Consider the following 72,089-nt stretch of genomic DNA (forward strand, 5'->3'; position numbering starts at 1 on the left):
CAGCAGCACACCTTCCCTCACTGGCCCCTCCACCACCTGAGTCAGAAAGTTATCATCAGTGCTATCCAGGATCCATCTGGATTGTTTGTTCCTGGCTGTGATGTTCCTCCAACAGACGTCAGGGTGGTTGAAAACCCCATGAGAACCAGAGCCTGTGATTGGCTTCTTCCAGCTGTCTGTAAATGGCCTCATCTTCAACCTCCTGATGAGGTGGTCTGTAGCAAACACCCATAAGTGTCACCCTCACTGGTCTGCCCTTTAGTCCTGACCCATATGCTCTTGCCTTACTCATCATCTGCTCCAAGACAGAGATTCAGATATTCCAGATGTTCTCTCCCATAAAGGGCAACTCCACCAATCCTCATAAGTTTCTGTTGGTCACAGAGCCAAAAATATGAAATGCTGAGGTAAAACTTGTAATAGAGCATTGGACACATACATGGTGTACACCATACAAATGAGTGATTGTAAAACTGTCTTAATATGACTCTGCTGGGCAGCCACATTGAAATTAAAACACTGACATACCCAGAGCCTGGCTTGAGCAGTGGCTGAAATCTGCAATGTGGCCCAGATCTTTATAAAATCAAGATGAAAGACCTGTAAAGGAGAAGCATGGCTGGGATTCTGAAGCATATGCTTGTTTCAAATCTCAACACACTCTTGGCAAACACATGCCCTTTCTCAAGTGCTCCTGTTGATCTCTTGCATCCTCCATACAAGGCAAATTGGTATGTGGGAGATACCACCACATTCAGCAGATGTCTGGGCTTTCAGCTTTGTTAAAATCTGTTTAAATTTACATCCATTATTATAGCTTGCAAATTCCTGAGCTAAAAGGAGAAGGAAATGCACATTTGTTTTCTTTTTTGTGATCATCTTTGGTAGCCATAGGGCAGTTGGAATAATGTGTTCTCTTTCAGATGAAAACAAAGGCATAAAAATAGATCTTCAGAGCCTATTACTGTGGCAAGAAGATCTTTAAATAAAACCCCTCAGAATATACTACTTTCACATTTGCTGCTTCAGTTAGATTCCCCGCCTCACCTTCTCTCCAGAAGATGTTTTTATCTGGTGTAAAACTAAAGCATATTCAGTCAGAAAATCATTAGAGATGCTTTTCTAACAACTGACTATAAAACCTTGGCCAAAATGAAACATCTCTATGTGCGTATGTATATACAGTTTTCTTTGTAGTTTTCACTGGCTGCAGTTGTCTTCACTCCTGGTCACTGCTCTTAAATTGCTGCTGCATTTCCCTGCTGAGACTGCTGCAATTTGTCAATATATGGAATGACTCCAAATGATCCGTTGTCCTCAGCAGTACCTATTTTTTTTAGGGAAAGCCCCTCAGCTAGAATGTGAAGCTTAACAAACAAAATGGTGCCCAACTCACTTGTGGATGAAAGAGGAGGAAAATCTCAAGACTAAATTGCTGTAATGAAATTAATATGTTGTCTGGGCAATGTCTATCAACTTGTTCTCTTGCGTGTGGGTGAGGATGTGGGCCACCAGAGCAGGCACAATGGCTGCTTACTATTTAAGGCCAGATACCCTTGTAGCTGTCAAGCAGAAAAGCAGCTGTCCTTGGGATCCAGCCTTCAGGAAGGCAAAACCATCATAGAGTTCACAGCCTAGAAATCTGGGTACCTGAGCTGCATAAAGCTGCATCCTTGGTTCATAATTAAGTACCCTGGTGACCCAAATGTGTGTCTCGATTTCTGAAAATGAGTTTCTTTCCCTTTACTCTGTGACTAATGCATTACCATGGATGTGTTTGTGCCTGTCCAGTGATGATGATGACTCTTCTCTGTAATTCTTTTTTTCTGCTCAAGTAAAAGCCTGGATCTGAGCAATAGAATAGGTCAGAGAAATAAAAGCAGTGCCAGGTTGGCAGCTAGGATTTCGCACTCGAGCAGATTGTTGTTGCCATTCCAGCACCTCCAGCAGCGGGCTGGCTTGAGAAAGGATGCTGGAGCTCAGCAGATCTAGTTTTTGGGTTCTGGCTTTCCTGCAAACTCACTGTGTGCATTTTGGCAACTTGCTTAATTTCCCTAAGCATGATACAAAACCCAGGGAAGTGAAGGAGAGTCTTTCCGGGAGCTTAAACAAGCTTTAAATAGGCTCTTTATGTCTCTGTTTCTAGTCTATAAAACGGTAAACGCACTCTCTCTCATGTATTGGTTGTAAACTCTGTGCTCAGTTTGTTTCTTACTGCTAGCACAACAGAGCACTGATTTGGGTTGACCTTCTGTAATGTGAAGGTGAACATAACCTATGACCTTATTCCTCCTGATACATGAACTCAGCTGGGTGGCAAGCATCATCCTTCCAAATTTTATGCTGCTCATGTACAGGAAAAAGTAAAGCTGATTCCCACTGTCTGGAAAACAATTCGGACAAAATTAAAAACAACAGGAGAAAAGAGGTCAGGCACTTCTGTTCTTTATGGCTTTGATTTGGCTTCTGCTCACAGATGCTACCAACCCAGAGGAATGATCATATTCCTGCAAATGATTCCCTTTACCTCTTTCTGTATATTTTGTGGAAATGGAAGTGCTCTGTGATCCCCAAGCCCTGATCTGCTTGCTAGGAGAGCTCAGTTCCCATTGATTCCAGTGCCACGGTGTCCGGCCCCTGTTCTCACTGGGACCCTGGGAGTGCTGTAGAAAAACACTTCCTGCCAGGAAGCCAGGTGGCTGCATCAGCCCCATCCTCTGCCCTGCCAAGCAGTGCTCACTAATTACTGAGCTCATCATGTTTCCTGGGGCTTGGATGGCTCATATTTACCCACTTCAAAGAAAACACGCCCAAAGAGGGTCATAGTTAGTCTGGTTGAAGAGGGTTGCACTGACGGGGAGGAACATAGATACTAGTATGACTTAGAAAGGAGGATTCCTGCAGATTTGTAAAGGGTTTTTGCTTATGTAAGCAGCATGATAGACCTGAACACAGCATCCATCAGGTCAGAGCTGGATTCCTTTTCTGCTCCGTGGTACTTACCATCAGGTAGAGAAAAACGTGGGACTAGTTTGCACTACTGCATAGGAACTAGGCAGGAAGTCTTGTCTCTCCCTACTTTCCTCCCTTCCTTCCTATCTTCTGCAGGAATCTGCAGACAAACCTCTTGCACCTCCTGCACAGCCTGATGAGTGTAGCTGAACTCAGAGGTCTGCCATGCATTCCTGCTGTGCTCAGTAAATGTCATGGTAGGGGAGAGCCAAGGGATACTCATTTCCAGCAAGCCACAGGGCTGGAGATGTTAGTTGCAAGCCAAGTATGTTAGAATTCAAGTCTCCTTATACAAACTATCCTTATGGCCTGATGTAAAGGAGATCATGACCATTCTGCTCCTAAGAGGAGGATGCAGCTGTGAAGCTGAGCTGAGGCTGGTGTTTTTAGTGGCCAAGGAGAGGATTATATGGGGCTGCAGGAGGGGACTGCTGAGAGCTCTGGAGTCGTGGATCTCTGAGATGGACTAGGGAAGAACTGGGATATAGAGACATGGAAAGTAAAAGGCTGTGGGCAGGAATGACTGGGAAAGACATCATGGGGATGCTTCAGTGTCTCACTATTAAGCCAGAACTTAGCATGAAGGTAGGGAATGCTTTCCTGTGCTGTGTGCCTCTATATTGCTTCTGGAAATTAAGTAGCTTTGGGCATTCAAGCTGTTGTGCCTGAGTAGGTACATGCTTTGCAGTGGTGAAAGAAATGCAGAAAGGATACGAAGCTATATGGTTTCATGCCTACAACTACAAAAGCTTTTGGGTCACCATGTGGCCTAGACAAGAACAAACAGGTTTCTCCAAACAACTAGTGTGTTGCTGCAGCAATTGATGGCTCCCATGAACTTTGTTAGTTTAAAAAGTGTCCATTAAAGCATTTCTTAAGAAAAGTCTTTCTGGGGTATTTTAGGGAAGGAGGAGTGAATGTATTTACTTTAAGTTCTGGACTTGAGGCCTTCACCATGCTTGGCAGGCAATTGTTGCCCACCACTGTGATGTAGAAGATGGGAAATGCACTTTTCGTTATGAACTCCTTATTACACAGTGAAAGACAAGTCTATGCCCAAGAACACCCGCTGTACTCATCCTAAGTTTGGGCTCTCCAGAGAAGCTTACAGTTCAGCTGGCTTTTGATTTTGCAGTTCCATTCCTGAGGTCAAATCTGAGGTTGTACAACTTTCACTGGCTTCTGAAAAATGTAGATTTAGGATTCTTTTTGCTCATTGGCAATTTCCATTCCTTTAGTGCTACTGTAAGTTCCATTAACCTAGAGTTAAGCTAAGGTTATGCTGTCGGATGAGCATCATAAAATACACTACCTTGACTATGGAAAGTATCTCTTTCATGGTGCTTTAAGAGGTCTATAAAGCTGTGATTAAGTGATGTCTAAGTTTAGCACTTCTGCAGTGTTTTGCTGAGAGCAGAATCAAAACCTTGTTGGGACCTTTTCTTTAATATGCTACTGTCATATCAAGATGCAGAACCATCAGACCTAGCAATGCTGCTTATTTTAAGTCAGCAACAGCTGAGGTGCCAGCAGTCCCATTGCAAATGCTTGTAACATGATGCTCACGTAAGTAACAGCCCAATTCATTCTGCGATGCCGGGGAATGTGTTAGTCTGTGTACAGGGAGCAGCTGGCAGAGGAGGTAGGGCTGAGAAATGCCACGCAAGCAAGAGCCTGGGCTGAGCTGAGTGCTTTGAAAGGCACAAGCTGTGTAGAGTTTGTTATAGTGAAACAGCTGCATGTAAGGGGGAAAAGGAAGGAAGGTAAAAAGGAAAAGCAAGGAGATCTTTTGTCCAACCCAGTTGGATGCTCTTGGCTGTTCTGTGCAGAAGCTGCATTGTTTTAGTGGAACAGTGTGTTGTTTTGTTATTGAAGTGTTTCAGCTTCCTTGTAGCTTGCTAGCAGGGAAGTGCTCCCCTTGGACTGAGCCCATCCCTAATATGCTGCACAGCCAAGCCTCGGCTCTGTGTGCCACCCATGGCCACCACACTGCAGACCACTTCTGAGGTGATGCATGTAGAGAAGTGGGCTCATGTCCCAGCCAGTGCAGTGTACTTTTACAGGCAACTTGAGCACAGCAGTTGAGTGGTCATGAAAAATCACTGCTACTTTACTGTGTGAACTGCCAGACCTAGCAAGGACCTGCAATCTGCGACTGGAGAGGGCTCATGATTAACACCAACAATTTAAGCAGATTTTTCTCCTGGAAGTGAATAAGTAGTTGTCTTTGAGACTGACAAAAGTAGAGCTTGTTGCTGTGGTGTTATTTTAATACAGGTGGTGTAATTTCACCTTGTTCTAAACTCCAAAATCTTGGCTGGAAATAAGAAGGCTGCCATAGCATGAGCCTAGAAGCAAGAAGCCTTTGAAACATTGCAGGAAGGCTGGTGAATGTGGTGCTGTGCAGCTTAGTACAGAGACAAAATTTAAACAGGCAGCAAAACAGCAAGGTCTTAGATTCACAGTCCATATGGATTCACAGTATTACTTTCATGGCTTCCTCTCCTTCAGAAGAAGAAGCTGTATCAGGATCTCGTAATCTAGCAAAGAGAGAGACCATCAAGTGATTCCCATAGGAATGATTTGCCTATGTGCAGCCAAGGGCTACATTTCATAAGATTAAGTCCCTGTGGTGCTGTATTTTTGAGTCAGTCCTTGCCCAGGGAGTGAATAGTCTATATGCTGTGTACAATGGCAAAGGGGACCTGAAGGTACAGGAAAGGACAGTGACTTTTGCATGCTCACATATAGAAGAGTGGCATAGCAAGGCAGAAAACTAGAGGGGACTTCATATCATGGGTCTGTCCTAAAGGCAAGGAGCCAGCAAGGATTAAGGAGGGGAAGGGTGAAGAGATCATTTGCAAGTAACTTCTAGTCCCAAGAAGTGATTCCCTCCAGTCCCTCTGACAGCTCCAAGTATTTTAAACTGAGCAACAGGTGTTATCCACATAAGAATCTTGAAATCAGTTCTTGTGCAGGATGTGAGCGGGACGTGCCAGCCACTGGTCATGGTTGTGCCCTGCCCAAACTCTTTGGACTCAGGACCTTGTTACCAAAGACAGGCTTGCTAGAGCAGGTCACCCTTTTCACTACACTTACTGCTTTCATATGGCTTAAGATGGGAGGCTTGAAATGAACATCTCTTTCTTACAAGCAAGCCTCCTCCTGGAATACTTGGCTCAGCTGCTAAATAGACAGAAAATCCACTTGATTGAAAAGGACTTTGTATTGCCCCCATAAATCTTTCATGTAATGCCCTCCAAGTGGACCAAAAGAAATATCAAGCTGCAAAAAAGTAGGATCCATAAGCATATTTCCTAGTTTTCATAGTTTTCATCTTTTGTTGTAGGTGTAATTGCAGCTCAGGAGATTGTGTTTTGAACTTGGCATTAATGCACTTCAGAAGAGAGAGTTCCTATTCAGCATGAGTCACTTATCCTATTGCCCCACTGCTGTATTTTGAGGGTTATCACTGTCCAGCACATTTTTCTTCAGTAATGCCACTTTGTGGCTATAAAGTCTCAATTGCAAGACACATGTGTGAACACTTGACTAGTCATTCGTCTAGTTTACAATTTGTAAAGATGACATGTAATTTAAATAGTGTGTGTAACGTTAAGAATCCTGGTACTGATTTAGTAGCTTTATTGTTACCCTGTCAGCAAAATTAATGTTCTATTTGCAGAAAGCATCAGTTCATTCTTCCTATCTGCAGAAACAGAGAGGTTGGGATATGGGCTGAGGTGTCTTGACAACTGAGAAGTATGTTGTATGCCAGCACCTGTCACTGCTGCAAGCAGAACAGGCGTTTTCCAACACTGCCTTGCATTAGAACCAGCACATCCCAATTACCAAGTTAGAAGGACAACAACAGAGTGACAGGCAGACTGAAGTGTGAATCCACAGGCAGCAACTGGCTCCTTTCCAGCAAGATGGCTGAAATTTTTGGTTTGAATAGAGGAGCCCAAGGGAAAAGCACAGGAAGTAAAATATTAGCAACAGGTTCTGCAAACCCAGGATCAACTTCCTCTGGTTTATAACAAGATGAAGGGAGATCCTCTCCCATGTTTCCGCCCTTCTCTGCATTGTGCATTCCAACAGACACAGTCAGTTGTTAATTGCCAGGGAAAAGCAGCTCCCCAGGGGAATACAAGCCAGGAGTGGACAAGAGGGCAGGCATGGGCATCGTGCTGCTGCAGTCCCTCAGGACCTGACCAAGAGGCATGGGTCCAGTAGCAGTCATTAGGAGCAGCCAGTTATTTCCAGACAGGTTCATAGTGACAGCTCCTCAGTCCAGCCATTAAGCCAACCCAGGATCAGCAAGATATGAAGCCAAACACAGGCTGAGCTGTAGTTAGCGCAGGCAGGGACCAAAGATAAGGGCTTGAGCAAAGTGGGTGTCTCCAGCAAGGGCTCTCACAGCTCCTTCCCTGATACCTGGTTACAGCTGCACCATCTCAGAGCTGGCTGTTGAGTACAAGCAGCCAGGCCCTTGCAGGGTGCTTTTTTTAGATACAGCTTTTGAACTCTTGTAATGCAGGATCTCTATTTTTGATACACTGGAGAGGTTGGGAGTAAATTACAGGGATCACAAGGAGACTTTGCACCCTGACAACCTCATCCTCAATCCAAATTACATTTCTACACCTCTCCCTTCAGTGAGAGCGCCTATCTCGTGACCCAGTTGTCTGGCAGCATGCATGGGGACAGGGTATAGACGGCTGTAAATATTCTCTTGTGCAGTGGCAGGAACCTGTAGGAGGGAAAATGAACTGTCAGCTTGAGAAGTGAAAGAACAAAGCCATTAATAAGAGCATAATAAGACTGTGGAGCATGGTACCGCAGCACGGAATGGCTGCCAGCAAGATGAGATATACTGCAGCTTATCTAGAGGTGTCTCAGGCCAGTAGACCCTTTCAGCAGATGCCTTGATGTTTGGAATGGACCCTCTGCAGAAGCCCTGTGATGATGGGTAGATAGATAAGGACCTCTCAGAATAAAGTTGGACCCTTCTTACATTCTCTGATTCTTCAAAAGTGAGGGCACATTTGAGTATTCCAAAGACATTCATGGCAAGGTGGCCACTGAAACCTGTGAAGATGAGACAGGCTGAAAAGAAAATGAAATGTTGTAGAAGAGCCAGTTGTTAAAGCACATAAATTGGTGAGGTAACCAGATATATATCTTTTTGGAGCTATTAATGGCAGAGTAAAAATAGAGCAATACTGAACCGGTTTGGAATGGTTTGCCATCTCTCTATTTACACCCATATTTTGATGAAGGCTCTTGTATTCATGAGGCTTTTGCAAAGCAGTTTATTCTGCAATTGCTGTTTAGTTTCCTGCAGGTTCCTGAACCTTTTTATATTGTCTTGGGTTAAGCTGTTCAGCCCCTGGAGTTGTGAAGCACCAGAATAAGTTGCCCATGTGGGCTGTGGGATGTACATTCTTGGAGGCTTTCAAAACACAGTCAGGAAAGGCACTGAGTGACCTGATTTAACCTTGGAGTTGACTGCTTTGACATTCGCTATGATTCCAAAGTCCCTGTGCTACCATGAGACTAGAAAAGAGATGTTTTATTAAAAGCTGAAATGTTTATTCAGTCTCTTAAATCTGCACACCCAAGAAAGGAGAAATGATTCCTTTTTATTTATAATACAATTCTGACCTTTCAGGACTAATCTGATGAAGACTCTGATGCTTCCTCTGCCTTCCCGTTTTTTCAGTCCCCAAAGGCTCTGATAAGGTCTTTGGAAACCAAAAAGCCAGAAGTTATTTTTCAAAAAGGCAAGGAAACCTGCTCCCGGTGACCTTTCCTTTTGCTCCTCAGAGGTAGGTGTGGAAATTTCAAGCTGCCCTGGAAGCTGACTAGAAGGAAAAAGCCCAGGAGCTCGGTTCTCCTGGAAATGCTCTTTATGTGGGAGAAGAGAGAGGAAGGCATTTAAGGACAAGAAAAGTGAGTCAGAGAAGAGCAAACTTAATCCTCAGTCAAATCATGTTTAGGGCAGGGTTCATTTCTGTCAGTGCTGTATCTACCACTGGGGTTTACCTACATGGAAGGAAAAAAGGGAGAAGATTGTCTGCAGTGACTCTCTGGAGCTGGCTGTGCTGGCATCAGCTCCCCTCTCCCAGGGATGCAAGATGTAGGCCAGAAAGTACTTTTAGGCAAGACTGAGACCTACTAAAATGATCAAGTGTTGCAGCTGTGCAGGTCATGGTGTCTGTTTAGCTCTCCCTGACCTGATGGTGATCTCTCTCCCCAGGAGGTGAGAGATATGCATCCCTCCTTTGGCCAGCAAGACCAGTGATAGTAGTAAATGTACCTGTTTGTGCACTCTGTCTTGTTAAACTTGTGCTTATCTATGCTGCGGTATACAGGAGATGTTACCTTGGCACAGGAGTTCATAGTAAAGCAAGAGAGCTGGGCACAAAGAGGAGTATAGAAGAGGTTGGTGGGGAGGCATCCATCAACTGAAGCAGAAAACATGTGACTTTATAAATCCTTTATCCCCTACATCTTTCCAAAAACATTTCTTTGCAACTTCCTTATGGAAATTAAACTCAACTCTGGCAAGAAAAAAGCTCATGTAACTTCCATGCTTCAAGCCAGCCTAGCTCTGTCATTTACTGGGAACAAGAGAGCTTGCCTTGCCTTCTATTCTTGGTTTGCCTTGTCTCGGAGTTATATTAAACTAAGTAAAGCATCTTTCATCCTATCTCAAAATGTAGCCTGCAGGGTACAAGAGTGGAGAAACATCAGAAAATTAGTTAGGAGCTTCTGGGACCATCATCTCACATTAGGAAGAGTGCTGCCGAGTGCTAATCTGCCATGTGAGGCTAGCTAAGATTAGCATTTGTAGGATGTCACTTGGGTTTGTGCCAGATTCCCTGCACCCACCATCCTTGTCTGTATGTTTTCTGGTGAGGAGCTGACCATCCTGATGTCTGAAATACTCAGAGGAGGCTGGAGCCCTTCTGGAGTTTGTGCCAGCATCAACAGTGTGTGTTTGTCTGTCTGAGAGTGCTTGCTATCCTCCCCTTGCTCCTCTTGCCTCACCTCCAGGTAGCTGGGGCCTATAGCCATCTGGCATCAGCCATGCATTAGTCATTCAGAAAGAAAGGCTAGAGTTGATACAAGTATTTCATAATCCTGCATCAAAAGGTCCCATGGGATTTACCAAGTATACCAAGTCCTCTGGGCAGGGACCCTTGAACTGGAAGGTTTGATGTGTCATGGGTGCACTAGTCTAAAACCTGGTGTTCAGTGGACATCAGAATTACAATCTTAACTTAATGAGTAAATGGTTCTGGATAGGAGCTCTGAGGTCATATAGGTAACAACCTTGTCCTAGATAGCTACCTGAGGGCAGCACCACTGATGGCATGCACTCATTAAAGCATCCACAATTAAGTACACAAGCATCACTGCAAACAAAATGATGCATAAAGAAAACCAAACTGAGATCCATTTGTTCAAGGGAGTTGCATGAGAATGTCACTGAATAAGCCTCTCTTCTGCTTAAATAAAGGGCTGCTAGGACCAAAAGAGTCACAAAAAGAAGATACTAAGAGGACAAGACACAAAGAGAACACAAATGCAAGGTGTGGGCAGACTTGGCCTTTGACAGAGCCTGGGGATAAGTGCAGCTGTGGAGAAAAGCATCCATGTAGAAAATCACAATCTCAACTCTCAATGAGCAAATCTTGTGAGCTTCCTGCTTGGTTTTTATCAGAAGAGCTCAATTGTAAAAAGAACAACAAGCCATGTCATCTTTCAGGATCATTTTATAGCCCGCACTGTTATTTCATGTCTAACCCTCACCTTCTTGGCCTTAAGATGAACAATAACTGGATGTAGAGCTGGAGTGTAACATTTGGAAAGCCAGTATGGCTCTACATGCATTCTCATTGTTGATGGGCTGATCATCTTTGTTTAGAGAAATACATTTTGGAGAAACGGGAGTGACATAGGATACGGGAGACCATCAACCCCTTCTTGCCTTACAGAACATAGTTTATTCTTTCAGTCAGTTTTGTTCAAGGAGCTCAGGGTGAAGCAAAAGCTGTTTCGACTAGGATGCACTGCATTTGATTTTCCAATTGTGGTGCTGTCATTGGTCAACAGCTATAATGAGGTGGAGCTGACAAGGTTGGCATCAAAGGCAACATACTGGAGAAACAGGAGAAATGCAGTTTTTGCCTGAAGGCTTCAATAGCTTTTGTTTCCAAGAAGAACTTACTATAAGAACTCCCATTGGCACTGATAGATCTATACCAGCACAAGCTCCTGCCAGGTAGAACCTTTTATCATCGTTTTGTGCAATATCTGTACCTATTGCAGAAGATTTAATACAACAGACCAAGAAGTGACAGCGCCCTCGGCCCATTTCCTGACACTGGATGGTGTAAAGCAGATTAAAAGATAGCTGCTCTTATTCCCACTTATGGGAGCTTTGCTTGTGCAAATCACAGCTGCAGTTTAGAGTGAAATTCCCTCTAGTCCTATTGCATTGCTGTCTACATACTTGAGGAAATGGAGCTGCAGCAAACTTGAAGTTAAATGTTTTTACTTACTCTTCCCAAGTGCTAAACATTGGAGGGCAGGTCTTTAACTGTTGGAGAATGACCTACTTCCTTTGACTTAAGTGAAGCTGTGATAATTTACATAGGAAGAACACTTCCAGTGTTCTGAGAGCCCAAGCAGGAGGGAGATCTAGGCCTCTTTTGTGTTATGAAGTGACATTGTCAGAATATTTATCTGTTACTAAGGTTGTTTTGGTGATGATATTCCTACCGGTGAGCGCTCTTGTCTCTCTTGAAAACTTTTCAGTGTGTTTGCAGTGACTAAAGGAATAAGCTTCCCTGTACACTCACGGGAATTGACTGAAGTACCACTGAGCTGATAAAATGAAACCCCTGCTTGGCCAGACACCCGCAACTTCTACAGTTGTTGACTGAAAAGTACTGATGCGTGTAGCTGCTTCACCAGCTTCCCTAAACAGGAAGCTAAATTGCAATTGTAGTACTTGCCTAAGGGACTTTGTACATTGGCCCTTCCTTCTGCCTCCCTTCCCATGACTGCTCCTGCTGAACCTCATTCCTTACAAAGGAATAAGGACTAAATGACTGCACAACGAAATCAGCTATTGTCAGATTCAGCCCCCGTTTTTCGTATTACACCTTCTCTGAAATCATACAACATAATTACTGCCTCCCCCCCCCCCCAAATTACATCAGCTTTTCAATCATCGCAGTGCAGGGTGATCGCCTTCCATTTATTTATCTAATAGTTAAAATGCGCACCTACTTCTAAAAGCTTCTTAATTGCAACACCAGAAAAGTCTTGAAAAAGTAACTGGTCTCAACCGGGCAGATGCACTTCTTGTAACTGGATTCTGCAACGGGCTCTACCCTCCTTGTTCCTTTCTTTTTAATGACTATTTCGCAGTTTTCCTCAGGTAGGGCAGTTTGTGTTCTGCAAGTTGACGTTTTTCTAAATGCTCTTTTTGTTTGTGTTTTCCTCCAGAAAAAGAGGACATTTACACCCCTGTACAAACTAATTCAAAGGATAATAAAAGAACATTCCTTAGATGCAATTTAACACTTTACAAGCAAGGTGAATAGGAAAAGGAAGCAATTTAGTACATGAGTTATTGCTTAAGTATCTCTAGGTTTGGGGGGTTATTTTAGAGAGAAGAAAAAGGAAAGAAAAAGACGTGTTTCTCCATCTTGTAACTCAGAGGCTGTGGGAAGCTGCAGGTTTTCTCCTGCCTGCACTTCCCCTGCTCCCGCATCTCCACTGAGCTCTGCCCATCCCTGTGTGGGAAGGGGAGCGTGGCTGCAATCTGTGGCATGTCGTCACTTCTTTCACAGGTTGTCATTCCCTCCTGAAGAAACCTTACACTTAACTGAGGGGCCCAGATCCCCTAGGGCTGCTGGAGCTCATGATAGCTCCACCAAAGCAATTTCTGTGACCTCGCTGTATACTGGGAGTCTGCAAAAATACTTGGAAGAGAAAAGTGTCCTCCAGCCTCCAGATGGTGGCTAGGTAGCGGTAGGTAGAGCAGGACTTGCTGTCTTTTCTGTTTCCTTTCAGTGCTTTTCACACGTTTGGGGTTTTTTCTGTTGTTTCATTTGGCTTTTTTGGTTGGTTGGTTTTGGTTTTGGTCTTCCCCCCTCCAGTGGACAATGGGAAAAGAAAATGGAATTTTTTTATTTAGAGATTTATTTCAGTGGTAAGTCATTTAGCAAGACCAAGCAAATGGCTCTGCGGTCCAGAATGTTGTCTTTAGATGGAGAAGTCTGTATTTCCCACAAGAATATTTTTCTCATATATCCCTACGCAGAAAATGCATTTGTATGGATAATATGTGTTGCAGAGCATCTACTTATGCATCAGTGTGGCTGTGTTATTATCACTGAAGGAGAAATTCAAGGATCCTGTACAGCCTGAAATGTGACTCTGAGTGTGCTGGGGAGCTGAACACACCTTTTGTGCTTTTGTCCTCTGGTGTTTCCAGCTTGGCCTTGACTTTTAGATGCTAACAGTAAAACATGTTCTGTTGTTGAAAAAACAATGTTTTCCTTCAAATGACCCTGTGAATGACCTAATAAAATACCAATTCCTGATTAAGTTTGTCCTATAAGCCAATGAACTATACTGATGGGAAAGGAGGGACAGTGGAGAAGTAAGGGGGAAGGAAAGCTCAGCTGGTTTTGGAGTCAAAGACAAAGGATTTGCACAACCTGTAGATGTCTGACTATCTCTGTCTGCCTCCAACCTGAGCAAAACCTGGTTGTGTATCCCCGCGTCTGCTCCCAGTGCATTTCTAGACAGGCCACAATTGTGCCAATGTGTTCATCTGGGCTTAAAAACCTGTGAAATGACTGACTGATGAAGCTTTATGAAAACTGAGATCTTCACAATGAGTCATGAATCACTCCTCTTCATTTGTCCCTACAAGCTACATGAGTTCTTTAAAAACAGCACAAATTGAGCAGAACAGCTAATAAAAAAATGGATTCTTTAAGAGAAAAACTTGGGGGCGTTGGGTTATGAAAAGCTCAACGTGACCTGACAGCCCAAAAGCCAGACGTGTCCTGGACTGCATCAGTAGAAACATGACCAGCAGGTCAAGGGAAGGGTTTCAAATCCTCTAGTTTCTACAAGGACATGTAGTGAAGAACAAGGGGGAATGGCTTTAACCTGCCAGAGAGGAGACTGAGATGAGCTCTTAGGCAGAAGCTCTTCCCTGTGAGGGTGCTGAGGCGCTGGCACAGGGTGCCCAGAGAAGCTGTGGCTGCCCCATCCCTGGCAGTGTTCAAGGCCAGGTTGGACACAGGGGCTTGGAGCAAGCTGCTCTAGTGGAAGGTGTCCCTGCTTGTGGCAGGGGTTGGGACTGGATAATCTTAAGGTACTTTCCAACTCGAACCATCCTATAATTCTATGGAAAATAGTTTCTAAAACACATTTACTGAATCTAAATGAGAGGTGAATATGAACTCTGCTGTCTTCATTCTGTCCTCAGATAAGGGAAGCAAAAGGACTTTTCTTTTTACACTGTTCTTTGCAGTTTTATTTTAAAATGCAAGCAAACAAGCATGCCAAATTGTGCTCCTGTTTCTTTCATCCTTGTGCACTTCAAGGAAGAGCTTTTAGACATTTTCATTTCAGCGGATCAAATAGCAGAGATTTCCCCTTTATCTTTTACCTTCCTTCTTCATCCTTCTGTTCGGATATTACAAGCACGATCCAACCCTTTTCACCTGAAACACAGGCAAGTTGAAAGCAGCTTACCTGCATGAAATGAGGCTGGCTTAGAACCTTTGCAGTGATGGAGGATCAGTCAGAACAGCTGGACAGCAAAGCCTGTGCATGTGGGGGGCATGTGTCTGAATGTCTTTACAACAATCGTACACAATGCAGTGAGAACATTTGCCTGCAAACACACTATTATGAGAACTAGATGTCCTCGAAGCAGAGCTTTCAGATCTGGGATTCACCTCTACTTGCTTCTCAGCCAGCTTTTTCCTGGGAAGGGTTCCCAGGAACAGTCTAATGTAGCCAAGATTTAGAGTGAATTTGCTCAGGATCTGTAAAGACAATGCAATTCCCTACATAGAACTTCATTTCAATCTTCTGGCAATATCTATGAGTCAATCCGTGAGCTGGGAGTGTGACCTGAAGCAGAGCTGATAGGAAATATGTTTTTCCAGTCATTGAGACCTACACAAATGAGAAATTTTGCAATGGGCGTTGGTGCAGTGGCTGAAGCACAGGGAGACCTGGGGTTAGGTCACTGCCTTCACCGTAAATCCCATTTCTTCTGAAACACACTTTCAGTTTCTCTTACTGCTAACATATAGTTTAGATCTTCTTGTAGGATGTTCAAAGATAAAGGGCAGCCTTATCCCAGTGGTTTGTAGCAGTAACTCATGTAGCACTGGAAAAATAAAGGAACCTCAGCTGGATCAAGGAGGAATAATTTTGGGCAGAATGGGAATTGCATCTATGTTTTCTATGCCTAGCTCATGTCAGTCTTTTTTAGTTTTGACAATTTCATTCCTGGATGTCAGAAGCTGTTCACCATGGATGGTCTGAGGAAGCTGACATTCTGTGCAAAGTTTGGGGATAAACAGCTCAGGATCTGCTGATGTGACAACGTCTACTGTAGAATTAGCAGTCAGATGTACACAAAGTACTGGGTACATTAACAGAAATATGATGTTCTCCGACTGATCTGTCCTCAGAGGATATAAGATCTGTCAAGGGATTTCAGCTGGCAGAGCATCATGTTTTGGGAGCTGCCAAAGGTGGGTTCTTGTCCATACCCTTTGCATGTGATTGGTGTTTACAGATTGATTGTTCCAGGCAACACAGAGTGCCTCTCCATGGGCAGTTTACTCTCAGGTTAGAGCCCTTTTTCTCCTCAGGGTGTGGAAGAAAGCCCAAGATACTGTGGGTGTCAGGTGGAGAAACTGTATCTCTGCAACAGCATCCAGTGGGGACAAATGAAAACCCTGCTGCAGGGTTGCTACAAGCTCAAGGCTCTTTCAGCCTTGCTGGGAGGCTGCAGATTGTTTTTATTTGCAGGTCATTTGATGGAGTCAGTTCAGCATTCTTTTATTTGGGAATTTCACCCCCTCTTCCATTAAAATTGCTCCAAGTGCAGACCACGATGTGCTCTCTTCCACATTTCTTGATGCTTAGGACCCACAGGAGAGTTATTGGCTGAATTCAAGGGAATGGAACACAAGATGCAGTCCTGTCCAACATGACCAAGAGCCGCAGGGTCACAGCATACAGAGTATCAGAAATCCAAGAGATGTGCACAGTCACCTTAACAGCAGGATTTCTTTCACTAAGCTTTAATCTTCTATACATCAAAATGAGGATGCTCAGTTCCTTTTATCAAGTAATTCATCTGATCTGAGACATCTGTGTAGCCGTCTGCAGCATCTGCCGTCTCCCTGGACAGGAGAGCTTCTCAAGTGGGTCACAGAGAGTCCACCTAGAACCTGCCCTGCCTCCTGAAGGCACTTCTTTTTCCTCATGGATCAAGAAAAATCCCTGCCACCCATCCCATATATCTAATATATGTGCTGTGAGAGCAGGACATGCTGCGTGGGCAACGAACCTTGTGGTTTTCAGCATAGGAGGCAATTCTAATTATGTATCTATTGTTGCAAGGGAAACGAAATTACTTGCATAGAATAATCTTGAAGAAGGTTTGAATACAACCTCAGTCTTCCTGATGTTTTAAGTCTGATCTTTCCTTCACAAACACAGCTTTTCTGCCACCTAATTCTAACCTTCCAGCCTTGCTTAAGTACTAATTCTAGATGCATCCAAATTTAGCAAAAGTCAGAGATACTGAGGAACACACCTAATTGTTGTTTTTACAAACAGCAGTTATAATGAAAGAATATATTAACAATATATGAAGCACAGTGTCAAACAGCCATGCAAATAGGTACTGTTTCAAAATCCAAAGAGGTGGCAGTTCATGTAGCTTTCTGCTGAGACTCGTGTGGCTTTATGTGCTCCGTGGATATTGCTCCTATTACTTAATTATTTCACTCAGCAGCAGGCTCTGCAGGACTTTTTGGCTTGCCGTTGTACTCACTTTGGTGAATCTTACAGCCAAACTCTGGCCTCCACCAGAGCCTGGAAGGGCAATCTGGGTTTTGATGGTATCCAAGATCAAAACAAGCTTGGAGTATTTATACCTCATGGGAAACCCCACTGAGTGAGGGGGCAGCTGGATGAACTCTCGTGGCTTTTCTGTCTATGTCTGTTTTTTTGCTGGGTAGGAGCCCTTTTTTAAAGGTGTGAATCACAGTTACTGTCTCCTCAGGAGGCTATTGAGTGTTTAGAAAGCTGTTCATGGAGTTCATGGGGACGTTCTCTCTGGGAATATGACCCTTCTGTACTGTAGAATTGCTATAAAGCAGAGAGCTCCAGATAAGGAAATATGACTGTCCTTTCTTATCTTCACTTGTCCTAACAGGTGTCCTTGGGGTTGCAAATTTATGTGAGGGGAAGGTAAGAACAGTCTGAGGTATCTTTAACCTTATCACAAATCTTTTCTAAGGCAGAAAGGTTGACAATACCATGAATAAAGGCTGAATTGTGGCCCAGGTCCCTTTTCCCACTGAGTCAATTGCTCTAGAAAGCAAGTTGCTCTCACTTAGTTTGTGTGTGCTGTCTGGCAAATGTTTGGCCATCTTGTGTTGCACTCAGTGCCCTAAAGTAAAACCCAGGCAGGTACTTACAGTGAAATACCTGATTCCTCAGAGCTTTGTAATTCCACAGAAGAGAATTTGTGTGCCCATGCTATTACAATTGTTACAGTTTTACTGCAGCCAGGCCAAAAAGTCAGCTTGGAAATGAGGTGGAATTATCCTTATTTGTCACTTTTGTGGGAGGAATGAATCATTCCATGCACTTGCCATAGGACCCTCATTCATTCCAGTGCTTTACGCTGGTGGATATATCATCTAATCATGTTTCTGTGATGCTCAGGCTCGTGATGTGAATGACTGTGCAGCAACTGCTGAGCTTGCGATTCTCTGCTCCTCCTGAAAGAGGTATTTGTGTTTGAATAGGGGCTTTCTTATCATACTACCCACTGCTTTTATTTTTTTCACCATTCTCCATTAAAATAAGGATTTCCTTTCTCATCCCATTGTGTTGTCATGGAAATGATGGAAATTGTGCTTTTGTCTTTTGAGGAATCCTTGCAGCTTGTAGCCAAAACAGTTCCACGGAGTTGATGAAAGCTGGGACATGTCCCACCTCTGCTGCTGGCATTACATTTAGTATCTCCAGCTTTCTCGGGGGTAAGGACCTCTGTCTGGCTTTTCTACTCACTCCCTTTCTGGAGGGAAACCCCAAATACCTTTCTCACATGTGAGAGCCCTCGCTCTGTTGGCAACTGCATTCCTGACCACGCTCCAGAGGGACATTGCCATTTTCCATGTCTGGGGCTTGCCATTGCTACCACCTCTGTGTAGCATCCCTTCACCCAGGGGAGATGCCAGATATGGCCCTGGTGGACTTCACCTATGGGGCAAGGACTATAGACTATAGGGAGCCCTGCTGGGATCATCAGGCTAATACCTACCTGTGAGATGGAAGAAACCCTGCTGCCAGAGAGGACAGACAACAAAACTATTCCTGCTGGGAGCAAGGCAATGCCTAGTCTCTGGAGGTACCTTTCACAGCCCTTCTGTGCTTCTCACATGCTGGGTGTGAGTAAACTCAAAATGCTAAAGCAAGAATGAAATCGTCTGTTATCTGCTTTGGATTGAAGCAGTGGACCATGCTGTGGTCCATGGCCACAGGAGTCTGTAAGCATACAATGGGAACCTCTGAAAATGCCAAGCAAGTTCTCATTTTATCATCTTGGGCAATTCTTCCATTTGCATGTGAATGGGGGAAAAAAAGTACAATTCCAAAGTCTGTCCTTACAATTAGACATCCTGTGTGCTCTGAGTTTCCTTTTCCTTTTCCACGGGGGCAATTCTTCTGACTCGAGGGAAGGAAGAAATGAGTGTATTTATTCTTGTACAGTATTTCAAATAGGGGAAACCAATGAGGTGAAACATGGGCTGACAGGGGTAGGAAAGTCAATGACAGTTCTGGGCTGTGGATGATCCTTGTGAGAGTTTTCACATCACTGTTAATGAGGACTGAGTTCCCATGCACACACCCTGGCAGAACTGTACCTAATTTTCCTGTGCTCACTCAGTGCATTTTCCCCTTTTGCCCTGAAAGGCTTCACAAACCTATTTCTGTTAAAGAGAGAAAGACCCAGAAGGCAGATAAAAAGGATAACAATCCCCAGCACCTGAATTAGAACAAAACCGCCTATGTTCTGTTCTCCCAGAGGGCTGCTTGCCGAGCTAAGCTGCGCTATTACCCTCCTACAGCGACCTTCACTTCCAGCTTAAGAGAGCTGAGTCCTGCAGGACAGCAAGGTCTGAACACTGGAGCTGTGCGTTCCTGAGCTCCCTTCACTCATGAGCTGTGCTTCCACCTACGAGCAGCTCTCTCTGCCACCCCTCACTCCTCTCTTCTCTCCCCTCACAGCCTTGCTAATAGAGTCTTATTTTTAGCTGTTGAAGGTATAAGCGTGACATTGAGAATTAAACATGCTCTCAGCTCACACCATTCTTTCTCTGTGTGCATGAGGCTCTTCTTCAAGCTGTTTTGCCTTTTCCTGCTTCTTAGGCTCTGGCCTCAGCACCCAAGTCCATGTCCTCATTCCACATACCAGAAACTGCTGTTGGGGTGGTGGTGAGGTGTGGACTTTGATTTAGTGTTGATGCTGTCTCTTTCCTCTTTTATGTGTATAAACTCTCCTTAGAATGAGGGTGTTGAATTAGGAAACATTACCTGTGGTTACCAGAAAGTTTTAATTTCTTCAGTGATAAAGGCCCTGAGAGGACAAGTTCTTGTTTTTTCACTTGAAGTACTAATGTGTTCAAGTGTAAATGTCTCAGTGTGAGGAGACAGATTCACATTTCTACGGCTCCAAAAGCCATGATGTGGAGAAGGACTATAATGGTGCAGGACATTCTCATAATTTAAACAAAATCTGGTTATTCTCTATCAGCTCACCATAGGTACCTGCTGTAAAAAACTTGCCAGCAGCAATTCTAGAGGAAAGGGAGATTTCAGACAAGAAGTCTATTTTTCTTCATCGAATGTTGTAACTTCTCTGCAGGAGGCTTTAGTTCTCCACAAACCTGCACAAAATACCAGTCAAGGCTTTCCTGGCAAGTGTCTATAGACAGAAATTGAAGGAGATGGGCAAAGACTCCCCACTCCAAGACAGCTATACAGAATCATAGAATCATAGAATAGTTAGGGTTGGAAAGGACCTTAAGATCATTTAGTTCCAACCCCCTACCATGGGCAGGGACAGCTATAAGTGTAGATACTCTTTAATTCAGTGCTTATAATTACTATAATTGTGCATGAAAGTGCCCCAGCTGCTCTGCACAAATCCCCACTTGGGTGTTCAAGTTGTTATTTGTGTTTGCAGTTACTAGGTGAGTTCACATAGCTCTCTCCTTCTCTTTACCAGTTAAGAGAGACCCTACTGATTATAGGAAGGGGCGTAGATTTATAGGAACAATCAAGGAAAACAGGAGTTGTAGCTGAAGGTTAAGACTGTCTTTAGAAATTGCTTTTCTTCAGTTTTGCTAATGGATAAACTGAAATAAAATAATTAAATCAAAGGGACTGGAAATAAGCAAAGAAGATGTTGAAGCTTGAACTTATGTAATAAATACTTGCCTCTTAGATCTGCCTTTTGTTTGCAGCAGTCAGATCCACACAGTGTATTAGCAAATGAGTGCATGAAAATTTGTATTTCCAAGCATTTTATTTCTCTTGTAGTCATTTAAAAATTGCCAAATTGAGCATGAAACTGACTGGATGCAATTGCTGTCATCAGAAAATAAGAGTGAGTGGACTGGAGAAAGCTATCGTTCCTCCCAGTATGCTGCCCAGGGACGAAAACTGCTCAAAGGCAGAGTGGGGACATGAAGATGCCGTTGCTTGGGTGGTGCTAACATTCTTCAGTCAATACCCGTCAACGGTCTGACTGCCCATTCTTTAACTTCTGTAAGTCAAGCAGAATGTGTTAGCCAAGAAATGGAGCTCCTATTGCAAATGGGCAGAAGTGTTTCCTCGTTCTTCCTTCACACCCATTCCTTATCTTCTGACACCACTGATACTGATGGTGGTGTGTCTAACAAATAGCAAAATGAATCAGGGTCCAGCCAGTGTTTTGCAGGAAGCATAGTCACATGGAGAGAGAGAAAGAGAACGTTCCTTTCCTTTTGAAATGATCTGAACATCAGCTCCTCAGTGTAAAACCCTGCGAAGCACAAGCAGCATCTGTGTTCCCCTTGGGCCCCACCAGCGCAGGAGCTCACCTGAGATGTCACAGCTGAAGGAAGTTTAACAAGATTAGGAAAAACAGTCAGGAAGGTGTTAAGGGAACTCCACAGTGATCAATATTTCTCATTTATCACTACATAAATAGTCCTCCTGAGCAGGCTGATTCCTGTTCCACCTGCCACATGGCTCCTGCAGTAAATGAAATCTGTACATTAACTGTACGCACAGGGCTGACAGCAGTGAAAGCTGTCTGTGAAAAGCCAATGTTTCCATCCACACCTGGTTCTAGTGAACTAGGGAAGCCTTTGTTACCAGGTAACAATAAAAGGTAGGTTAAGTTCCAAGGTGCTGGTTTAACTTGTACTGAAAACATTCCATGCGAAGAACACTGGGGTAGTGCATCCTCTAGGTAAGTTCTTATTCAAGCATACAAATGAAGTTGAAGCGGCTGCTTGGGGTGGATCTCAGTCTCTGGGAATGATCTGCTTGTAGCTCAGGATCTGTCAGAACAAGAATTATTCAAAAACACCCCAGTATTTTTTTTGTATGTGATGTTGTAACAAAACAAAATATGGCTGAATTGCAAGCAGATAGAACTGTTTTATTGTGTGCTTATTGACAGCTCTGTGGTATGCACCTGTGTAAAAACTGCTTGGGTTTTCCTCACTGTCTTTGCTTTTTCTTGGTTTAAGTTAAGGTTATCTGGAAGCCCAGAATCCTGAATATTCATTTGCCTTAAAATCAGAATTTTATCTTGGATTTCTTATTTATTTGGTTTTATTTGTTTTTTTTTTTTTTTTCTGTCCTTCAAAAATAATGGCCTTGGTTACCAGTGTATTTTCTTGATCTTATTCACTGAAGGAATACCGACAACCAGCCAGCACTAGGAGTCAGAAAAGATCTTGGTCTGAGCGAGCCTCACTCTTTAATATTAAATGTGAAATAACAGCAGAGTCAGTAGCTTTTTGCATTTAAGAAATCAGGGAAAATGTCTTTTCAGTCTTGAAGATGCTCACGTGTGTGTGCTGCTCGTAACAACAAGGGGTGTTGTTTTGTTTTGCCTTGTCTTGATGCTGCTGCCGGGATATTCCAGCAGCATTTAAAATGCAGTGTGAAACCCCAGCACTGGTGAATCAAACCTTCAAACAGCTTTTGACTGCTCAGGGCCAGAATTTAATGACATTTTGACAGAAAGGGACTTCTCCCCACCCTAACTCACAGAGGGGGTGAATGAACAAATACAGATGCTTTTGCCTCCCATCCACTTCAAGCATCTTCAAGGTAAAGGATAGAACAGCATGGAAGATTATGGATTTTTGTAACCTGTTGTCACTTCCCTTCTTCTTGCTCAGATGAAGTTTATCTGCATGGTAGACATTGATTTCACTATATGAAGCTGTCTGAAGGTCTAATTAATGTTATGATCAATCTACTTTATTTCTGACATTGGCTTTATATTGGTCATGCCCCTGGCTCCCTGTGCTTTTGTTTGAAAGAGATCTGTGTAGGAACATTGCATCTGTTAAGTCTGCAGTATCGCACCATAGTGTTCCTCATCCAGCTTGTAGTCTGAAAAGTTAGATTTGGCAATAAATATTTTTTGTAAAGAGTTCCTTTCAGGGCCTCTGACGTATTGTATGTACTTAAGACAGGATGAACTTTCTATACGTGCTTGTGTTGCTTTGTTTATTTAGCATGTCTTGTTGTCTTTTGTTTTCCATTTTGCCCGTGTATTTTGGTTCTGAATCATTCAACAGCATAAAGGAGATTTGTGGTAGATTCTAATTTGGGGGAGCAAAACCTTTCCTGGCAAAAAAAGGATCAACTTCCATTAGGATATTTTGCAAATTTGAGTTATTTGAAGTCAAAAAAATGGAGTATGAAAAAAGAAATAGATTTGATTTCAAAATAAGATGCCGATGATTTCAAGTTTGACATTTTCCCCCTAGAAATATCCTTCGATTTCTTTCAAAAATACTGTAAAAAGCCAACCCTGAAAACATCTTGTGGATCTAAAAGGAACTTTGCTGCTCCCTAAATCCTGGCCTGCCCCAAGCACAGATTTGCCATTATCTGAGTCTGTTCGCATTCCCAGCTGCCATGTGTTTCTTGCTGAGTGTCCTTCTTAAGAGAAGAAGAATGACAGTACCTTTATTTGGTATGAAATGTCCCTCAAGGGAAAGCAGGAAGATTTCTGTACACATCCTGCAGGCTGACCTTGTGGAATTGTGCAGTTTCACGAGTAAAGAATAGCTGAACACTGTGCTCTTCAGCCCATGCTTTTGAACATTGAAACTATTGAAAGATGGCTGAAAGGATTTTGGAAGAGAAAAGGTATGGGGCTGTAACCAGCAACAAAACCTCACCAAACAAACCCCACCTAGAAACAGTGCTCCACAAATAACCCTCATAGGCTCAGCTCACAACAGCTTGGCCCTGAAATGCCTTATGTAAAATAAGTGTGGTCCTCAGATGGTACCATTGGTGAAGGGTCTCATTCTCAGCTTGCTTCCAAATGGCTGGTACATTATTAACTTGTGCTTCTCACCTTGTGTTTTCACCTGTGGAAAATACCTTTAGATGGGAATTGAAGTGATGGGTTCAGAAGGGAAAAACTGGCTGCCCAGGGCAGGCAGGCAGTTGTCACAGGGATTAGCCAGCCTCCTCACTGATGTGGGAGGTAGGAGAGGAAAAACCCAGGTTGCTTCACTGCCAGTTTTTGCCTCTAGGGAAGCTGTGTTTGTTCTTGGCTGTGGCAGGAATCTCTCCTGTGGTGCTTTGAAGGGACCTCTATGAGAGATGTACTCCCAATACAGGTGGTGAACCTTGCTGTGGTGAGCACCCTCCATCACATGGCGAGTTCAGACCTCCATCCCTGGAAGAAAGCTGACAGTAAATCTGAGTGGAGGAAACTGCTTGAAAGACTTCAGACAAAGATATGTGAGAATACCCAGAAAAGCAGCATGGTGCTTTGCTGGAAACAGGCTGGGATTCTCCATTTGGGTACTTGCATTGGAACAAATCCGGGGTACCACCAGTGCATGCGTGTGAGAGCCTGTGCTGCAATGCAGTGATGCAAGGAGCAGATGTGGGGCTCTCCCTTGACCCCATCAGTTTTACTACCACCTCCTGGCTGCTTTTCTACTGTCTAAAAGTTTGATATGCTGCCAGCTACCTAAATATAATGAATGTGTTTTGCAGTGGGGATGGGGAGAGTAGTGCAACCTCATAGGAAATACAGTTTTATCACACATGTGTTAACACAGAGAACAGGCATTCAGCACTGAAACACTTGCTTTTCCCTTCAGCAGTTAGATCCCATAAGCAAATGATAGTTCCAAAAGCCTTACGCAAAGAAAATATTAAATACCCTGAAATAGGTTTTAGGTTAGTGTCAAGGGAGTATACTGTAAACTGGCTGTTTAGTAGAGGTGTCTGTACCTAAAGGCCCTACACATCTGTAAGAGGAATATTCACAGGCTGATTCTTGTGGCTGGGACCCTCCTGTTGTGGTCCCACCTGCAGAGCCATATGGGATCTGCTCAGATCCCCAGATCAGCCTGTAACAGCATCCCGCAGGAAAAAAACATTAAAAAACCAACACACAACCCACAAAGCCAAGAAGCTTCATGGAAGGGTGGAACTTATGCAAACAGAGAGCTACAAAAACCCAGAGTTAATAAAATATGTCCTGCCCATGCATTATGAAACACATCTGCCTGCAGAGTGACATGCCAACTTTAATTTTTACTTTGGCTTGGGAGAACTGGTTGGGATGAAAATGACTGCATGCATCGGTGAGCAGCCACCTGCAGATGTGTGCACACACCTTCTTTATTCCCTCTTTCTTTTTTTGGGTGCCTGACAACATTAGAGGGCTGGGAACATGGAGTTGATTTTTCGTAATACCTTGGAGATCTGAGTTGAACAATGTATAATACAGATGGAAGCACAAAGGAATAAATGCAGCAGCTGAGACTGGTGGTCCATCTACTCAGGGCAGATTTGCTGGGGAAGGCTGTAGGAGCAATGCCCTCCTCTCTCTTCTTCCTCTCTCCATCCCATTACTGCTGCAATATGTCTTGCTAATGCTGTGCTGAAAAGCAGCTGTGAGGTTTCACTGCTCACCTCTGTAACCAAAGCAGCTATTTCCAGGCCAGTACTTTGTGAATCAAGTGTTTCTGGAAGAAAACTGCACATGGCTCAGAAATTGAATAAGTGCTCTGTGCAGGAAGGTTTTTCTTGGTTCTGCCAGGATCTGCCTTGCAGACAGAAACAAGATCCTTTCTAGCCCTCCCAGTTTATGGTCTTCTTAATATACTTCCACATCTTTGGTATTAACATCTGTCACTGATGACTTCCATTTAACGATATGATGTGACTGTGGGTTCCATGGATCATCTCCTTACTGAACAGAAATGTGCATCCTTTCCTGGCGGTTTTCCTTTCCCCCGAGTTTACAAAACTCGAGAGGAAAGTCTGTCACCAGGGTTAGAAAACTGCTCGGGACATATTGTGTATCAAATTTTAAAGTCAGACCAGGCAAGTGCATTGAAGTGTATGTGGTACTCATCAGCTGCAGAATTACAGCTCTTCAGTGAATGATTTCCCTGCCCCAGCTCTCCATCTATAATGGAGAAGAGGTTAAATATTCAGGATAGCAAACAGCAGGAGGAAAATTGGGAAGATCAGAAATGAATGCTCCCACATTTCCCCTGGAGGTAGGTGTTGCTGTCACTGGGGCTGTTCTTGTTGCAGTAAATGCTAGGCAGCTCCTTACGGGAGAACCTTCTGCTTGACGTAAGGCTGGGGTTTGTACTTTCAAAAGTCAGCCTTCAAAACTGTATCAGTGAGCAAGTAACAAAACTTTCCTGCTATAAATATTTGAACAGCAGTTTGTTAATTTTTGTTACTTTCAACGTGGATTAATTGCTATTTTATTATCAACTTCAGCTTCTATTAGTTTAGGATTTGCATCTTAAATGATAGTATCAGAATTTGCCTTGAATAAAACATTTTGTAACCTAGAGGAGTTTATTAAATGCTTGACGGTGAGCTGACTGATTAAAGGCAGCATGAGGATCCTGATGTGTTTTACAATTGCAAGAATACGCATTTGGAGTTCTACAAAACAACATTACACATTTCAGATAGTTCCACTTCAAATAGATGCTGATAAATACTGCTGTCCTTTGAAATACTGTTGCTCCTTGTTATCGCCTATTAATAGACTGTTCTGCACCTATCCTCTCCCTCCTCAGGAGCTAATGAGGTGTCACTTGACACAAACAACTAAGGATGTACCAAAGAACCCTCTTCATGTTGCTCTTTCACCTAATTAACCTCCATTGGTGTGGGACTATCCCCATGGGTGTTGTAATGGCACATCTACCATGGCCAGCCCTGATTACCCAGTGCTCTGAGATGCAAGGGTAGAAAGGGAGGTAAGTCACACTTGTGCTGCTAACTCAATTCCAGTAAAAGATGTAGGAGATTTATCTAAAGTTAGATGGAAACCCATGGAAAACCTGCTTGTTGTGTTGGGAAGGCTCAGATTGTATCTGGAGTAACGCTGTTAATGGCAGTGTACCTGCTATAATGAAAGGGAGACATAATCAGACCTAGAGAGTGTGCATGTTTATCTGCCAGGAGATATGTGATTAGTTATTCTTAATTATCACACCTGGTGTGATTAATTATCCTGTACACACAGGCTAATGAGTGTTCAGCTGAGCCTCCTTTTGGGCTCAGCTCTAAAGCTGTGGTCTCTTCTGCACACAGCCACCCGGGGTGATGTGCACAAGCAGGAGGGGCAGGAGGCAGGGTGGGAAGGGCAGGTTTTGGGGTTACCAAGTGCTCTGCGCAAAATAAAGAGAAATTCTGGCACTGGAACAGATCATTCAGAGCCATTTCTTGGCTTTGTCAGGAAATCTGGCACCCTGGGCATAGGAGCTGATGTGCAGGACGTTGTTAGGCACTTGGTTTTACTGTAGTGGTCTGTCATGGGTGAAGGATGGATCTCCAAGAGAGGTTCTGGCTCTGGTCCTCTACAGGGCATTGTCATCATGGCCATGTTCCAGAGATAAGGACAGAGAGGGTGGGCCAAGGCAGGAGCGTGTGTTCTGAATTTAGAGGACTAAACAGATAAACACAAGTGTGAGAAAATAACACAGGGCTTAATACAGAGGCATGGCTCTCAGAAGTATTACTGGAGAGGTTCATTTAATCCCAAAGAGATTCAAAGGGATAATGGCACAGGAGCGGCTCTCCAGACTCGCCTGCTGGAGGTTATGTGGGCTTTCGGGTGATTGATTCATCTGCAGAGCTGGGGGAATTGGATGATCCAGATGACAAACAACGAGATTCAGGGGTGAATTTATCTCACTGGAGGTAGTTAAATCTGATGGGTTTGTCCCCCGGGTCTTCTGACTGAAGTTAATCCAAGTTAGTCATGAGCACAAGTTTCTCCTGTTAGGGGATGTTTAGTGACCTTACATGAAGTGGTCTTGGCAAGTCAGACAAGCAGGCGGTCTGAATAAAGCAGACTGCTGATATAACAGGGAATGTTGAGGTCAGCTCCTGGAAAAGCTTTTACTGCTACTGTTAGTGTTACACTGGCTCAATGGCTGTACAGGAAAACATCTCTTGAGGGCATAGTCAAATCAGCACTTCTTTGCATTAGTTTTTACCTCTTGATTTTGCCTTCAAAAGAAAGGTCTGTGTAACACTACCTATTCTGAAGTTAAACATATGTAATGATGGGGTGAGCACACTGTGTAACTGGGGTTTCTCTCAGTGCATAGGACTGGGTGTGCTTCTCCAGCCCCAACTCTGCACATCTCTGATGTGGAAAATCTCTGCCTTTTTTAACAAATGTAGAGTGTATTTCCCCTCATACATGCTGCAGATGCAGAAATTGGAAGCATCTACAAGCCATCCCCGTTTAAAAAGAGATCACTTGAGCTGTAAGCCAGCTTGGTGACTTTCCCCCCCCGAAGCTATGGGAAGCAGCCCTGAATCTTTACCAAGGACAGGAACAGGCAATCACCAACTCCTGATTGAGGAGGGTGCAACATGAGGACAAGGAGTAGGAAACTGGGAGAGTGGCTGTGGGCCTGGGGCGGCTGTGCTGCTGTAGGCTCTGTAATGGATACACTAATTACATTGATTAGGTGCATACTTTACATTGCAGTCGTGTTTCCATGGCTATTTAGAGTCTCTTTCAATGTTTGCAGAGCTTTTATGGCTGTTAATTAACAGCTGGATGCAGATATGTAGAAGGTGAGAACAAACAATTTGGGTGCACACATATACCTACCCCTGTGCCTTCCTACAAACCCCAGTGATGTCCTTGCTGGCTAGCAATGATCACTGCTCTTGCCTTAAGGAGCTTATTCCCGTGGGCTGCTGACAATGGGGGGTGTGTGTGTGTGTGTGGGTGCTTGCTTTTAGGGAGCATGGCTCTGGAGACCAGCAAGATACTCAGTGAAATCTGGATCTCAGCAAATTTCTGCCCAAGATCCCTGAAATGTGGTGTGAATTGCAGCAAAGTTAAGCGTGCATGGGGATCGTGGTAGCTGGCGGGGTTGACTAAGCAGGGGAGAAGTTTTATCCCAAAAGGCAACGGACTAAAGCTATTTCTGGCTCAGGAATGGAGCTAATTCAAATCCAGAGTGATTCACACTGAGATCTGGACCCAGGTTGGAAATAGACCAGAAAGCTGTCCTTTACAAAGGGGGAATAAAATCAGCATTGCCTGGTGTGGAGATGCACCATTTGTGTTTCCCTGGCATGGCTTGGATATCCTGCAGTACAGCATTCTGAGAATGCACAAGAAAAATATACCTGTGAAAACAAAAGGCCTGTGACACCTTGGGATGTTCCATCAAAGCAGAAGGTGCTGCTGGATTTACAGAGGGAGCGATGGATGCTCTCTGAGGCAGGTGAGACCACCAGCCCCACTAGAACGGGTGGGTACCACATGTTGCTGACTCTTGGCTGGTGCTTCTTTCACTTTTACAGTTAATCTATATGGCAAAACTAACACAAAGCATATCCTGGTTATAGCAATTAATTTTACGGCTTATCACCTACCAGATCAGTTACCAATGTGGTCTTCTACTTATTTCAGTTGGACCAACCAGAATTAAATAACATTTCAACAAAAATAGCTCCTTTTCTGCTTACTTTGACTGCTTCTGGCTGCTTTGGCTTCAGATTCAGATGTTCTGTCAGGTGCATTGTTATTCTGTTTTAATAATGCAGCAGGATACTGAAACAGGCAGAGGTGGATGTAGCTCTCTCTTGCTGCTGTGAGGTTACAAACAGGACTGGGAAATCAAAGCAGAGGGTTTTCATGGCTGAACGTTTCCAGGTTGTTGTTAGCTTGTAACCCTGTGGTGCAGAGCATGTTGTGTGGGCAGGGAGCAGGGCCATAGGGGAGCACATTGTGCGCTCTTTGCTCCCTAAGGATGCTACCCTGTAAGCATCTTTGGGCAAAAGTCGCCTCAACGGTTGACTGAATTCCCAGATGTATCTAAAGATAGACAAATACCAATGGGTTTTGTTTTGTTTCCTTCTTCCAAACTGAAATATTAAGAGAGAGAGGGGGGAGAGGGAAGGTTTGGACCAAAGACAACCAGAAAGTGATCCTGTTTCTTCAGTGATTAAAATCTACACAGTGTTGCTGGCTTATGAAAAGCATTTTTTGTCACACCCAAGTGTTCTGTGTCCCCTTAATAAGAAATTTTATCTTATTTTGGATTGTTCCTTGTTTTCATTTGGAAATATCAACCCAAAATGGAAAGGAAGAAGTTTCCACTAGAAAACATCGGCCTGAAGTTTCAGTTGCAAATATTATCTCTTGTTTTGCCAGTGCAATGCAAATCCAAGTGGCACTGATCCTTTTGAAAACCTGACTTTGATTGAATTGACTATAACTGAGCAGAAAAACACCCCCATTGCTTGTTCCTGTCTATAATATCACACAGCAGGATGGGTTGCTGAATGGGTCCTCTCTGATGCGGTGCTTTGGCCAGGGATCTGAGCCCTTCTCTGTGCTCTCAGCCAGGCTCTTGCGTCAAGGACAGACTGGGAATACATTTTTCCATGTGTTCCAGTGTTGCCCTTTGCAGCTGCTCAGGACTGCTCGCAATGAAAGCACAGAAGCAGATGCACAAACCCAATGCTGTGTCAAGACACATCCCACCCCCTCTCAACTTGCAGGGCATCTACTGCTTGAGTCTCTTGCTGAGTGTCTCCAGCTTTCCTCACCCACCCTCTTTCTCTCTTATTTCTCTTTGAGTTTTCTCAGGCTCCTTCTAACCAGTGCACCACACATTTGCACTCCCTTTTTGGGCTGGCAGCAGCAGAAGACAATGAAACTCAAACATATGTGCTGCTACGTTCAGGGACATCAGTGACCTATCATCTTGCCACTCTTTTCTATGATCCTGTGCAAGCTTATACAAAAATCTAGTGGGGATCTGTGCTTGAGAAACCACTCCTCTCCTGCATTACTGAGCCAAATTTGGAAGACATCTGTATTTTGCCTTTTAGTCTCCAATAAAACTTTCTTAAACCAACATTAAGCTTGCAGAAAAGCACTTTTGTTCATTTGATTCCTGCAACCAAAACCAGGAATGGATATACAAAGTGATGTAAGTGGAGGACAAGTTGAGCAATCTGCTCTAGTGGAAGGTGTCTCTGCCCATGGCAGGGGTTTTTGGTACTGGATCAACTTTAAGTTCCCTTCCAAGCCAAACTATTTTGTGTTGAGTGTGTCCAAATAAGAGTCAAGTCTTCCTATGGGGATGTATAGCTCAGATCATGTCATGCCTCACTGCTGTATCCAGCATCAAAGCTGGCTCCTGGGTACCCTGGAGCACAGATGGGCCTTCTTGCCCTTGCTTTGGTGAAGGGCTGAAGAACAGGTAGAGCCAGGGACGTGTGTTGCCACCTCAGGCAGTGGTAGAGCACCAGATAGCATACCAGGACCTAAAAGATGGCTTATAAAGCAGCAAAGTTCAATCTTCCCTTTTCATCTTCTTTTGACTTTCAGTATAAATTACTTCATCTGAGGTGTCACTAGAAATTGATTTGTTATGCTAAATACTTGCCAAATAAATAATGAGCTCCCAAATTAGTCTGTATACAATAAGACAAGGAGTGAATTATTTCTAGCGATTCCTTTTATCACGCACAGACGAAATTACTTCAGTGTTCTGACTCCCAGGGCTGGGCTGTCTCCAAAAAATATGCTGGTGACACTTAAAAACACCAAGTCTCCCTCTATGCTCTTTTATGATATTAAATGTCACTGCTTCCCTCATTTTATTGCATTATTACAGCCTTTTCTTGCCTGGAAGGAATCAAAATAATGAAAACTGAAAGAACCCAAGGTGTCTGCCCATACATCTCTCATAAAATCAGCTTCCACGTTACAGAACAAGTTCCAAGGTGATGCCATGAGGTAAAAGACCAAACCAATACCAATAAGGCTGATTACAGCCTTTCTAAATACCACTCCCTCCCCCCCCAAAAAAAAAACCCACCTCCAAACCTGATCAACATTGATGCTTACTTTAAGGTACTGATAAAGAGACCAGAAAATTTATTGAGCAGAAAAGCTTTATTTTGTTTGTCTTGCTAAGGTAGAGCAAACCTGTTGCTGAGATGCTATAAAGTCCTGAGTTTTTCATCTTGTTTTATGGGAAGCTTCTAGAGGTTGTTTTTTGATAGTAACATATTCATACCATGGCACCTGAAGGCACACAAGGAGCAGAGGACACTGGCAATGGAGTATAAAGCTCTGCTCCTGGCCAGCAGTGTCTGAAATCCTCTCTGTACTGTCTGCTACCTGTGCAGAGCCTTGGTGAAATGAGTGGGGACATCAAAAGCAGTGTCATACCTGGCACTGTTGGAAGAAGAGCTAAAAAGTGAATGCGCTGTGGACACTGGGCAGCCTTGTGGTCCTTAGGTGTGATGGGTGGAAGTGTTCACCTGGTCACTCCTGTAGCCAACAGACTTGGACATGTTTGGCCTTGAGGACTTCACAGAATCCCAGCCTGGTTTGTGTTGGAAGGGACCTTAAAGCTCATCCAGTTCTAACCCCTGCCACGGGCAGGGACACCTTCCACTAGAGCAGCTTGCTCCAAGCCCCTGTGTCCAACCTGGCCTTGAACACTGCCAGGGATGGGGCAGCCACAGCTTCTCTGGGCACCCTGTGCCAGCGCCTCAGCACCGTCACAGGGAAGATCAACTTCCTTATGTCTAATCTAAATCCACCTTAAAATCTCAATCTAATCTAAATCTACAGGAAAGACTGTGTCTCTTGCTCTCGCATGCATGTCAAACAGGTGAGATAAGAACAGACTGCCAACAGACACTTCTTGACACTCAGCATGACACCTTCAGGGAAATCCATGTCTTCAGAGCTTCCTCCTTGCGCCCCTCCTCGCTGCCACAGCTCCTGTCTTGGTGCCACCTCTCAAGGCTGTCACTCTTCTGCAAGCAAAGAGGCTTTCTCCATAGCCACAACCCCTCAGTCTGGGAGACACAGTCCCAGCAGCTAATACTCACCTCGATGCCTTGAGAGGCATGGGTTACTTTGGAGGATGGGTCAGAGGACCCAGTTATGATGACTGCACTAAATTACCAGTTCCTCTTCTTTGACAGTAAAAAGTCCTCGCGGGACTCTCTTCCTGGACTGAAGCTGATTTCTGCTAATGTTCATTGGAGAAAAGAGAGACAAAAAACTGAGGAATGTGGAAAGTTTGGAAGAAATCTGTGTTCTAAAGAAGAATAAAAATTATCACCATTGGCCAAGTATGACTGGCTGCTCATGATGCAGACTTTTCTGCTGTAGAGCAAGATCTTATTAGGATTGCATTAGGCAGCTAATATCACTTTTCAATAAAGTGGGATGTGCCCACTAATGCTTGAAGATGCCTATTATTATTTATTGATATATAAAGCTGCTATATGAGTTTTATTTAAGGGAACGCCAGGCACAATTACTGTAATTTGTTAATGTAACAAAAAGAATTCCTATTATGCAAATGTCACCTTGCAAAAGCTAAAGCTCTCATGATTTTTTCCCTGTAATGTCTTACTACAGAGGGTAATTCAGCACATCAGTATTGTCTTTGTGCCACTGGCTGAGATTACTTGACTTGTGGGCTATTTGGATTATAAATTACAATTCAGGCCACCTAAACCAAAGTGTTGCTGCACATCAAGTACCTAAATGATTGTTTAGTGTGTGTTTTGAATTATTTAACTGGCCCATGGCTCTTATTCGGTTGAACTGTCTATGCTTGGAGCACAGTTGGAAACTACTGTGGTGTATGTTTGTTCCCTAACGGCTGCTCCTGTTGAGGGTTTCGCTTTTGAGAGAAACCTTTCCCTATTGCTCCACTAAACAGAATGTCTGGAAGTCACCAAATTTGAGAAACGTTGAATAAGCATCTTGCAGAGCCCTCCAGAGAGTGCTCTGCCAGCTAGAGAGCAGTGTGCCTGGCACTGCCTGAAGCATTGTAAGGAGATACCTGTGGCACAACATCCCAGTTTCTTAGCCTGCAGTCCTCATACATAGCCAGAAATACATTTGATATAAGACTGGGCAGTAGGTGGATGGCAATTTGCTTCCCAGTTCATTCCTCTTGCTATAAGCCAGTGCTTTCCAGCATTGCTGTAAAGTAATTGCTGTTTAAATCTTTCTGTTTGATTGACAGTCAAGCTGATGTGGTCGCACCCATTGTATTATAATATTTCCCTTTGAAATGAGCTCCACTGCTAATTCCACAGAGTTATTTGTATATGAACTGCAGGACGAACTTTACATTTTGAGTGTCTGCAGCAAGGATCACTACCAAGGGGGATTGCAAGTTGCTGCCACCACTGCTCTGCACGGCCTGGTGCACAATTGGTCCCAAGAGTAGCTTATGGAGAAAGTAAAGCTGGATGTCACGGCTGCATTTGCAGCTTTCCAGAAGCCAGGCAGTGGGAATGGTGTGTGTGATAACTGGTAGGTGGCTTGGATTTCAGTAGTCCTGGTCAGGGTAAGTTTTCCTTTGCAGAAACCAGGTGACTCCCTCCAACCCTCTCAGTGCAGACTGGCAAATTGACCACCCTATAGATACCTGGACCTGTTTGCGCAAATCTGCCTGGGATGTTTTCCCCTGGCAATGCTCAGCTCTACTTCCATTTCTATGGTGGTGTGGAGATCAGAGATCCTTTAGAAAGTTGAATGCATTTTAGAGCCTGAGGGTGGCAGCTGCTGTCACACATTATTCAGCTTCCCATTCCTAAATGGGTGGTCACGTTGTGATATGTCTGGATTAGAAGGTGAATGGCTGTGATGGAGGACAGGGACAAATGAAGGATGAATGAGAGTAAGGAAGGAAGCAGGTGAGAGGCAGCCTTTGCAGGGATGCTCCCAGAGCTCCAGGGTGGCCCTGGCCTTCATCACTTGCCTGGGGTTGCACCAGCACAGGAGGTCGGACTACTTCTCACATAGCTGCTGGTTGCCCTGGGTTGGAAGAGTATGGCACTGACCTCTCTGTGGGAAGGCTAATTCTAGTAATAATGGTGAATTGCTTTGTTGCCATGGTGATGAGAGCCCTGGGGAATATTATCCATGAGCAAACACATCTCTTCTTTGCCAGTGGGATTTTGTGTAAAACAAGCGGCCAGAGAAATGGGATGTGCTGGACTGTGTGTGTTTGGAGTTACCCACTGTGCTGGGCATCACTATGCACTGGGTTGGCTTGGAAAGCTCTAGGCAAGTGCTGATGATTGAGGATGGAGCATGCAAGGGTGGCTGCTGCCCTGCTGAAACACAAGGCCTTGGGCATCTGCTGGGATGCTGAGGTTCTTGCTTACTCTTGGATCTGACACTTCAGCGTAAGCAGCTATGACTCCCTCTCTAGCGCTTTGTGATTTGCTTTGAGTATTTGCTTTGAATATTCAGGCTTCTTCTGAAGTTAATACCTGACAGTGTGAAATACAATAATGCTTCTTCTAAGCAAGATTGCCTTTCTCCTTAAACAGAAATTTGGGGGTGAAGGAGGTGTCAGTTGTGCCAGTAGCAGCTGGAAAAAGGGAGAAGTATTGGTGGGAATTCCAGGTGGAGAAAATGTGGGATAAGGACACAAGTGTTTATTTCGGGGGGAATAAAGCAGCCTGTACTTGTGTCGTGGTTTAAGCCCAGGCCGTAAGTCAGCCAGCAGCCCTCTCGCTCACTCCCCCCCTTTTCTTCCCCCCACTCTGTTCCCAGAGGGACGGGGAGGAGAATCGAAAGAATATAACTCCCATGGGTTGAGATAAGAACAGTCCAGTAACTAAGGTATAACACAAATCACTGCTGCTGCCACCAGTAATGATAATGATAAGTGAAATAACAAGGGAAGAGAATACAATGCCACCTGTTGATATGCAGCCCGACCGAACAGTGAGCCAACCCTTCCGGGTAACTCCCAGTTACATCCTGGGAATGACGTGCTGTGGTATGGAATACCTCTTTGGCTAGTTTGGGTCAGGTGTCCTGTCTCTGCTTCCTTCCGGCTTCCCCTCCTCCCTGGCAGAGCGTGAGGCTCAGAAAGTCCTTGGTCAGACTAAACATTTGAGCAGTAACTAAAGCCATTGGTGTTATCAGCACTGTTCCCAGGCTGAAAGTCAAAAACACAGCTCTGAACCAGCTACTAAGAAGGAGAAAAAATGACTGCTACTGCTGAATGCAGGACAACTCATCACCCTTACCTTTGCAGCAGTGCTTGTGCTTTTACTTTCCTAGATTTCCGACAAAGACCCAGCACCCACTGAAAAGCCTCTAAAACAAGAGTACTCCCTGAATATCAAATTCATTCAAATTAGTGACACTACAAATTATTTCCATAAAATAAGAAAAACCCCTGCATTGTCACCAAAGTTCAAAGGCTGAACTTGGCTTGTCACTTGTTGTTTTGTTTGGTTTTGTTTCACTTTTTCCTCCAAAATTATTGATCATTGTGGGCTATTTTTGAGGTTCTGGGTTCAAGCTGCTATGATATGTTGAAATAGCCCAAAGAAATAGACAAGGAAGAAAACAAATTGCAAGTTTGGAAACAGAACCAGGTGGGAATATGAGACCTGCAAGCAGGAAGATTCTGAATAATGATGCATCTATGGTTGTGCCCCGTGCGCGTTTGTATTCTTGCTGAGTTTTCACGAAAATGATTAAGTTTGCCGCAAATTATGGATAATGTGAAGATATACCTACTATCACAAAGGAAGCATTCTGCTTGGAAAGGGAGCAATTCTCCTGTGAGTTTTCTTACTGTAGGCTGAAAAGGTATAAGAAAGTAGTACCAGTTTATAATGACAATGGATATTAGACAAAGGGCATGAGAACCATGAAACATGTTTAGTAAGTGTTCAGCCAGAGACAGAAATTTCTATATGTAACCTCATAATATATCACTTAAATTGAGTTTCTGACTAAGCAGCACTGTCAAGATGGTGCAATGGGCCTAGAGCATAGTAGGGAGATAAATGTAGGTGCATTCAGGGTTGTTTCTTTTTTGGTAGTATAGGTTTAAAATATGAAGATCTTGAAGTTGAATTATAATGGTCAATATCCAGAGCTGAAAGCTGTTCCATGTACAGTGAATGTGCAGAGCTCTTTGGAAAACTCAGCCCAAAGTTTAATGGCAGACGATTGGGTCCTTTCTAAAGGGTTAATGGACCATTAATGTGCAGGGCAGAGTGCAGCCATCATAAGAATGGCTTTCCAAAAGGAAAAGGTCAGTTTCAAAATCACCAGTCTGCCACTACGTTTTCCCCCAGGCTTCTTAGATATTTCCTGTGTTTCTTATCAGTGTCCTCATTTCTTTGGGCTAAGTTCCAGTGGGCTGCTCCTGTTCTCTTGTGGAGAGATGATGCTTAGCAGAAAAACATTGAAAAGATTCCCGAGAGGCTAGTGTAAAAAATGGTATTGGATGACATCATGCTTTTCATGCTGAAAAACGTCCCTTATAGCCTATCATCTGGTCTAAAAACCTATTATTTATTTGCCTATTAAGAGAAACTGTGACTTTTATGTACCTTTGTTGTGGGAGAAATAGTGAAAGCCGGGTTGCGCCAACCAGCTTTTCTATCAGTGAGTGCAGAGAACCAGGATTTCACCTCCAGCATCACTTACAGGCAGAGCTGCAGCACTGTCTATAGGTGATGACATCCAAGGATTTGAGGAAGAGGTTTTCAGCATATGTTTCCACCACTGATGGCAGAGCAAGTGCGGTCAGCAACAGGAGCAAGGGAAACATTGCAAGAGACCAGGATGTGTCTCACCTGAAAATCTCCTTTTTGGTTAATAATGTTTTCCTGACAGAGGATGCAAATTTGGTAATACTTAAATATTCTGTGATATAATTTCTGGCTGTATAAGATGTGCATTAGCAGGAAAACAATGAAGGGGAGGAGAAATCTCTCAAGATGAAAATGTCATTCCCATGTTTTCAGACTCAATGATTTGAGATTTTTTCCCTCTGAATATAAGTTTCATTTTAAAAGTTTCTCCAATTTCATCATCACCACAATCTCAGATCCTCAAGGATCAAAATGAAACTTTTCGCTCCAGATTAAATGTAGCATGTAATTCAAATAAAGCTAGCTGGTTCTTCTTTAGGATCTTGCTAGACCAGTCTTGATTTTGGTTCATCAGACGTGCCAGTGATGTGAATAGGCAGCTCAAGCAGAGAGCTCTGGTCCTATGTCCATCGTAGTCCTTTGCTGTACAGGCAGCCTGGTATGTCCTCTGCATAGAGCCCAGACCAAAGAATGGTGATGTTATGGCCTGGTTTCCACCTGAAAAAGCTGGTTTTGACAGTTGGGATCGAGATCTGCCTTCAGGACAGAGTAGAAGGCTGATGTTTGCTGTGCCCCCATGAACAGCTCTATACATCCAACCCGTCCTTATAAATATCTGATCACAGGCTGCCTGGAAAGCCTGTCTTCCCCAGTGGCACCCAGTGGTTTTAGGAAGGACCTTGGAAGATCTTGACCACCTTTGACTAGCTGTCAAGACAGTAGGAGCATACAGAGGTGACCAGGGCAAGTGTGGTGTACTTCGGCCTGTCCACACACCAAGTACTCCCTCAATATTCCTGGTTTTCTTTCTGGGTGCGCTTGGATACCCTCAATCCAGCCTCCAGTGTGTTGGTGTTAAAACCATATAAGCAGTAATTAAGCTTTTCTAAAATGGAGTGTAGACACTGAGAAGGAGGAAATCACTGGTCCAAAGCTACTGCTTGTTCTTCAGGGACAGAAAACTTCTTCTTCATCCATTTTTACTTCACACACCAAGCCAAGCTCTCCTGCCCTTCCTTCTTCTGTGTCTCTGCCTTTGCTTTCCATTCACCAATATTTATGTCTCTCCTTCCATCTTTTAGTAGCAGGGATGCACTGTGAAACATAACTTTGGCTCAGTGGTCTATTGTCAAGCCTGCCTGATGAAACATATTACAGATAGGAACAAATAAAGCGAAGAGCAGGACTAAGGTGGATCTGTCTGGATTTATTTCTCTCTTCTGAGTCTTGCTTTCTGGTTTTTTCTGTACCACAATGGCCTAAATCCAGCCAGTTTTTAATGGGTAGACATCAGTGAGCCAGGGCTGCTCCATGAATCATGGGGAGCTGCAATTCTGCAGCACTGAAGACCATTTTCAAAACCAATCTCATGGAACATTTTTTTTCCTAATTAGAAGTAATGTCTAGCCACATTTCTGCATTGCCAAGCTGGGGATGTGAGGCCAGCCCAGTGTAACCCACTGTTCTCAGCTGTGTTGTGCACTACTGCAAGCTGGAACAAAATATAAAGGAAAAACACCATTACTTGATGCCTTCTTCCTTTCTCAAGAGATTCTGATGTGTCCCTGTATGGAACAGCTCTAAAGATGCCATGTTCTTGAAAATTACAGCTCTTAACTCTATTTTGTCTTCCTACACAGTGGTTTGGACAGAGACTACAAATATTTTATGATGCTAAAATGAGAGGAGGGACCAGAAGGTTATGAGCTACATTCTGACGCTGCCCAGGCTGTTCCTTTATGCCTTGGAGAAGGAGACTTGGAGGGCACAATTTTCTAATTTAACATCCCACATGAGGGAAAGATGACCCTTCTGAAAAGAAATGGGACCTAAAATCTGGAGCACTATTATCTACATTTGCCTCAGCATCTTTGTGTCTCATTGCTGCCTGTGACTGGGGAACATGGGCAGATGGGAATTGGAGGTCATCACGGGAGGAGGGCTTCCTGACGCTCTCATTAAGTAGCACACACAAATTGTAGTGATTTGAAAAGACCAGCAAAAACTGGCTATTAGAGTCACTGGTATGAAGCTGCAAAACAGCCACATATGGACAAAAACTTCTGCGTCACCAGTGACTGGAGTTCACACAACCCTATTCTTCAGCACAGATGCAATGAAAGGTTTGAGCTATTTTCATGTGGCAGCAAATTGGGGGCATTTACTGCTTGAAGCACAATAACTGGCTCCCATTAACCAGTTTATGGGGTGAACTTCTGCACGCTCGTTCAAATTCATCTGCTTGGCAAATTGGGAGCATTCACTGGTTCATGAATCTCCAGCTCTGTGAATGCGACCAGCTGGGGACATCTGTGGGCAGGTTTCTTTTCTTTTTGAGCTGCAGACAGTTTAGTAAAGCATGAGCAGAGCCACAATACCAGTCACTAGTGTGGAGTCATAAATTGTTTCTCATAACGCCTCTGGAAACAGGGCATGCCAAATTGCTTTACAGCACATTTGTGATAACAGGGCTGAAGAAAATGCTATTTGAATACAATTTCCCACTGACATAGGAAAGGGATAAGGGAATGAGTAAACTAAATGATTATCACCTCCTGGATGACTCCAGTTCTGTGTGTGGAAGGACAAGGGGGAAGTACATAGTGGGGTGCAAGGGGCTGGCTTTTCCTAGTAATTGTAAAACTTCATTTCTTCTTTGAGGAAAGATCAGAATTTTATTAAACTGAACGCCAATTGGTTTCAATGGGGTTTGAATTGATTTCTGGAAACTACTACTGGTGAAAATTGCCAGGGAAAGTCCATAGAGACATCTTTACCACCACTATGGCTGACTGGAGGTGGGGGTTGCTTTTCTGGAATAACTTAAAACGTATCCACATTGTAAAGTGGAAAGAAAACTGCTGATTTCTAAGAAATGAAGAGCTTTTACAAATATTAAGCCAGATGGTTCATTTTTTACTTTTTAAAACTTCTTGTTGAGGCTCGCTGACTTCCCTGGAGCCCAGGCTCACGTGTGGGGAGTGGAGGAGGCAATCTGGGACATGAAGCCAGGGTTTCTGGAATCCAGCTTACGTGTGTGTGGATGATTTTCTGGCAAAGAACGGCCATGTACCCAGATCAGCAAGTGCCTACATGGAGTTCGACATGAACCAAGGAACAACAAAAGGTGAAGGAGGATGGGAGCGAGGCACTGGGAGTGAGAATCCCAGCAAGATAAGAAGGAGCTGGAATTTTATGAGTTGCTAAATTGTGGACTGTTGGAAAACTTTGAAGGTCAAGTTCTCACACCTGTGCTTAACAAATTATATGTTAGTTGTTAATGGCCTCAAAGATATGTATCCAATCACAATGGGCCAAGTTAGTGCAAACAACTTTAAGAAATAGTATATAAAGAGTTAGTTTTCTATAATAAATGGCTTTTGTCTGATCACATTGATCTCCGACTGAGTCCATTCCATGACACGTGTGGTATCCTGTAATGTGTTTCAGTGGTGGAGAATTGACCTTCTTCACTGAAGACATGGTCTGTTGGAAAATTCCCAGTTAGCTCTAATATCTGCAAACTCTGTTCACCATGAGCAGCAGTATGGAGCTTCTTCAATGAGCATTTAGTCTTGCCTGTGGCTTCATCACAGCAGCTAGATTTTGTTGTGAGCTGCATTGTGTGGCCACTTGTCTAATAGGGTCTGGATTGGCACCTTCTGTCATGTTGGACAAAGAACACTAAACATCAGAATTTTGAAACTTACTGATTTAGATGGCGGGGAGTATGAGCTGTCAAGTAAAGACGAGGTGTTTAAATACCTGTTTTTCAACAAGGTACATCCTTCCAAACAGTCACAGAATGGTTATTAAGGAACTATTTTATTCCCTCAACAGTAAAAGCTACAAGAGACCCGTTTAATGCACTTTCTTATTAGTGTTACATCTTCTAGCAGGGAAATCCTGACAGCTTTTTATCAAACTCCCAACCCCTTTGACTTAGTAGAGATGAGATAAGAAGGAGAGATCAGAGATGTCCTCCCAGGAGAACAGTTCACCCTTTAAGAAAACCCTTTCTTAAATTCCAACCATTTATGTCACATGCATTTGTAAATTACTCATTTGCTATGTACCTTATGTCACATTTAATAACTCTTCTTCTTTTGGTTAATGCTGTACCCATAGCCCTCCCTGTCATGCAGTGTCACCAAATACGTGGCATTGCCAAGCATTAGCATTGCAAATACCTTGGAAAACCCAGTTTCACTTCATTGCAGTCTTATAAGGCAATTTGTCATGCTAATCTGTATCACATTGCACATTCAACATGTTAATACCCTCTAAGACTAATTGTTCTTCTTCCTCTATTAGTGGAAACAATATGCCCAACCTTATGTTAAAGATGAAGCAGAACACACTTATTTAACTCCTGTGCCTATGAGTGTCCTATAATTTTTTTGTCTTTGATGGAAATTGAGACAGAGAGTCCTTGATTGAGGTCTTGCAGCAGAGGTATGGTCAGCTGAGCTGTGGCCCAGGTCCATGACAGATACAGCCCTTCCCCAGGCTGGCTCCAGCTGGAGTTTCATGGACTTATAGAAACCTCCTCACCTCTCATAAGGAAACTCTGTACAGCACTGAGTCACCCAGGCAGAGTGATCACAGCAGGGAATAAAGTACCAGCTTCTCTTTTCTCATTGCAATAACTTCCCACTTCTGTAACAAAAGCTTCTCCTCATCCTCGGCAAATGGCTTCCTCCTTATCTGGGGGTGTTCTGCATGGAAGACAGGGAGGACTGATTCTCGGCCATTTATTGTCTACAACTGGAGTTGGCTTTCCGGTTCAGTACTGGGATAAGAAAGGAATATCAAGAATCTGGAAAGGTGTTTAATGTAGCCTAACACTACCTGGGCTGTGAAGAGCTGAGCTCCTTTGAGTGCATCTGTACACCAAGCCTACCAATTCAGAGTTTTCACATGCAATCTCCTAGTCCTGCTGAAAACCTGGCAATGGGGCAACACTGATTCTGACTGGGAGAGTTATGGTGTCTGTGTGTTCAGCAGTTATTGGGATAACACAGTTAATTGGGCAAGATCAGCCAGCCAGCCAGCTCTCTGTGGCCTTTAAAACCTCAGACCTGCATCTGCCCTTTTGCTAAATAAATGCACTTAATGAGCACACAAAGAATGAGAGAATTTCCTGGCATTGATGAGGGTTTCTGCTTGTGATGCTGCTCTGGGAATTAGCAGTCCAGGTCCCTGATATGATAGAAAACCTGTCAGCTGCCTTTCTGCTGCTGTGGATGTCCCCAGCTTCCAGATAAATCAAAGAGGGAAGGAAGAGGAGATAAAAAACAACTTGAAGAGATGGAAAATAGATCTGTGTTACCGCTATTAGGAGATACTGCCCCTGGAAACCCGCCCTGGTATGCCATGGAGGACCCGAGGCGGTAGTTGATGAGAAGAAGGCTCCTAAAGCCTGTGGTATGATGCTGGTACCTGTCCAGAGGCAGCTGGGATGACTAGTATAATTTGGTTTGTCTCCACGTATGTTCAAGTAAATCCCACCTTTAGAACAACCTGGAGTAGCTGCTTGAACCCTGCTGGTGCCAGAGCCTTCCAGGCATCCCTGCTCAGGGCTGAACCTCACCAATCTCTGGGCTATCCCAGCAGCTGTTGCTGTCCTCACAGCCTGGCAAAGCACATATATCTGCTGATGTCTGCAGAGACTGAGGGAGTTTAGATTTACAGGTATGGAGAAGAGTGGTGAGGATACAGTGGGAAAAGAAGCCCCTGAAGGTGGGGATGCTCATGCAACCTGCTGGAGCTGTGTAAGCCCCACTCAGGAGAGGCAATTCAAGCTACAGAACAAGAATAAATTGGTTAAGTATAAATTCTAGCTGCAAATGAGGAGATTCCTTGATATATAAGGTCACGTCTTTACAGATTCCCCTAGGGAGCAAGTGAAAAGCCACTGCCTTTGAGTTTAATAAGCTGGTGTGATGGGAATCAGAGGGAAGACGACTTGCCAGCAGAGGAAGTTCCTTCAATCCATTTCTTGCTACATTCCTTATTCTGCCCCTTCCCTCAATACTCCACTAATGGCTTTCTTCGTTTAATTGTGTTATTAATTAGCATGATAAGAATGAAAGCAGATGCACTGCTCCGGCTCTGTTGCTGGCCCCACCATGCTCTGCTGTACACCCTGGAGAGGTAATAGGTTTATGTGTCTGAACAACATTTCTGGTAAATAAAGGAAAATAATATTCAGGTTAATCCCAGGGTCTGAGATGCTCTTTAGACTGTGAAGTGGTTATGCTGCGGGAGAGTGAGTTTGAAGGATTGTGCAAGGGGAAGGAAGATTCAAGAGACGGGAAGATTGATGTGACTGCAAATGGACAAATGCAGCATGTGTCAGGGGAAATACAGGTTATAAAACTCATACACAGTTTTTGAGTATTTTCTGGGCTGCTGTGCCTAGCACCTTAGTACAACAGTTGTCAGTACCTTGTACTTCAGAGGCTGGTGAGAAGCACTGGTCCAGGAAGGATGGGCAGAAGATGCGGCACTGACACAAGCACAAGTTGCAGAGATACATCCTGGTGTGTAAAGCTGTCAGTGAGTCACTGAGTGAGAAAAACCCTGTTCTGCAGGAGGCTCCAATGACCCAGACAAGTTGAATATACCAGTTGGCATGCCCTGGGCTTCAAGACAACTGTAAACTACACACGAATAACCCTCTTCTGTGTGTTGCCTTAGGCCAGTTTTGGGCTGAATGTCTGATCCAAGGTCTCTTTCTTTTACTTTAAATAGAGCCGCACTGGGAAAAGCATCATGCTGGATTGTCCTCACCAGCCACTTGCATTTGCTGTTAACTCTCTGGAAGAAATGCTCCCTCTTGCCTCACCCAGGCTAGGATCCCTGCATAGAGAAATGGCTTTCTCCTGTGTGTTTGTTATATGCAGCTGCGTGAAACCCTCAGCCCGTTCAATTAAAGAACCCGTTTTCCCATTAACTGTCTCCTTAGACAAATGTGAAGTGTATTTAATGTTCACTCAGGATGAAGCCAATATGTTTCTCCTGCTGTTTTACACTTTCTTCTTACTAAGGATTTGTCGTCTCTGACTGCTCAAATACCTTGAGTCTCTCCAGCATTTACCATCAGGAAAAGGTAACAAGTGTGTTGACAAAGAGTGAGTGCCAGATGAGACGGGGAAAATGGATTGCTTTAATAGATGTTACTGAGGCCCTTTTGCACCCTGCCTGATGCTGAGCAGCCACCCCATCCATCACGCTCACTCTGGCTGTGTAGCAGCACACCATCCACACTTTAACAGACCTCTTCTTCCTATTAGGCAAAGTGCTGGCCTGGATCCCATGCCATTCCTGACAATCTGAGAACAGGCAGTTTAGAAAGGGGAAAATAAGCAACAGATCCTCTACATCAGCTTGATGTTTTTTATTAACATGCCCTGAAAATCATCTTCTTCCTGCCACTGGTACCTTGCTGCACATTAATCTAATAACTGATAAAGTATTCTCTGAGCCTTTATTTTCCTTTTTTTCCGCTTGTTTCTTCAGCACTGTTTTTCCTATGAATCAAGTAGCTGAGAAAATTGATGCAGATTCTCATCTGTATGAAAATACTTTGCCCAAAATACGAATCTTGCATTGGGCTGCTGTATTAATCCTTCTCTCCTGAACAACAATAATCATTCTGGCATTTTTCAAGCTGCAATTCATCACTTCTGCATTTGCCACTTGCCGCCTTACTGTAAGTTGGGGCACAAATGGGGCAAGGGAAGGGAGGTAAAAGGAAGACAGAGCTCCTATGGGCCTGATCCTGGGCTTCCCTATTTTACGATGCACAATGAGGTCCTTTGCATCAAGCAAAAGCAGCCTTAAGGCTCCACATCAGCTCTGGCTCCTGATTTCTCACCTTGCTCCTGAGCCAGACTTGTCTGAAGAGCAGAGATGACAGCATGCTTGTGTGGGACCAGACTGCCTCAGTGGGGCTGATCAGGCTTGATGGTACCAGCCTGGCTTTTCTTCCTAAGAAGTACAAAAGAATCCTCTGGGTGGGAAGGAGCAGCTTTGCTCTTGGCTGGGACAGAGGCTCCTGGGTGTTTCACATTAGCAGTAACTAAACAGCAAGTGAAGAGCAAGTAGCTGAAGTGATGTGATGTGAAGAGCTCCAGTCTCTGCCCCATGCTGGCCTGAAGGCAGCAGTTCTGCCCATGGAGCTTTGCAAACATGAGGACCCTTTGCTGCACCACCATTCCTCCTACAAACCCCCTTTGTTGAGGTGGGGGCTGAGGTGGCTTTGAGCTGATGCAAGAGGAGCCCTGAGAGCACTTGGTTGCTTTGTGCTCTGAGATCAGGTCCCAGCTCTTCAGCAAAATCAGTCCTGATTTATCCCTGCGGATAAATATCTTCAGCTCAGAAGGACTCTATCACTGTCAAGAGCGAGGCACTTCCCCAACAAGTGGCAATAAAAACCTTTACAGCACTTGCTCAGCATGACAAATCCTCTTCATCCTCTTTCAGTGGTGACTTTATTGCCTCTTCCCCGTGGGGGCTGTACTAGTCAGCCCAATCACACTGTTGGGGTTGTGGATGAAGTGTTGATGCCTCTGTCCTAGGCGATGGCTGCCAGGCATGTCTCTGGTGTGTTATGCAGTTCCAGCATAAGCACTGCTCTTTTCCAGTCCCTCTCGGTCCATAGATCCAGGTATTGTGAAGTTTTGGCTCTAAGCAGTTCTGTTCTAAATTGAAATGAAATGAATCTGATAACAGTCAAGAGCATCTCTTAAAGATGGACCATGTTTTTTCCTAATGTTTCAGCTAGAGATACGAAATTCTTGCTCTGTTCTCCATGGATGTTCCTAGCTGGAATTGCACCCTACTGATCTTAGCAGAAAAGGGAATTAGAGCTACTGCTCATGCCAGGACGAGGGGATGTTAACCCTTTTTGTACCCCCAGTATGTAAAGCATCTGTCGATACTTTGTCCCTCAAGAGGAAATTTCTGGCTAGTGCTACCAGTGTCATAAACTTGCAGGAACACCAGGAAGACCCATAACGATGTCAGCAGCTGAAAACCTCCATGGGTTACCCTGGAGTTCTCCTGTCTTCTACAGTACCATGTCTCTCATGGTATCTGGCCTTGAAAGCAAGCTCAGTTGGTGGGTCTGATAACCCATAGAGGGGAGGAAGAGGTGAAACCGCTCTTGAAGCCTGGATATTAACAGGTTCATCTCTCTTTGTTTCTGGCATATGGTGCATGGTGAGCGCTTCTGCACTTGGAGACTTGGAGCTATGTTGCAATGGCTTGGGGAAATTACTGATGGGATGAGCAAGAATATAATTAAAAAGAAGCATCTGAGTGACATCCAGGTGAAGAGGTTTTGAATACCTGGGGTTGCCAATACTATGAACACAGGCATGGGGGTTTGCCTGGCCCCACATTTGAAGGCTAGCCAACATCACTGCTGTTGGATCAGGTAAGGTTGAGATCTTAAGAGGGAATGGGGAATGGGATGTGGCAGAACTGCCTTCTCCAGACCCCCACATCAGGAATAGGGGCAGCAGCTTTTGCAAAGTCCCTGCTCTTCATCCCTGTGCCCTCAGCAAGGGCTTTGCCTTGGAGCTGATGAGGAGGAACAGATTTCCCTGAGGAGATGCGATGGGTGGCAGCAGTGCCTGCACTTCCAGCACACAGGAAGTGGAGCATCCTTCACCTTCACACCAGCAGTGGGCCGGAGGGAAGGAGCAATCAAGCTGAGCACTGGCCTGTCACCATCCTGTTTTCACCCCTGACACTTTCATGTCTTCTGCTTGGTGACGTCTAAGCAGGCTCTACCAGCCTCATCTTTTATTTCTCCATCTTTCCCCTGCAGACAATGTGAAAAACCAGGATTTCCCTTGCACTGGGGACCCACTTGGACAGGAACCTTTGAGCAACAGCAGAGGCTCAGTGATTCCACCCCCCTCCCCATTCTGCCTGCAACAGGACCCCAGCCCCAGGCAGGACTGGCAGGGTAAGGGATGATTTCGCTTGCTGAAGTCTTGCTGCTCTTTTACAACAGTCCCAGCTTTCCCTCTCTGGAAACAAGCTCCAGGTCTTCCCTGACCTTATCTTTGTTTCCTGCTGGCTTTCTGGCTTTTGTTTTCCTTTGCCTGCTGGCTTAGTGTCTGAAGTCATCGTTTGTGATATCCCAGCACTCAAAGTTTATTTAGATTACTAAGAGCATCTCTTTAGGTTTTGATACACTTCTTCATTGCAAATATAGTTAAATTCTTCTACCTGCAAATATCTATGTATATCATGAAATAACTGTGGTTAGATACCAGGTTACACAGCATGAAGGTACAGGGTTTCCCTGACCAGCTTTCCCAATGCTTTAAGAAATGGTTTGGAACTCAGTGAGATCAGTGGCTGTGGTGTGGGATACACCAGCTCCCACAAGGAATTCCCACTTGAACCAACATTTATTAGCATAACCAAACTTATCAGCAGCATGTTGCAAAATTTACTGTTAGCAGTGCTAGTAGACAGAAAACCACCAACACTGGATTAGTCCAAGAGTACAGAGGGACTACTTAGCACTACTTTTGGTTAGATTGCCATCTTTGAAATGATTATGGAAAATCGCAGACGTTCCTGGATCAAGAAGCAGAACTGACATCACTTATTACTGGCCTCAACACAACACTTTTCCATCAAAGCACCAGCCTGTTTCCTTGTTGATTCATTTGCTTTTAATGTGGTTTGGAGTCACAGGACCCCCAGAGAAAGCTCAGGGAATCCTTCCCTGCCACTGAGGTTTTATGTTCACCTACTGAATACATTAACATCTCAATCATTTCTTCACTCATAGTTTATAAACATACCAAGCTTCTTAATATTACTGGCTAATTAACTCTTGTTTCCATGCTGTGCAGAGCAGGCAGTTCTTTCTCCTTCTTACAGCCAACAACTCCATCTTTCCACATCTTTCGGCTCTGCTATCAAGAAATGTTTTCCTAGGAAAAGCTGGGAGTGAAATCAGAAATTTCCTCCCTGAAGCACACCCCAATATCCTGCTGCTGCTTGCAACCTGCCAGGGCAAAGAGAAGAGAACTGCAGCCCAGGCATTGAGAAATCACTGTCAGATGCCTGTCCCTCCACAATTATTTGCTGCAAGCCAGGCTAACTAGTCACTGTCAAGTTAGGGAAGATATTTCTTGAAGGCTTGATTTAATAGAAACACAATTTGTCTCATGGGTCAGCAAAATAGGTTGAGGATGACCTACAATTTTGTGTCCAGAGAGAACTCTGAGACTTGCCCGGGATGCCCAGTTTCACTTTTAAAGTAGAATACAAACAACTGGCAGATACCACCAGCCACAGACACTGCTCGTCATGTAATGTACAGGGTGTGACAAAAGTATGTTCATACGCTGCATGGTGTGTCCATGCACCAGAGCGTCTGTTCACACCACCAGTCAGTGTCCAAAGACAATTTTTGGGTAGTATTTGGTGAAATGCAATGTGTAAGTCTGATTCACTATCTCAGATAATTTCCTGGTAGCTTAAGAACCGTGTAAGTAATGTTCATTCAGAGACAGGGAATAGGTGTGGTTATGAAAACAAGAGTTAACAGCCCTGTCTGTACAGTGGATTCTTTTACTTGTTGGAAGGAATATGAAATCTCTCATGATTTTTGCACGATCTAGAGCTCCTTATGGGTAGCTGCCAGGGCTGCCTGCTACATATTATCCCATGGGACTCCCTGCAGTTTCAAACCCACCGAATGGTCCTCTCTGAATCATGAATAACACCCAAAATCATCACCTTTCCTGCAAGTTGAAGGTTAAGAAAGACCCCTGCAATCAGGTCTGTTGAAATGTTTTAAAATATATGATTAAATAGGTGGTTAAATGGTTAAATAGGTGGTTAAATGAATGGTTAACAGTTAATATATAGTTAATAGATGGTTTCAAATAGTTCTTTGCAATTAAGGTAATTAAAAATTCATCATGTTGAAAAAAACTCAGGTATTTTCATTTAGAAAATATTGAAATACAGTATTTTTTTAATTTCACACTATACTGCAGTAAATGTGATTGAAAATGCTAATTAAAAATGTCATAGAATTACAGAATGGGTTTGGGTTGGAAGTGACCATAAAGATTATCTAGTTCCACCCCTCCTGCCTCTCTCCCTTAGATGGTTTTGGTTTCAGTAACTGGCATTTACTCAGTGGAAAAGATTGATAGAAAACCTTCAGATGGATCAATCAGAGCTCTGCTAGAAAGTGGCAAACAAGACTTTATTTACTGTTTTTATCAATAAATTCTCCATTATTTGGGTTTTGAATATAGCCCATATACAGACACGGAAGTGTAAGTGTGTGTATATATGTACAGACCTCAGGTAACAAAATAGATGTAACAGAATATATAGGTAACTATATTGGAAAGCTGCTCATCTGGTCAGGAATGTTTCACACCAGATACTAAACAAACTAACATGTAGGGAGAAGAAGCCTGAAATTGCCAAGTATTCGGTCTTAAGACCTCTAATGTGGGATTTAGGAATTTCATACCCAGGTTTCTGTGTTGAACTGAGAAGAAGAGTTTAGATCTTTTAAGTTTCGGATGCCTAATAATGCTTGGTCACCAGCAGAACACTGGCTATTGCAGGATGCCACTTTGCTTGATTTTCTCTAGGCTTAGAAGGAGTTAGATAAATGCAGGAAGTTTCTTTTTAGAAAACAGAAACTTACTGGATATAGAAAATGCAAGTTTTGACATATTTTTCTTCTTTCAACCTCACTGATTTGCAAAACCCTTCCACCCTTTTCAAGTGGTCAAACATAAGCACTAATTTTTTATTCTGAACTTTACAAAAGAGAAATAAACATCAAATTAGTCCAAATGTTGGGGTCTTTTTGTCAGATTTTGCGTTTTCTGAACTAACACACCTAACAGATTTCTTAGAAAATCAGTTAAATTCACACAGCGCTTGTGATGTCTGATAAGCACAAGAAGACCATGTGAAACAAAGCCCACGAAGTGAAATCCAAGGAGGAAGAGTAAAATAAAGTTTAAAAATCACATTCCTTTTCCTCTTTCAATTCACTCAGTCACATGAATGCAACAGATCCCCCTGCGGCGAAGAGAAAATGTGGTTCTCACTGCTGTAGAACAGCAAAGGCTAAAGAAATAGTTTGCTTTAACCTAGAAACCAGAAGAATTTGCAGAATACGCGAGCAGGGTTGTAAGGAGACTCCAGCACAAGGAGAAGGACTTCCCTTTGAAACTTCATAGGCCCTATTGTGAACAGTCAGTGACAAATTTATTCTTAAAATTATTAGAAGAAAATCCTGTCAGGATGCTGTTTAGTCAGATGGAATCTTTTCCCAAGGATAGCACAGAGTTATCCATTTTGCTGTGGTTCTGCCTAACTGTGATCCTGTCAGAAATATTCCCCGTTGCTCAAGAAATAATAATGTTACAAAATGGAAAATAAGAAACTTGTTACAAATCTTTGTGTTCTTTCTATCGTTAATAAAACAGTTACCTATTAATAATGGATCATGTTTCTACCCGACTCATGCTTTATATGAAAAAAAAAATAGGAAATAAATGACCATTGGAAAATCACCAGGATTCCTTTATCCTCCCCAGCCCAGGCTGACAGAAATGCAGTTACATTGATCAGCTCTTCATCACTTACAAAGGCTTAAAAATGTTAACAGCTTGACTTAAACTGAGGACTGGGTGTTTAGCCTTGGAGGCACGCAACAGGAAAAGTAACCCAGAGCGTCTGGAGAAATAAAAGTTAGAACTTTATAGCCCTTTGCACATAGTTAATGGAACAGCTTGGCTCATATGGAACACAATGCGCACATCAATAGAGCATTAAACTTTAATGTACATCACACCAGGAGACTTCAAGGCAGTTGTACCTTGAATGTTTGTTAGCTGAGGTGATCCTAATAGAATAATAATGTGTTATGAAGAGGCTGATAATTTCTAAATGGCAGGATAAATAAATATATATATAGATGTATAGATATAGATGTAGAGATATATACAGATGTATAGGTATACAGATATAGATGTAGAGATGTCTAGATAAAGGTGAATAGGTATATAGCTATATAGATATATAGATTAGGAACAGATATGGATACATGAAGTGTCCATGTGCATGTAGGTGCGTGTAAGCATATGTTTATATATGTATATATTTGTATATGTATCTGTGCGGATGCATATAGCTATGAATCTCAGGCAGGTAATGGGAAGGATGTAGCCTGAGAAGTTCACAGCAGCGTTTCTCTCCAAGATGTGGAAAGGAGGCAGAAATTTCCATCTGCCTGAGTTTATCCATCCGGGACGCATTTTCCAGGGGCCTCTCTTAAGGCACTTGCAGACTTTGCAAGATACAGGTGGAGAACCATCAATTCTGTATTTATGAGCACAAAGGCACTTCTGTGTGCTCCCCAGGCACACATCCTGGTCAGTCCTCTCTCTGTGCTGCCCATCTGTCATGTTGGCAGCGTCCCTTTGACCGCAGCAGGGCACTTGCCAGTGGAAGGACCTCAGCACATGGCTGGTGTAATTACCCAGGCAGCAGGGTAATTTGGGACACACGCAGTCTTTTTGGGTTTCATGTCCATACGGATGACTGCAAATATTGAAAATACCCATCTATTGAACAGGCAGGTAAACTGAAACAAACCAGATGTCTCCATTGAGGCAACCCACGAGTCAGTAAAACACCTGGGAACTGCTCTAAGATGTTCTTCCACCCACCTACTTCACCAGTCCTCCCATCACAGGGTCATGGCTTTCAGAGTAAAACCGTGCCTACCTCAATCTTCAGAAGCATTAGGCTGCATTCAGAGAGCTCACTGGTACTCTGCTGAAGTCAGTTAGGAGCTGTAGAGATAGAACACTGTAATTCTTAATATGAAGATGCATTGCAGCTTCAGGTTCTTCATCCATCATCCTGGAATCCCATTATTTATGGGATGAAGATGTGCTTGTTAATTACACCTCCTCTAAGGCTCTGCTTTGACAGAAGTCACTACCTGCACAACCCCAGTGCAGAAATAGGGCTCAGCATGCCAATCCAGCTGAAGGTACCAGTGACATAACAACATATTCTTCTTTACTTCTAATGAGTAAGATACGCTGTGAGTGACCTGCCCTTTCAGGCTGCAACATTAATCCTATTGTCTGTGGATGATAATTGCAGATGGTTCTCAGTTCTGTAATAAAAATAGCAGCCTGATCCAAATAAGAACATTTTCCACGTGGCTGAAAGTGTCTTGTTTTCTCCTTCAGAAAAACATGAATAGGGAAAAATGAATTTATTATAAAATGTTCAAGTATTGGTTTTGCAATGCTCTAAATATTAACAGTAAGATGGGACTCTTTCTCATAAAATGAAGATTTCAAAACCTGGGAGTGCAAGAAGAACACAGGGTTTCAATTTTTCAGTTTTGAGGGGGAATAGCCCCAAAAGTTCCATTTTAAAAAGAAAATTCAAACAATTCCATGAAAATAAAGTAACAGAAGTGTGGTCTTTAACAATAGGTAACAACACGCCACATGTTATTGTGACTTCACTTTGTGCAGGAAAAGTGGTAAATTTTGAGATTTTCCCCCAAGATATTAGAATCATAGAATCCCAGCCTGGTTTGAATTGGAAGGGACCTTAAAGCTCATCCAGTTCCAACCCCTGCTGCCTGCCACAGGCAGGGACACCTTCCACTAGAGCAGCTTGCTCCAAGCCCCTGTGTCCAACCTGGCCTTGAACACTGCCAGGGATGTGGCAGCCACAGCTTCTCTGGGCACCCTGTGCCAGCGCCTCAGCACCCTCAGAATAAATAATTTCTTCCTTGTATCTAACCTAAATCTCCCCTGCTTAGGAATCCTGTTTATTATCTCCTTGAAGGATGCTACTCACAGCTGGAAAGCATCTGGCCAGGACTTCAGTGCACATACTGCACTACTGCATGAAATAGCAGAGTGACACTGCAGAACAGAAATGGGGAGCATCTATGGAAACAGAGCTAGCAGACAGGCCAATGCAGAGCAAAAAATGATGTTTAGTTCTGCGTAAACACCATGGAGAAGTTAAGGATAATACCACATGTCTGTAACTAAAATTAAAGCATGTCTTGGGGTGCTGCAATTATGGCACAAATAAGCATTAGAAACTCAGAAGTTAAGTTTAAATATAAGGAAAATAGAAAAATATGTCACATCCAGACATATGGGACTTTGAGCAACCTGCTCTAGTGGAAAGTGTCCCTGCTTGTGGCAGGAGGGTTGAAACTGGATGACCTTAAGGTCCTTGCCAGCTCAAACCGTTGTATGATTCTATGATTAAGGACTGTAGTCCTTAATATGTTCCCTGTATTGGGGCATTCTATTTTCATTAGGTCATGGTGAAGTTTATTCCTACAGACTGAACTAACAGAGCTCTAAAGAAACCAAAGGTGGTTCTGTTTTTGTTTTCACATTTTACTAAAGTACTCTCAGGTGGGAGGTGGACACAGATACAGCTACTATGGATGCAGGGAAGAAGGAACCCACGTGTTCAGTTCTCATTCCTGCTCTTGTGTTCCTTGAATCACAATACCAGCCTGGGTGATGTTTACAACAGCTCAGGAATCATTTTTACCTTGAAATTATTCAGTTCAGAATTAACACACTAATTTTGTAACTAACTCTGAAATGATTAAAATACAAGCACTGTGCAAGAAATGCAAAACCAGTGCATGCTTCTAATAATATGATGGGATGGATATGTTATGTTCTTAAATGAATTCTTTTTTTCATTAAGGGTACTTCTTTTTTTCAATTTAGCTTCTAGAGTATTCTCTGGTTGTTTTCCTCTGCTGTGGTGGAATAGAGAGAAGCTACAGCAAACAAACCAGCTATTGTACATAAACACACACACATTTCCCCATTGAGTTTTTGCTGCTGAACAGCTTTGGGCCAGGGGGTACTTTTTGAAATGTGTGAATGTTCCCTTTTACAGAGAAAACATGGCAATCAGATTGCCTCTTTCAAACTGTTTGCCACTGCTCCAGGTACTGAGAGGGGCTGGGGGCAGCCCTGGACATGATCAGTTCCCCCTCCCCAGCTCCGCTGCTCCTCATGAGCATGGTGGCTGCTGGTAGGAGATATGGTTTAACACTTAATAGATATTGCTGAATGCAGATCATCCTAGGTATAAAAAGTAATGCTAAAAAAAATATTACTTGTGCTAGAAACAAAGGGAAAACCCCAGCTGAATTAGTTAGAAGGTACTGGTGAAGTTTCACATGGAGGCCAGCTGAGAAGTCAGCACCATTGAGAGGCTGTTATCAAGTTTCTTCAGGTCCCCAACCTGAAGCACATGATGCTTATTAAGGAGTTAACAGCTGGACTTGTAAATGCTCCTAAGTTGCAGCTGTGGCTCCAGGAGCCAAGTGATAACCTGGGAGAGGGGAGCTGTGACCTTTCCTGAGCTGGCCTTGGGGTAGAGGAACATTTCTACAAGGGATTGTATAGGACATGTGGCAGAGAAATCAGTGAAGGGGCAGGTAAGAGCTGCTGCGAAGGTAGGTATGATGTGGATCTGTTGAGGTGGAGCAGAGTGTGGTGTAGTTTGGGGCTGAACAGTGTGTGATGTGGTTTTGGTTTGGCACAAAACTAGGAGCCTGGGGGCTTATCCAGCTCTTTCTGCACATTGGGGTGCTTGCAACACTCTTCTGTGAGTGGATAGAAGCTGCAGAGTAGGGGGAAAAGCATCCTTAAAGCATGTGATGGGGGGGTAAGGGGAGTTGTCATCTGTGTGTGTGTGGGTGAATTTGGGCAGTTTCTGTGGGATGATACCAGCTGTGTAACCCATGTGCTCTGTTGTTTGGGAGAGCGGGATAGCAGGTCCAGAGCAGATACTTCCAAACTACTGATTGTCACTGGTTTGTGAGGTTGGTCTGCAGGGTGAGGAAACAGTAGAATTTGTTGCTTTGAGGTTTTTTATTGTGAATATATGAGGACAAAGAGGTATGTGGTTTCTGTGAGTAACAGAGAGCTGACCGTGATTGAGCTCCTCACCATCCCTCCCTCTTTTTGCTTCCTCTTGCTCTCTCCTGACTCTCTCTTTGAGTGGGTCAGAGGTGTAGCCAGGTGTGCTTGAGCAGCTATTCAAGCAGCATGTTCAGGTCAGTGGCTGTCTCTGAGCGGTTCCTCCACGCAGGCAGCTCACAGTGATTTGGTATTGCAGTCGTGGCTCCTCTCTAGCTCTGAACTCTAGAAAGAGAATTTTGCCCAATAAAGGGAATCAATAATCTTCCCTGGGCATGTTCTCACCACGGTTAACAAAACCATCACATGAGCAGTTCTTCAAATCTTTTCTCAGACACTGCTCCTAAAATATCATCTGCACAGTGTTCAGGGAAATTAGCCAAAGAGGCCTTTTGTGGTATAACAAGCTGGCCTCTTTCAGCTCTTCAGGATGGCTGGGGATCCTGCACACAACTTTGCTTTGCCTGAAGCTCTGGGGAGGCTCAGATTGGAGGGAGCAATTGGAGAGCAGCGCACGCGGCTTGGAAACTTGTAGGAGCGTAGGATGCTGCTTCTGCACTGGCTGCATGAGAAATTCATAAGCAGAGAAAGAAGAGGGAATTTGGCTGGTGAAATGAGAGAATCTGTTTGCAATGGGGTAGATTGGCACCTGGTAACTGGAAAATCAGGGTGGGTGCAGAGCTTGGGAGGGGCAGGCTGGGGAGCAGTCTGCTATGTACCTCTGTTGCATACTGAAATAAGCAGAGTTGAATGCCTGTGCTCTATGTGTCTGCCTCCAGAAAATGCAAGCTTCAGCTTCCCAAAAGCAAGTTTTCTGTAGATGAACTATTTTGATAGGTTTTGATTTAAAAAGTATCTTAACATAAGAATAATTCCAGAAGCAAAACCACAGGCTGGTTTACATTGCATGCTGCAGTAAAAAAGACTGATAGAGGATGTCACCCAAAAAAATCAAAACCAGGGAAGCACTTCTAAAAAGCCAATAGTTTTTTTATAAGATCTTTCTTGTTCTACTAAAGGCCATTTTTCAGCCAAATGATTCTTTGCCTTGTCCTAGGCTTGAAAAATGGTCAGCAGCATCTCCCAAGGCCATGCTAGAGAGGCTGGGAAGGAATTGCATTTCACTGAAGGGGCTCCCAATCATGGTGGCTGTGCCTGATGACTTTCTGGGTATTTCATGCTCTCAGTTCTTGTCTTTTAGTTCAGTTTTGCCTCTGACTATTTTGGTGCTACTCCTACTTTTACCTCTGTGATGCTCTTATGAGGTGGGTAGTTATGTCAGAAGGATGCTGGGCTCAGTGATGGCAGCATGTTTCCAGATGGTCATCCCATGTTGGCTTCACCTACAGGTCATGCTAGGATGATTAAGTCAAACAGGAGGCTCTAGCCCCTGTGCAAATGGATGTGATGCAGCTTAAGGTCTGGTTTTGTCCCACAGATCTGGGAAGAAATCAACCCTTATAGTTGCTGTGGCTGAAATGAGGATGGGAACTGCTCATCCATGAATCACACAGCAAGTCTGCTTCCACAGGGGTGGTATGCTGAGACAACACCAAAGCAAGCTGCATACATTGTACCACAGAGCATGAATTGAGTGCTGGTTTATCAATGGAGCTGTGTCCATACTTGAGTGTTGTAATGTGCTAAAGGAAGCCATAAAGCCCTTCTGCAGCTTCTGGGCACCGTCTCCTCCAACATGTCATCTTAGTGAGTGTTAAAGCTGGGGATCTGGGCTTTAGGAGCAGAGGGAACAGCCTGGAGCTGAGCACCTACTGGCTGTAGCTGCCCTTGTGTGCGGGTGTGCTCTGTGCTGCATCCACTGCCCCCATACCCAAGTGGTTGGCCTGGCTCTGTTTTCACAGAAACATCTGGGTTTGGATTATGGTGTTGTATTTGCTGTCTCCACTAATTGACCTTTGTAGGTGCTGCTTCTGCCCTTCAGAGGAGGCTGAACTGTCTTGCCAGGCTTCTGAGAAATACTTTTGTGCAGTGCCAGCTTGTTTACACCTCTAACTAGAGCCAAGCATCATGCACTTTAGTCTGCTATCTACAGAGATCTGCAATGAAGTAGGGAATTGTTCCATTGCAGAAACTGTGGTTGAAAATGAAGTTGTTTTTCTAATGGGCCAAATTTATGCATCAAAATTTTGCAGAAAAGCCCCCAACAACTGCAGTCTAAAATGACTTGGCAGAATCTATTGACACACTTGCTTGTTACATGATTTATTGCCAGTGTGGAGTTTACTGCTGGAATGAAAGATCTGTATTCAAAGATCTGCTGTTTACCCCTGTGGGCTCCTGTCCTGCCTTCTGCCGTGCACCCCAGCTGGACCTGGGGATGGGAGAAGAGAAGGACTGGCCTTCAAGTAAATACTGGGTTTGCAACCTCCATGTTCATTTTGTCTTGGCCTCTTTGAGGTGACTGTTGGACAGGGTGACTATGGATTGCTTTAGTGGTGGTAGATGATGAACACTTTGCAAAGGAAGGATTGTGTGTGTGTCTCTGTCCTTAGTGCGATCATAGCTCTGTGGCTGCATGCAGACCTCAAATTCCTTCTGACTGGATCAACCTGGGAAGGAAGAAGCAAGTTTCCTTTTGCAAAATATGAGGTCTAATAATCAAGCTTACCATTAATATCTAACTGTAATTTAGCTCAGATCTCTGCTGTCATGCAGCATGTTCATTCAGGACAGTTCACTGCTGGCGTTTCTGTAAGAAAGGCCCTTCTCTGCCACAGAGCCAGCTCTTCCCCTTGGTCTTTCCTTATCTCTGGTGGCCCTGGATCCCCATGGGCCTTTGTTCTCCTGTTGTGCTCAGTGACTTCACTACATACCAGTTTTGCACTAGCAACAATGAAGCAGAGACACTTTTCCAGGCCTTTCAAACGGAAACTACTTACTGTTGCATTTGCCATTTCTAATCGCTTTCCCTTTGGACAGCTGTGTTTCTCCTAACTACACTGTTTTCATGGAAATATGGCACATACTTCTATTCAACAGTCCCCTTCTTGCTGGCAGAGACTTCCTCCTTTCAGCTAGTTACTGTCTCGTATGCCATCAGAAACAGTGATTAGACAAATGCATCCTGAGCACTATAGTTACTTACCTATTCCTGGCACTTTGCAATGACGGTGTGACATGTTGATACAAGAAGCAGAGAAAGTGAGAAGCTCTTACTGTGTCTTTCAGACAGGGTGAGACATACTCAGCACTCCTTATGCTGCAGGGAATTCTGTCATGATCTCTTTACTGGGACTCCTGAGTTTCCTGAAAGATGTTTTAGAGCAGTGGGAATGTGTGGAGGGAAGGGCCTCTGAATCTGGTGGGAGCAGTGGTCAGCACCATGGTTGCTTGGGATTGCTGTACTAGATGACCCTGTCGGCTCTTCCCATGTCAATCTCTATCCACTGGCTTAATCTCTGTGCCATTGGCTCTCCACTTTATTTACATTATTCAGTGCTAAACACAGTGACAAGCAGGGTCCTGTCCATGGAAAAGCCTAAGTCATTTTAACAATGATTGGTGGTGATCACTGCCAAACGAAGTTTAGAGGGCATTGTCTGTCTGCTGGACATTATCAACTTAGACTAAGCTAAAGATACCTATGAAACCTCTATGTTTCAAACAAATACTTGCTTTATATTCATCAATCAGTTAACTTTACAGATTGCTGTGATAATGTTGACATATTTGGGCTGAGCAAAATTAAATGGTTTCAGGTGTCTTTTTATTAAAGACCTCGAACTTTGGGCATGTGAAAAAAGAGAAGCAATTTCTTTCCCAGCAAACCTGTTCAGGCTCAGCTTTGGCATAAAAAGGACAGGGTGATGGCTTCAGCTGCCATCAGGTGCTGTCTGCCAGCGTCTATTTGTTTTCCACCAAGTAAATCTGAGGAACTTTCTACAGAATAAAAGATAACTCTGAATTAAGGGTGTAAGTACCCAGGCACTTCTTTAGAAAAGCAAGGCAGGAAAACTAGATCAATCCGCAAGCAGGCACAACCTCAAGTGTGAACCTCTAAGAGAAGCAGCAGGATGCATATCAAATAGCAGGGCTGTGTTACTGTGCTACAGTGGTGGCACTGCTTGGTTCCATTTTAATAGAGCTGAACAGAATGGGAAGTGCTTCTCTTCAGAAACTCTCAATAGCTGTATTTTGGGGAGACTGGGTGATTGAAATCCATTTTGTTTGATCAGAACTTGCTCTTGCCACTTCCCTTCTCTAATATGCTTAGAATCAGTTTCTTACAGAGCAAAGAATGTGGATACAGAAGTCAGCCCAAATGTTGTCTACAGTGTCTGACCTAGATTTTTCAAGGGACTTGGCTATACACATGCATAAGTGTCTAACTTGCATGAGAGGTCGTGCCGGTAAATCAAAAAGACTCTAATGCAAATGGACAAAGACTTTCGTGATCAGTGACTTCATGATGAGTACGTGGCAGTGCAGAGTATTGCAAACTTGCAAAATGAGCATGCATGTAAACATGCGTTTTTCACAACTCAGCTCCCTTGGAACATATTAGTCCTGCACACTAATTAGAGATCAGAATCTTAACTTGATCCTAGAAAATATGCTCACACAGCCAAAAATAGGAAACTGGCTGGAGATGAACATGTGCATGTGTTTCTGGTTTGCATGTGCTATCAACTTTAGATGCATGTATTTCAGAACAGCATCTAGATATTACCTTTCAAATTAGTGTGGTGGCCTTATGGAACACTTCCTTTAGCAATAAAGTGCTAAGTAGGGAAAAAGATATTGTATCAGGAGAAGAAAATGCACTTTATTTTTTGCTCTGGCAGGAGTCTGCAGGCTGAAGTCTATGCACCCCTAGGAATCATCTGCATAAAGAAAGATCCCCAGTGTGCAAACTTTACAAGAGCTGACATAAATGTGTATCTGAGTTCAAGACATGTCAGTCTGGCTTTTGAGTGCTGTCACAGCTGCTAAGTTATGGGCTGGACAGACTGTGGCTTTCTTCCAGATGAGCGAACTGGGTTGCAGATCCTGGCGTGTTGACTGTTAGGGGCTCTGCCTGAAGAACCCAAAGATGTCAGCAAGAAATGGGGCAAAGAGCTACCTGATCTGACAGAGGACAAGGAACCATCTTCAGTGGTAGGCACTTGTTCAAATGGCTCTGATTCAAAACATTTAGAGGCTTTTGTTGGCAATGTCACAGTTGCCACGTTAGCCCTGACCCTTATGATCAAAGGGATAGCTCTGTGGGTATAAACATTGCATCCCACACTGTTGTCAACCTGTGTTATTGGCTTTACCATACTCTGGATCTTTCCAAAGCTTAGGAATCACGTTATCGTACTGTCAGGGGAGTTCTGCCCCCAGTGGCTGAGCCAACCTCAATTACTCTAAAATAATTGGGGCAGCAGAAGTCAATGATGTGGTGGAAGCTTTCCTTGGCACTGTTCTACTCAAGCTCAGGTTGCTGAGACCAATTGAGCTCCTTGGCTGCTTGTGTTGCTTACCAGCCCTAGTGGATGCTTTGCCTCTTCTCATCCCCTCTGACTCCTTGGCATCATGGACAGACATACACACAGGCTCTCAGAAAACACATGCTACTTGGTCAGCTCTTAAGATGTGCGGCTGGAGACCAGTAACAAGTGGTGTCCCTCAGGGATCGGTGTTGGGAGTGGTCTTGTTCAACATCTTTGTTGGTGACATGGACAGTGGGATTGAGTGCGCCCTCAGCAAGTTTGCCGATGACACCAAGCTGTGTGGTTCGGTTGATACGCCGGAGGGAAGGGATGCCATCCAGAGGGACCTTGACACGCTTGTGAGTTGGGCTGATGCCAACCTTATGAAGTTTAACCATGCCAAGTGCAAGGTCCTACACCTGGGTCAGAGCAATCCCAGGCACAGCTACAGGTTGGGCAGAGAAGAGATTCAGAGCAGCCCTGCAGAGAAGGACTTGGGGGTGTTGGTCCATGAGAAAATGAACATGAGCCAGCAGTGTGCACTTGCAGCCCAGAAAGCCAACTGTATCCTGGGCTGCATCAAAAGGAGTGTGACCAGCAGGTCGAAGGAGGTGATCCTGCCCCTCTACTCTGCTCTAGTGAGACCTCACTTGGAGCATTGTGTGCAGTTCTGGTGTCCTCAACATAAAAAGGACATGGAACTGTTGGAACAAGTCCAGAGGAGGCCACGAGGATGATCAGGGGACTGGAGCACCTCCCGTATGAAGACAGGCTGAGAAAGTTGGGGCTGTTCAGCCTGGAGAAGAGAAGCTGCATGGAGACCTCATAGCAGCCTTCCAGTATCTGAAGGGGGGCTATAGGGATGCTGAGGATGGACTATTCATTAGGGACTGTAGTGATAGGACAAGCGGTAATGGGTTCAAACCTAAACAGAGGAAGTTTAGATTGGAAATAAGGAAGAAATTCTTTATTGTTAGGCTGGTGAGGCACTGGAATGGGTTGCCCAGGGAAGTTGTGAATGTTTCATCCCTGACAGTGTTCAAGGTCAGGTTGGACAAAGCCTTGGGTGACATGGTTTAGTAGGAGCTGTCCCTGCTCATGGCAGGAGAGGTTGGAACTGGATGATCTTAAGGTCGTTTCCAACCCAAACTATTCTCTGATTCTATGTGGAGGGGACCTGGCAATAGGAGACCACTCTTGGCATGTCCCTGTTCCTTAGTAACAAGAAGGAAAACATTAGACTGAGTTTGGGCATGCAGGGAGCAGGTTCATGACCTTTTGGTTCACCTGGTTGCCTGCCACCCTCTGCTTCCTTCCACAACTGGCTGCTGATAGAGGCACCCACATTCCCTGCTCAGACCTAAAAACATTCATTAGACACATAATGAACATTCTTATAGTTATAAAACAGTAGGAACAGGGAAAATTAAATCCATTAGAAGTACAAATTGTGGCTGTTAGTAGCTCTTTTGACCTGAGGGGCCTCAGACATGGGTCTGGTGCTCTTATTATGTCACACCTTATACAAATAAGGGATAAAATTGCAGTTCCTGCCCCAGTGAGCAAGAAGACATTAGGGAGACAGATGAGTCAAAACATGAGTTAGAACTTCTGACAGTGAAGTGCTGCAGTAGAAGGTTATTTTAGAACTTGGTTCCTCGAGGGAGTTTGGACTTTCTTTCCTTGCAGTCAGCTAAAGATGTTGATGCCCATTTAGTAGGAATTAAATGTATTCTTTCAACTTCAGGCGTTTCTCTTAAGTTGCTGTAAGTAAGATCTATTTTTTCCTCCCCTTTCAACTTTCTCTGCATGGCTTTTGATACAACATAAAAAGCAGAAGGTTCAAGTCAGACTTACAAACATAGCTGTCACTCAGCGCTCTCCTTGGCAAAAGCTGTATTAATATATACTGAAGTGCCTCAGCGAGTGATCAAAATTTTTCTTGCATTGCCATGGCAATGCAAAGGAAACTGAATTCCAATATGACAAAATACCTCATCTCTTTACCCAGCTATTAGCACTGACAGTACAACATACAACACTGAAGACAGTTAGGTGTATAGCAACACTGTAATGGGGCAGGTCAGGGGATCTCTTTCCTGAAGAGTGCTGGAGGTTATTCTCCTCCCATGGCCTATGATGGATTTGCTTTGGGTTTTGTTAGCTGGTGACCTTTAGAATCCTCAGCTCTTGGACATGCTTTTTTTTTTTCACCTTTGCATCTTAGATTTTACTTAGCAATGATGTGTTTGTGGATGCAGAGAAAATGCAGCAAGGGTCCATCCCTTGACGCATGTTCCCTCTGCTCCCACTCAGCAATGCACCCTCTTTCCTTTATGCTATCCCAAGGAATTCTTTCATGTCTTTTCATTTACCTCTGTCGTTAATCACTGCTTTCCAGAAATGCCTTATTCCCACTGGGCTCCTTGTTTATCTGTGGATTGGGCAGGAGGCAGTGTGTGCTGCTTGGTGGCCAAACATGCTTTGTCTAGCTGATTTCAAGGCTAGTGAATGGTTTTTTCAGGCTGTGCTCTTTGCAGGTCTCTTATTAAAACTCTTAAGAAAAAGATTCAAATAGAAAACCACCTTAAGAATAAGATATACCATGGGTTTTCAGCAGCCCTAAAAGGTTTGGAGCTAGTCTACCTTATAACCAAATTTGCTTTCAGAGTAGATGACACAAATGAGAAGAAACAGCATGTAAAAAAAGACAGTGCACAGACTAAGTCTGAATTTCGGGGCTATGTTTTCCCAGTAATGGAGACTTGTGGCGCTTTCAACCCTGTCTCCACTGAAATCCATTCAGACTACTGCATAGCCTCTTGTCCCCTTTTATAACTTTTATGTTGCCACTGCTTTTCAAACCCATCACTCCTAAGAATGTCTCCCTGGGCAGGGCACACAGCACTAATAACAGGAGCTGCACGTGAAGGAAATCCATTGTCAGGGAGATGCTCTGGAATATGATACAAAGGATAGTATTGCAAAACTGTCACAATACATCCTCCTGATAATACATTCCCTGTGAGCTATACAAAGACAGAGCAAGGAAAGGGAGACATTTGTATGGCAGCAGACACCCCAGAGCCATGATGTGAATTTGTGAGTGGCTTGTATATCAGTGGGAAAAAGTTGCTTTCCCCAGTTCTTTTCACCTTCCCAGCCCCTTTCAGTGCAGAGAACAGAGCATTGGGCAGGCACATTGGAAACCACCCATGGCAGAACTGCCACCCTCAGGCTATAATCAGTAATTGTGCCAAAACATCCCCATCCCTCAGGGCCACACCATTGAACTGCACCTTGGTGCCTTGGTCATCTGCACCTAAACCAGGATACAAGTAACTTGTCCCAGCCCCCAGTTGCTTGAGAGTTGGTTCTCTCTCCCTCATGCACAGCTGACAAAGAGTTTCCCCAGCTCCAGCTCAGGCAGACCCTGAATTGAAACTGACTGGAAGTGCAATATGTGCCACCCTTGCTTTCATGTCTTTGGTCATGGCCATGGCTGGAGTCAGCATAGTGGATAAACCTTTGGCTGCTCTTACCAGTACAATTGTTCTTATCTCCTTGCAAAGCCTACCTAGTGCTTAGATGTTGCTACCTTCCAAAATGGGCTGATTTGGATTCCAGAGGCAAAGCATTGCTCCAGCTCACCCTGCCATGAATCTGGAATAACTGCCAACACCAATGTCACTCGGTGAAATGTGCTATACTCATTAGCTAATTGCTTCTTAGGGCTCCCACACTACTCCTGGCTGGTTTATCTTCTCCTAACATGCTGAGGAAACAAGATCAGAAGGGTTAAATGGATAGTCTGAGGTCCCACAGCAAGTTTAGTCTGTGGGTACCTGCCCCTCCAGCTGCCTCCCCTCCTGTTGCTTTGTTCTCACTTACGTCTTACAGGTACATTAAATGCTCTTTTGAGTGATTGCATCCAGATAAGCAAAGGGTTAAATCTGTGTTCATCCTAGAATTATCATAACACTGATCCATAGTAAAACAGGGTGGGGAGCCTCCAAGGGGACTGCAAAACAAATGAGTCCATACATCTTACTTGTGGCAGCAGGTCCTACTTACAGCAATTAAAGACTACTGACCTGCATGAGGACAGGCAGCTCTAGAGGTGATAGCTACGGAGTTATTCATCTACTGTACAGAAATTTTGAAGCCAAAGGCTTTCTTAATTCCTGCAAAAGCACTGTATGTCCCACTGCAGAAGAGGTTGAGTTAGTCTGATAGCCTACTGTGTCTTATCCCTGCAATTAAAAACACAAGCAGATAAAGAACAAAGCTGCATTTTGTTGCCAAAAAAATCTGAATTATTGGCTAAATATTTACTTGCCTTAAGATCTAAGCAGCTTGTGCCAATGCAAACCATGATGCCTTGTTATTTTATACTCAGCAAAGCCACATGAAAGCTATTAATTGATTAGACTTCCATTGTGCTTTGCTCAGATAGTAGTTGTGGGCAAACAAAGCCCTTTAGTATTTCTGCAGTCTGTCTGCCTAGTTAATTAAAGGACAGCTTCTCCAAGGTATGCAGAGCTGAACCACATCATCCCCTGATGTGGTTTCTCAGCCTTTTCCCAAACCATGAAGGGCTATACCTTCTACCTGTTCCATCCCTGCAGGCTGAGAGCCATCCATGGCAAAACATCCCTCTTGGCCCCTTGTCTCAAAGCCATCTCCGACTCCACTGCTTTAAGCAACACCTGCAGTTCTGTGTGGCTTTTTCTCAGCCCATGGTAGATCTTAAAGCTTTTCTTTCTTCCCTCTATCTGCTGTCTGTGATACCTAGGTCGGCAGTGCTGTTGATTGGGCATTAGAGCAGTACTTTGGTGAGTAGCTGCAGTTTTTAAATGGAAATATGTTCTATCGTGTGCAATTCCCAAGGCTCCTCTGACCAAAGGAAACAATATGAATACAACCTCATTAAAGACTAATGTGTGTTTCCAGGCATCGACAAACATCCAGGCAGCTCCTAGTGGGCCACAGGGGAGAAGCGTATGTAGCACTATAAAAGCTTTATGAATGACAAACTTGCCAAATTGCTGTTTAAACAAGGAAGCAAATGGGAAGACCATCTGCATCAGATTGAAACTGCTCATAATCCTGTCACTTGTGCCACTGTGGTGTGTTTGAGCTCTTGTGTTGGCACATGCCCAAGAGACACACAAATGTGTAGCTTTTATGGCAATGACACCCTCCCCCCGCCCCCCTCACAGCCATAGGATCTGAAGCCCTTTTTGCCATTTCTCTTGAAATTCTGATGGAGCAGTAGCTTTCCCCTTCTTGCAGCCCAGGGTGAGCCCTCCCCTGTGCCTCAGGCTCTGCATGCTGAGGAGCTGCACTGGCAGCCCTCAGGCTCACCATCACTTCTTGCTCTCTCCCGTCTACCCATGGTCCTTCTCTGTCTCATCTCCAGCATCAAATCTCTCTCAACCTCATGCATTCATCCTCAGCAAACACCCACCAGGCCAGCAGTGCTGTTCTCCTCACTGTACAAATGAGAAAATGAAACATTAAAATGACTTATGTGAAGCCGCAAGATGAGCCCGTATCAGCAAAGTGCTGATCCCAGTGTTGCCTCTTGTTGGACTAAAGAGACCCTCAGTCCCTTACTCCTCAGTCCCAGGACTGCGTACCAACCACGGACTCCTTTCTGCTCATTGAAATCAGTACAGACTTGAAGGAGAGTGGAGGGAATTGCAAGCCACCAGCCCACCACTCCTCATGTAGATCTTTATCTTGTCTCTTCACAAGGAGCTTTGAAATAGAAATAAAACAAGTTACTGATAATTAGCTCTAAAGACACAGAAGCAATTGTGCTTTATCGTGTACAAGCTCTTCGATAGTAGCCCAGGCCTTGTGCCATGAATTGCTAATTAATTCTTCCTTAGCAAAATGTTTTGCTTAATTAAAGAGTGTACTGATTTATAAACACGTCCCCAAATATTATTCACTTTGCATCTGCTGAGGAGAGGGCAGACTGTGCTGCACTTGGCATTTTTCATGTTACTCCATTATACCCGGCTATGCTTTTTCAACACTGATTGTGACAGATTCAGAAATTATTAAATCATAAATACAAAGAGAAAAAGCTAACGATACACACATAATGTGAGTGTTCTCACAGCCCCCCAATATTTCAGTTAATGACAAACCCAGAAGGAGAAAGGGAGGCAGAAATGAAGATCCTGGCCTGGCTCTGTTCTTACTCATGCTGGAGTAAATCATGACCCAGTCCCCAGAGCTCAGCCTGATGTAAAAGCAGAGGAAGGATCTGCCTTGCTTTCCCAGCTGCATCACTGCTATTTAAATCAGGTCATACGTGATTGCCTGCTGCCTTTCATGGTGCTCACATGGGGTGGGCTCATTTACAGGTTTAGCCTCTGGCCTCTTTACAGTCTAGGACTTGCTTTTCAACCAGTTTCTTCTCAGTGATTGCTGTTAAAGGTTTTTCTCCTCTAGCTGCATCCTCTGAGTAGGTTCTATCTCTGCTTTGCTGCAGAGGAATGGCAAAGCAGGGGGAATGTATGGGTGATATCCCATGGGATGCAGCACAGACCTGCTCCCAGAGTCTTGGTGGCTTTAACCTGTGGCTGATGACAGCAGGAGCCTGGTCAAGAGGCTGTAACACAACTCACGGTGCTTGGAGTGCCTGAAAGGCCAGCCCTGGAGGAGGGGGAGTAGATAGAAGGCACCCTGTAAGAGATCCGGTGGGTTCAGCTCTGAGGTGGTGCCGTTTTTCAGTGCCTCAGGGGATGCTCAGCTTGGACACAAGGGTGAAGGGAGCAGTTTGTTTTCCTGAAGCACACGAATAAGTAAATCCCCAGGACTTCAGCATGCTGCAGGATGAGCTGCAGCATTGCCATGTGTTTTGAAAGAGCATCACTATGTGCTTGCCCTGTTCTGGAGGGCTTCCCTGAGCAGTGGCCACAGTGGCCAGCAGACACAGGGCAATGGGCTCTGTGTGACACAGCCCAGACATTCCCATGCAGGACAGTACCTTTCACCCTCAGCCACTCTCCCGCCACCCTTAAGAGGGGCTGAAAACCCACAGAGAGCTGTGCATTGGGATGGACACCAATACCAGAGGTCTCTGCATGATCCTGATCCATCCTTCCTACTCCATTGGGTCATCCAGCTCAGCTCTAGATACAGCCCTTCAGCTCCAAGGATGAGCCACCACTAAGCATACCTCTGTTCCTCCCATTTGCATGTGCCAGCTGTAACATGAAGAGTTTCTATTTACTCAGGGAAAGTTAGTGATTTACTTTCCACCCTGTTTACCTCACATTTTTGTGCTATATTACTGCCGCCTGCTTCATAAATTCACTTCAGGGTACCTGAGAAGCATTTGATGAAACACTGCCCTCTGAAATGCATAGGTTATAGTTGTCAGCAGCTGTAAGTCAGGCAGCGTTCAAATGTAAATTCATTTTCACCCAGCATTCATTAATCAGCCCAAATACCTCCTTTTTTGTCTCTTCCTTTCTTCTCCTTACTGATGTATCATGTGGCAAGTTGCTTGTTAGAAGTCTTTGCTGCCAGAGTGTTGTTAAAGAGTCAAAACCCACGTATATATTTATAGGAAAGTCATTTGGGATGAGGGGTTTTTGCAAGCTGGGGGCTGTAATAAAGAGTATGGAGACAGTCAGTTGTGAACACTCCCAAACCATTTGGTGAGCTTAAACAGAAAGCAGATGAACCTGGCTGGTTGCAACAGTCCTGGTGCAACAGACACCAGGTGAAACACAGCTTTGTTCCATGGGGCTCCCTATTGAGACTTTGAGTTTCATCAGACATGAAATGAAATGAGACACATGTGATCAGGTGATTGCTCAGGACAGGAAAAGCTCACTTGTGCCCTGAGAAGCTGAGCTGCTGGGTTGCCTGTTTAGCAGCAAGATAACATGTACAACCAGCACAGAGGCAAGCACGCTATGGTAATCAAGTCTAAATTCATTTTTACTCAGAACCAAGTTTCCCTTCGTGATCACTGCGCTTGGCACCCTGTTTGTTTGCGGTAGAGCATCTGTTTTCAATTGTTTTTCCGTCCCTGCCTGGGAATTTCGTACCATGGAGAATCCTCTCTTGCCTTCCCAGGTTGAGTTGCTCCAACAGTTAATTACCCTCGCTGTTAGAAATGCGTGCCCTATTTCTATCTGGATGTCAGTTGCCTACAGAGACATTATGTATGCTGAGCACTGGATAACACACACTTCTCTGAATACATTTGCAACTTGATAATATTGCTGTGGTTACTTCTCATACTTAGCCTCTGATCCCTGGCTGGGGTAGATCAGAATTGTTTTACTCAAGTCAGGGCAGCTGTGCCAGCTGACATGCCTGGATTTATCCCATTATTAACTGCAAGGTACAGTTGCTTATGAGTAAAACACGCCGTGTTGTTTTAAATAAGGAGAATAAAAGGTTAAGCTGCTGCAGATATTCGTAGTTAATCTGTTCCAATTACAATATGCATATCACTTTTCAAAAAGGATTTGAGACTTCTCCCACACAGATTTAAATGTGTCTATATGAAATATCGATGTTTTAGGCTAGGATTTTCAAAAGCACCTTAAGGAAATGAGGCGCCCACTTCTTATTGACTCTCGTTGACTTCCCTGATAGGTTTTGAAAAATACCATCCTTAGTCGTCATTATTGTGCCATGAGAAATGGTCTCCCTCATTATCATTGACATATCCTAGATACTAACAGTACTCTCTGCTGCATCTACCCCATAAAATACAGTAAGATAAACCAAAACACTGAGGTTACTCAATGGATAAGTGCTTGGCATGTTAATGGTAATGATGGTCTTCACAAGGTCCTTGTGCTTAAGCCATAGAAACATTTGAGAGTCAGGAGGTGGTAAGTGTAGGGGGGAATTCAGGAGGCTGCTTGTTGCTGGAATAATAACAACTTGCTGTAGTCCCTTTTCACCATGCGAAGTCTCTCCCTAGTACACTGAAAATGAGACTTTTCTACGTCCAGCTCACCACCTACTCCAATGTTCAAACCTCAGGACAAGATTTCAATCGTGGTTCTATCTCCACATGCTCCTGAGAAGCTACACAAAGACGTGCTTCAAGGGTCTTCTGCATGGACTGGGAATTACATTGCAGGCAACATACCTTGGAGGAAATTCACTGGGAAGTCCTCAAAACACGAACTTTTGCCTTTTCCACCCCAAAATCATCACAGACCCACCCGTTCTATTTGCACTGCTGTCTAACAGCAGAGCATGTTGCTGAAAGCTCCAGGCAGAGTAAGCAAATCTGGGTTGACCTGGGAGTGACTCTTACCAATCATGTAAGGAAAAGCCACAGAATCTGTTGGGGACAGAAAGATGTATCTCAGTTTCTCAGAATTCTGGCTCCTCCACAGCAGGGTTTCTGGTGGCAACCAGGCTGTAAGTACAAGTCTGCTTATTTTGCTTTCAAATAGCACCAAATCTTCAGCTATCGATTATAAGCAAAGGTTCATTAGGAAAGGGAAAGAAGAAGCAGTTTTAGTGAGAAATGCAGAAATCCCAGCTCAGCTGCTTAGAGGCCTCCTTGGATTAATAGAATTAATTTATCTTGTGGGGCATTAATTGAAGAATGTGCTCAGGTTAAGGACAAGGTCAGCTCTTCACTGTGTAATGTCTCCTACATAATTCACTTATCAAACCATCAAGACAATCTGTGCAAAGTAATAATGAAGGATGGATGTTCTGCTCCCGGGATCCCTGGGAACATAACCTTGTATTACAGATAACTTTAAGTGAAAGTTGTAGGAAGGTACATGGCAGATGCTTTATTGGATGAGACATTTAGCACTACCTCATACTTCTTTAAGATCTGCAGTTCCAAATCAGATCTGGAAAACAGAGGGATGCTTCTGACACAACACAGTGTTTGGTCCCTCTGCTACGCTGCATAAACAGTACTTAGCTTGAGCTCACAGCCCCCTGCCAAGCAGTTGGCAATCTCAGCCCTCTGAGAAGCCAATCAATAAAAACCAGCTTGGGAATTGTTTCTGTGCTTTGTTATTCCAGTAGGCTGCCTCAGAAAGGGTTGTTAGCTGGCTGCAGCAAACACCCTGCAAAACACGCTGGGAAGAAGTACTTGGCTGGGGTTAGTTTGCTGGTGGGGGAAGGATGGAGAGAAGAGTCTGTGATTGCAGGTGCTGCGGCACTGCCAGCGTGGCAGTCTTTGAGGCTCCCCTAAGCAGAATGAGCACGGGTAGATGCACCACTGTCCCCTTATTGCCTGGGATTTGCCCTGCAGCCTCTCCAACCCATCCCAGGTTAGTCCTGCCAGGGCAGATGCCTGACCACATAGCAGAGGGACAGAAGCCAGCTCTAGGGGACTGAAAGCTGAATAGGGATGTGTGGATGAGCCAGGCTAGGTGAGCCTTTTGTCTCCCTGTCCTTGCAAAGGACAAATGCAGTGCAGGTATGGTTGTAAAACTTTGCTAAGCAGTTCCCCTGGTGCCTCTGGTGGTGGGAATAATACCAGACCCTTGAGCCCATCCTCAGTTCACACAAAGCTGGCCCAGCTCTAGCTTTGAGGTGCTGGCTTGTTGGTGGCTATTCATGTATCAGGCAAGAAGTATCTGCCTCCCTGCTGCTGCTAGTGCCTCTTCCTGCACACAGAGTCAGCGACTGCAGTGAGCACGATGAGAGATTAATAGTGACCATTAAAGCAGTACCAGACCCCTCTATATACTAGTGCAACACACCAGGCAGAACCTGTACCTGATATCGTACATCAGTTATAACTTGTTGCTCTTCAGCAACATCTAAACCACAGGCACAAATTTGAACTACTAGAAGCATTTTCCTGTGGGATTAATCAAATATTAAAGCAGGG

This window comes from Psittacula echo, assembly GCF_963264785.1.
Source record: "Psittacula echo genome assembly, chromosome: 12".
Classification (NCBI taxonomy): domain Eukaryota; kingdom Metazoa; phylum Chordata; class Aves; order Psittaciformes; family Psittacidae; genus Psittacula; species Psittacula echo.